A 72,089-nucleotide genomic window follows, 5' to 3' on the forward strand; every position below is an offset into this window, starting at 1 on the left:
ATCGAATTAAATGATCCCCATCTTCAAGTCTTGTTAGAATTATCTACTCCTCCTGGGCTCCCACGGCTCTCTGTTCACATCTCTAGGGCAGTACTCAACTACAATCAACTTTGAGTATGCTGCACTGTGATCAAAATGTTTCACTTGTCTGTCTCCCCCACAATACTGTGTCAGGGCAGCTAGCTCTTGATGGGCGGGTATCCTGGTTTTATCCCCTTTATACCCTCAGAACATCCTTCATGAAGAGCTGTCAATATGTTTGAGGGGTAAATGGATGGATCACCTTGCAATGAATGAGAAATTAGTTCTGGGCATCATCAGAATCTGGAAATGGGCTTCTACCACATTAAAAAAAAATAAACACAACCCAAGTGCCCCCTATCCCTGACCCCCGCCACACACACACCCCAGCCTCCCCCTACCCTCCCCAGCCCTTCCCCTTCCTCCGTTCTCTCACTTAATCTCCGCACAACTGAACAGTCCAATGCGCTCCAGCTGTTGCAATTCGGGGAGTCGATCCTCTATGCGTTCCTGAATTATCTCTGCCATGAGGTCGAACTCTACAACCTGGAAAAGACCTTCTCACAGCCAAGACGCGCAGGAAGCTCCCACTCCCTATTCCGGGGACCCGGCCTTGATGCTCGCACGTGTTGATGTAAGGTGCGCCCCAGGTCCCGCCTTTTCCGCTTCCGCCGCCTGGCCGTTGGACAGGGAACCCTGGCTCTCCCCCTGGCGGCTGACTGTGGGTTTGCAGCGAGCACCGCCCCCCTTCTCTGGAGGACAGGAATCGAGGGGTGGGGCTAGGATGGGGGCGGGGCTCAGTGCGCGGGATCTGGGATCGCGAAAATCACCTCGGGTCTAGAGGGGTTACCTGAAAGGGGCGTGAAATGCATTTTCTGCAAGATATTGTCTCCTTTTATTCTGCTTTCCAACACCAAGAACCAAAATACAACCAAACCGGGGCTTCCCTGGTGGCACAGTGGTTAAGACGCTGCGCTCCCAATGCAGGCGACCTAGGTTCCATCCCTGGTCAGGGAACTAGATCCCACATGCATGCCGCAACTAAGAGTTTGCATGCCACAACTAAAGAGCCCGCAAGCCACAACTAAGGAGGCTGCTTGCTGCAACAAAGACCCAGTACAACTAAACAAATACATAAATATTTTTTTTAAAATGCAAACAAACCGAAGGGAAAGGCTAGAGGATATCCTGAAATTATAGCAAACATTTCAATGAGGCATAATGAAAATTGTAGGGGGCGCTAAAACGGATCAGGCTGTCCCAAACACTATGTCTTTGCTTTCAACTAGATTTAGTAAACCAGTGTGATCCTGGTTTTCCATGTGCCAATTAGACGGCTGGTTAATTTTTAAATGGGGAGACATTTTTATTACTTAAAAACTATACTGGCTTTGTAGACGCAATCTTTCAAAATATGGCCCTGGGTGCGTATCAGAAACTGTATTTTTTCAGAAGAGGGAATCTTGGTATTGAAAAGTTTGGGAGTTACCCAAAGAAGAATCAATACGATATAGACCCTCCTTCAACCTTTGCCCAAGCAACTTAGCATTTCTAAGAGAAACGTCAGACAACCGAGCTTGAAAGCGACATTGCTGGTGTAATTACTAAACCTAAAATATTAACTACATGGCTCAGTTCTTTTTAAGTTCTGGAAGATGATTTAAAAAAACCACAGCTGGAGTTCTTGCTAGACCTGTTTACTTCAACATTGGCATTAGCACCTTGATCCTCCGTGTGATTTATTAAAGAGGAATATATGCTTAGCAAGAGTTCCACCCTTGACCCTTGTGCCTTTCCTTTCCACTGGTCTCAGAATTTAGGCTAAGGTTGGCTTGATTCTTGATTCCCTCAGCTCTAAGACATGAGGGAAGTGGATGTAAAACAAAGATGGAATTTCTTTGTAATAGGAAAGTCTTTAGGGGCCTGTGTTAACAGTAAGAGCAGGAATGCCACTAGAAAGTAAGGTCCATATGGGCAGGGGATTTGTGTTTGTTTTGTCTACTTCAATACCTGGGCACTTAGAACAATGCCTAAAATATAATAAGCACTCAATTAGTAAAATCATGACAGAATAAGAAAATGTACTAAATGTTCTTTAGGTCCAAAGGAGTCAGCAAGCTCTGAGAGATTGTAATCTTTCCTTTCAAGGCAAATTTGATGGATAACTACATCAAATCAACCCAACTATAAACACTTTCCTCCCTTATTTTCAAATTTAGCTTCTATGTTTATCTTGCTCTAGGAATTATCATAACTATAATGGCAAAAACTTCGTGCCTCTTCTGCATCTCATAATAATAGCTATCACTTATTTAGGACTTACTATGTGCCCAGCTCCTATATGCACTGTTCTAAGTTTCTTATATATTAACTCTTCTACTCCTATCACAAACATTTTAAAATATCAACACAAGAAGGAGCTCTTGAAGAGGTAAAAAGCACCTTATAGAGAAAGATCAATACAGCAGAAGAAACTGTCTTTGCATAATGGCCACTGGGTCTCAGAATACTTAGCTGAGCACACCTTCTAAGTAAGGAACCCAAGGGCCTGAGAAAAAGTGCTCTTGAGTCTGGAGTTCTAAGGTGTACCTCAGAAAGCTTGACATATCTTTACTCCTTTATTTGACCTTTAAAATTCACCATAGATGTCAGATTTGTAAGCAGGTATGGACTGGTAGGGGGCACAAGGGCGCCTTCTGGGTGCTGGAAATTTCTATATCTGATCTAGGTGGCCATTATATGAATGTATACGTATATAAAAATCCATCCATTGAGGTATACACTTCAGATTCATGCACTTGCGGCTTCCCTGGTGGCGCAGCAGTTAAGAAACCACTTGCCAATGCAGGGGATGCGTGTTCGAGCCCTGGTCCGGGAAGATCCCAGATGCTGTGGAGCAACTAAGCCCGTGCGTCACAACTACTGAGCCTGCGCGCTACAGCCTGTGAGCCACAACTACTGAGGCCCACGTGCCACAGCTACTGAAGCCCGCACACCTAGAGCCCATGCTCCACATCAAGAGAAGCCACCGCAATGAGAAGCCCACGCACCGCAACAAAGAGTAGCCCCCGCTCACTGCAACTAAAAGAAAGCCCGCGCACATCAACAAGGACCCAATGCAGCCAAAAATAAATTATTTATTTTTTAAAGTTATAAAAATTATTTTAAAAGATTCTTGCCTTTTATGAAAATTATACTTTAAAAGAAAAAAATTAATGACCAGCTCTCTCTTTGAGGATATTGTTCTCTTCAAGAGCTTCAACTATTATTTTTAGGAGTGTGGCAGGGTCAAAATACTGAAACCCAAAAGACAAAAGCCTTCTCCCTCTCTGAAAGACTTCATTTGAATTTTGCATTCTAGCCCACAATAGATTAGTATTTGTTCGAATATAAATTATTGTGGGTTTTTTCCCAGCTTGTCAAGTAAGATTAATCCCAGAAGGATGTAACCTGCTCACCCCACGTTGGAGAAACACTTGGCCCCATTGCAATGCTCGCGAGACAGTTTGGAAAATAGTAAAGAGGGGTCTCAGTTAGGGTCCCAAGACAATCTTTTAAGGAGTCTGGCAGATGAACAGTAGCCAGATGTTTGCAAATCAAGTTAAAATTTCTATTATGGCCTTCAAATTATTTAAATGTTAATTTCAAAGTAAACTTGAGCTCTTCCCTAGAGTATTCATTGTCACGTCTGAAGATTAAGTTCACCAACAGCTCAGTGGTTAAAAACAGCAGAAAAGGTAATTCCTTGGCAGTCCAGTGGTTAGGACTCGGCACTTTCACTGCTGGGGCCTGGGTTCAACACCTGGTTGGGAAACTAAGAACCCAGAAGCCGCGTGGTGCAGCCAAAAAAAAAAAAAAAGAACAAAGCAACAACAGCAGAAAAAGAAAGGTTCCTCTCTTTTTTCCATTATTCCTATTGTTATTATTATTAGGTGAAGAGAAGTACCTAATTTCAGTGATAATGAGAGGAGAGACGCCTGGAATCCCATCCCCCTACCTTGTTCAAAGTCCCCTGCCTGCTTCTCCCACACAGAGAACCCTGGTAGACTTCAAAGTCAGAGCAGAAGTGATTGACAGAGTCTGGTCTTTGATGCCTAAGAACATCGTATCCCTCAGTTTGATGTGAATGCAAAGTATCTGTACCTTTCAAACCTTTCATGTTACCTCACAGCTGCTAACAACAAAGCTGAAAAGTTTGAGGTGACACACATCAAAATATTTGGAAACAGGAACTTTTCATTTCTTTTTCTATCATATATAGCTTCTTTTACTTTGTGAACCACACTGGATAGTAAATTACTTCTGGCACGCAGCCTTGTCAGCTTGCCAAATTTCAACCGGAGCAAGTTTTTACGGCCGGGCTAATAAGCCCTGAAAATTAGGAGGTAAGTATAATGGAAATAATGACATGGTCTTTAACTGCAGGAGCCTAGAATGACAACGTGAGAGTGTAATAGATTCTACTTTTCAAAGTTTTTTTTTAATTCTAGTGAAATCCTTTTAAAAAATTTTAGGTTCTTTTAGTTCAAAACACATGTAAATGGAAAGAGTGTCTTTTAATTGGTGAAAAGCATTTTTGAGGTTTTTTTCCCCTGTGGCTTAAGTTATTGCTTTTTGCAAACTCAAAACAAACAAAACCAAAAAGAAAACCAAGAATATGGTAGTTTGAGGATAACAACCTACTATTAAAACAAACTAAGATCTTGAAAAAACATGTTTGGAAATGATTGGCTTCCAGGATGGGGCCTGGCGATTGTTTGTGTATGAATACATTTCATCAAACCATAGCTCATTAGTTACATCAACTTGTTTTCAGTTTGCCCCCAATCCAGATAGAATCCCCAGTCCCTGCTAAGTAACTTTCAGGTCTTTATGGAACAAATCTTCAAAAGATGGAAAATTAATATCACACTTAATTGTTATCTCTGAAAGAAACAGGTCGTATCTATTGCAAGTTAGTATCCATTTCTCTAAATTTAATTCTTACATCCATTCCCCTTGCACAGTTTACAAATGACAAGGAAAATTCTTTTTCCCCTTCTCGTTCTGCCCTCCAATTAGACCTGGACTGTTTAGCTTCAGCATCACATGCTCAGTCCCAAACTGTTTAAGCAAAGAAGAGGTTTGGAGTTGTGTTGTGTGTGTGTGTGTTTTTTTAACTATACTAAAATAATATGGCCTTGCTCCAAAACTGCCAGCTCTCTTATAGCTCCCCAACTATACTGTGCTGTTTTATACTTCTATTAACACTCACTATTCCCTGTGCCTGGGATGTCTTTGTCCCCTTATCCACTTGGCAAATTTAGCTCATGGGAAAAAAAAGGAAGCCTGCCCTTAATGCCCCACTATCCCATCATCACCACCAATTTGTGTACTTATGTATATACATTTATATAAAGGGCTCAGTCTTCCTGTTTTGTTTTGTTTTTGGCTGCACCATGAGGCTTGCGGGATCTTAGTTCCTTGACCAGGGATTGAACCCAGGCTCCAGCAGTGAAAGTGCCAAGTCCTCACCACTGGACCGCAGGGAATTCTACTAAAGGGTTCAGTCTTTGAACCTCTTTTACTCCGTTCTCACTAATTCTCTAGGTCCATAAAACAAGAAACTTATCTAGGTCCGTAACATCAGATGTCATCTTTCAGTGCTGTCCAATAGAATGCCAGTGATGATGGGAATGTTCCACATCTGCACTGTCCAATACAAGAGCCTCAAGCCTCATGCGGCTGTTAAGTATGTGAAATGTGGCTAGAGCAACTGAGAAACTGAATTTTTAATGTCATTTAATTTAAATTTAAATTGCCACATGCAGCTAGTGGCTGTCACATTGGACAGCATAGATCTATGTGACTTCCATATTTCTAACACCAGTTCATAACTGTCCCCTGAACTCCAGACTCATGCCAGTATACCCAACTGCCTACTCAGTATCTCCACTTGCAGATCTTACAGGCATTTGAAAATTAGTACATTCAAAACCAAGCTACTGATGTTCTCCCCCAGTATCTGCTCTTGCTGTAATCTTCTCCATCTTGGTTAATGGCAATTCCATTCTTCTAGTTTCTCAGACCACAAACCTTGCAGTTGTCCCTGACTCCACATCTAATTTGTCAGCAATCCTCTCTGTTCTACAAAATATAGCCAGAATATGACCTCTCCCCAGCATTACTACTGCAATCATCCTAGTGTACACCACCATTATCCCTCACCTGGATTATTGCTAAAGCCTCCGACTCTTGTCTCCCTGCTTTCTTCCTGGCCCTCTTGAGTCTGTTCTTAACAGGAGTCTATTCTTAAGAACAGCCAAGGGGCTTACCTGGTGGTGCAGTGGTGGAGAGTCCACCTGCCGATTCAGGGGATACGGGCTCGTGCCCCGGTCCGGGAACATCCCACATGCCGTGGAGCGGCTAGGCCCTTGAGCCACGGCCGCTGAGCCTGGCGCGTCCGAAGCCTGCACTCCGCAACGGGAGAGGACACAACAGTGAGAGGCCCGCGTACCGCAAAAAATACAAATAATTTTAGAAAGAACAGCCAATGTTATTTTGTTAGAATATAAGTTAGACCACATCACTCCTCTGCTCAAAGCTCTGCAGTGGCTTCATGACTCAGAGTAAAAACTAAAACTCTTCCACAAGCCTAGAAACTTCCTACAATCTGGTGCCCTGCCCCTCCCTTTCCTTTCTGACCTTATTTCTCACCTGCTCTAGTTTCCTCCACTGCAGATACATTAGATTCCTTGGTATCCCTCCACAGGGCAATGCAGGGCCTTTGCACTGGCTATTCTCACTGCCTGGAATTCTCTTATGCAGATAAATTCTTGGCTCATTCTTTCACCTCCTTCAATCTTTCTCAAATATCACTCTCTTGGGGAAGCTTTTCGTATTTAAAATTGCAGCTCCTATCCTCAACAATCCTTAATTCTACTTTCTTGCTTTTTTTCCCTCCATATCACTGATCACCATCCAACATGTTACAGTAGTGTTTATTATTTGTGTCTCTTCTGGCTTACACTGAAACAGAAGCTCCATGGAGCTGACATTTTTTGCTGTTCAATCTCCAGGGTTAGGTGCATAGTAAGTGCTCATTACATATTTGTTGAATAAATGAATGAATATTTGTGCAGTTTACTACTTAGTGTGTGCTGTAACTTTTTTCTTTAATCTACGTCTACCCTGTATAATACTGTGACTTCCATGACAAAGAGAACAAATATTTTATTTATCTTTGAAGTCCCTAAAACCTAGTGTTGGAAAACATTAGGTACTCAATAAATATTCACTGAAAAGAAACAACTCTACTAACACATACTATCTAAGAGTCACTCGCAGAGTTTAATATGCCCAAAACCCTTCCTGCAGGAAACTGATCTACCCACAGCTACTTTTTTCTTACCACCTGACCCTGGGCAATTTGCCACTACTGCTCAGACCACAAGTAAGCTCTTGACTCAAGAACAACCCTTCCATTGGCTGGCCAAAAACCTATAATGTACCCTGGCATGAAAAGATGAAATGAACTTACTTAACTTTCCCTCTTTGGATTCTGAATTAAGAAGTAAAAAGAGAATTACGTGGGGCTTCCCTGGTGGGGCAGTGGTTGAGAGTCTGCCTGCCAATGCAGGGGACACGGGTTCGGGCCCTGGCCTGGGAGGATCCCACATGCTGCGGAGCAACTGGGCCCGTGAGCCACAACTACTGAGCCTGCTTATCTGGAGCCCGTGCTCCACAACGAGAGGCTGCAACAGTGAGAGGCCCGCGCACCATGATGAGGAGTGGCCCCCGCTCGCTGCAACTAGAGAAGGCCCTCACACAGAAATGAAACCCAACACAGCCAGAAATAAATAAATAAATAAATATTTTTAAAAAATTACGTGATGGGAACATGTGAGTTAAAACAAAAGAGAATCCAAGAATTAAAGATAGGAGCTTGAGGAGCCTGGCAAGGCAAAGTTTTAAGGTAGCAGAAACTACATTAAGTAGAAACTCCGAAATATAGAAAAGGTGTACAGAGTAAAAGGGGATGGGGGAAGGAACACAGTACCTAAGAGAGAGTCACTGAATAACATTAATAAGCGTGCCCTGGAATGAGGATCCACAGACTCCGGCAATTGAAGTCCCATTTGAACTGTTTTGAATCCAGTACTCTTGAAATTCTGGGCCCCTTCTTGCTCTCTGTGTCACGATAATGCCCAGTTGCTTGAGGTGCCTTAAAGAGATTGTCCCTGTAATTTACAACCCTCAACCTAACTAAAACACCATTCTTGGTTCATACAGTTGCGGTCACCTGTCAAAGAGTGAGAGTATTGCATTTTCGTATTTTCTACCAAATGATACACTTGAGATGTTCTTCAGAGCCTTTGACAATTGACCCTTTGAGCTTTGAACCTTTATTGGGAGGCACAGGGACAAATGTTCTCTTCAGAGCTGTTTGGTTTCCCTTAAAGTCACCCTCCTGTGGCAAGCCAGGATCCACGTATACTGTGAATGTACCTTGCTTTAAACAGATTTGAAACTCTGGATTTACAGCAATAGATTATTACGGGGTCACTTTTAACAATCTTTTATTTATTTATTTAATCAGAAAAGTCACATACTGTTAGAAATTCAAAGCATATTCTTTTCAATAGTGAGGATTTATGAACCACAAGAGAGCCACAAACCTCAAGTTCCCTTGCTATGTTTCAGGGACTACCATTGGCTTGGGTAAACACAAAGCACCCAAGGAAAGGTGCTTTCTGCTTCAAAGACTTGGTCACAATCTTTCTCTTTTTCCTTCTCCATGAGTAGCCCTCCCCCATGGGTCCACACAGCTGCCACTACCCAAGGAAGCCAGCTATTTCAAAATGCATTCACTACTTTGCTCAAGGGGCAGTGGGGCATAACCGTTAACACAACCAGCTTTATTTTGAATACGTTTTGGCAGTATCTACCAACATTTTAAACATGCATGCTTAAGGCCCAGCCGTTGATGCCATTCTGACACCTACAAATCTATCCTACAGAAACACTAACGAAAATGCACGAACATATACATATAAGCAGGGTCACTGAAGCAATGTTTGTAATAGCAAAACCTTGGAAAGATCCTACATTGTCTATCAGGGAAGTGGTTAAATGAATTAGAATACGTCCATACAATGGTATACTAGGCAACTATTAAAGAGAATGAGGAGTGTGTTATGTAATGAAATGGAAATAGGCCTATGACACGTTGTTAAATCTAAAAAAGGCAAGTTGCAGAACAGCAGTTATTGTATAATCCATTTTAAATGTGTGTATGTGCGTGTTAGGAGCAAAATAAAAAGTTAGAAGGATTGTCCACCAAACCATTCACACATTGGTTACCTCTGAGAAGTGGAATGGTGACTTTCTACCTGACTATATTGTGGAGCAATATAGCAAAGGTGTATTATTTTTGTCATTTTTATTTAAATAAAACATTTCAATAAAGAGAAAAGAAAAATGAAGGAAGAGGCTTCAGAATCAAACTCTGGTTCAAATTCCAGCTGTGTCATCTTTTTCAGGTTATTTGGGATATTAAAACGAAAACGTGCTTTATCTTACCTTCTGACTGACTTCACAGCAATTGCTTGAAATACCTCAACTTTTACTGTGCACATTGTTTTTAAACACCAGAGAAGATTCTGCCTTAAGGGACTTAGGATCCGTGTTTCACGTGAGGAATACTTTTTGTAAGGTGAGTAATTTCATTCCTTAAGTTATCTGTTTGCTAATAAGGTATTCATAATAAAGAGGGCATATTCTGTTGCTTTCGAAAATCCAGCTCCCTTTTCTCCCCTTCTCACCCCAAGCCTCCACAACCTGGGAGCTGTCCAGGTACAAATTAACATGTACAAAGACCTCTAGGTGTTCACACAAGCAGCTCTATTATTGCTCTCTCCTTTACAGCCTTGGTCTGCTCAAAAACCCATATTCAAATTGGATCACATCCACTCCAGCCCTTCTGCACACAGGTATTGTGGCAGAGAGGCTGCTTTTGGCTGCAAACCCCTTTATTCACTCTAAAATAACTTCATTCATAAGGTTCATTGAACAACTAGCTTGTGCCCATCACTGAATCTGACAAAGCATTTTTGCCTACCTGTCACACTAATCCTTACTGAAACTCTGTGGGTGGGTGAAGCTTCATTTCACAGATGAGCAAACCAAGGTTCCAGAAGGTGAAGAGACTTGCCCAAGTTCACACAGCTAGTCAGTGGGGGAGTCTGCTGGGAAATCTAGGCTTACTAAAGGTCTCCAATGGTTCTTTATCTTTTTCCTTTTTTTGAACTAACTAGTTTTAAAAGTCAAATAGTACTCTAGAACATGTAAAGGAAAACAGCCTTCCCCTACCCCACACGTCCCCTCTCTCCTATTCTAACGCGCCTGTGCAACTACGTGCAAAGTTTTCAGCTCTGTCTACTGGTTTACCTCCAGATTTCTAGATAAACGCATGACCCGTGTGTTGCACAGATTTAACCACGGTATAACCAAAACACCACTCTACCGTCCACTCCCTTTGCTTGCTCTTGGTTCCTGGGGTCCCCCACCCCGCCCAGCGTGGAAACTCGATCGGGGCCCCTCTCTTCGCTCACATAGTCTCCAGCACCTCCGCTGCGGTAACTAGGCTGGCCAGGGCCAAGGGACCACCATCGGGACCCGGGCCGGGATGCGGGCTGAGCTGTCAGCCTCCTCTGGCCCGGCCAGGGCTCACCCCAGACCCCTCGAGGGCTGCGGACAGGGAGGGCTCCGGGCGGCGGTCGGTGTCTGTGAGCGAGGATTGGGCGGGGGCGAGAGGCTGGGGTCGCAGGAGAGGGTCAGGGTCGGAGGGTCGGAGGCCCAGGGCCTGGCCCGCGGGATGAAGATCCGTGTCAGCGGGAGAAGAAGGTCTGGGTGGGGGGCCGAGGGCCGGGGTCAGGGGACAAGGAACAGAGTCAGGGATAGAGGGCCCAGCGGGCGCAGCGGCGGAGATGGGCACTGGAAGCGAGGCGGAGCGGAGCGGAGCGGGCGCCTCCCCACCGGGCCGCGGTGGCCCTCGGGGGCCTCCTGCCGGCCGTCGATAGAGCGGCCTCAGCCCCGTGGACAGGGCGCCGCCCTCCGCTCCCGTCTGGTCCCCGCAGCTACTCGGCGCCGCAGCCCGGGCCCAACTCGCCAGCCCTCCCCTGCTGCCCGCAGGCCGTTGGCCTCCCAGGCCACGGATTCGCCGCAGGAGGCGGCCCGGGTCGCAGGTGGCGCGAGTCAGGCACCAGGGCTCCGGGTTTCCCGGCCCCTCGGCCCGAAAGCCGCCCCCGAGTTCGGGGTCGAGGGTTGCACCCCTGTCCCTTCCTCGGGGGACGAGAGGGTCCACAATCCCGCAGCCTTGCTCCAAAGAACTGCTGCAACCAAGCCCTCCATTTTTCCCTTCTGGCCCCGTTTGTATGTCCTTTCTCAGACTAAAGGGGTCCCAGACTTGGGCAGTTTCTGAGGGAAATGTCCTTTGTTTATGGAGGGGGCAGTCTGTTTCCCGTTCAATGTGGTATCCTCTTAGCAGTCTCTCACCAACTCTGTCCCCTTTTCTCCACACACACTCATCCTCCCCACACCGTGGGTTAAAACAATTTTTAATTTACATTATTATGCATTGAAAATACTTTTCACAGTGGGTCTGAGTAATACACTATGATTGTATCTCCTGTCTAGTCCCTAGAGTTAATCACTGTCTCAGTTCTTTGTTAAGCATTCTACATGTCGTATCTCACTCATTTCCCCCCAAACTGTAAATCTCCATTCATTCATCAGGTAAAATACATCTTATTTTGTTTTTTCTCGGGAATCTTCCCCCCATTCCAATCTTAACTGTTGCTCACTAAGCCAATTGCACAGCTGTTGTTCTGGGCTTTCCCTTCATCGTCATCCTGGGAATTTTCCTTACCTTTTTGTGTGAGTCCCCTGTGTCCTGGATCCCATGTCTCGTTTTTTCTCCCTCGTTTTGGTGCAGCACATCTTCTGCTAGCTTCCTGAGAAGGAGTGTAAAGGAGGTAATTTTATTTGGGATCTTGCATGTCTGAAAATATCTTTATTTTACCTCCTCACTTGATTGAAGTGATAATTTGTCTGGGTATATAATTCTAGTTTGGAATTCATTTTTCCTTACAACTATGAATTGTCTTCTAGCTTCCAGTTATCTCAACAGTTATTGTTGAGAAGTCTAATGAAATTCTTACTTTTGTACATGACCCATAGTCCTTTGTGTATTACTGTATTTTATTTCTGGAAACTTTGATTATCTTCTATCTTTGGTGTTCTGAAAATGCCCAATGATATACCTTGCTATACATCTTTTCATTCATTGTGTTAAACACTCAAGGGCCCTTTCAATTTAGAAATTCTTGCCCTTTAGTTCTGGAAAATTCCTCACTTTTCTTTTTTTCCTTGCATTACTCATTAGATCTCTCCCCTCCACACACACATACTCTGCTCCACTCCATCCGGATGTCTTCTCTGTTCTTACTTTCTCAAACTTCTCTTATCTGTACATCAGACTCTCCAAATAATTCTAATTCTCTCATCTTTTCTCTTCCACTTCTCATGTCTTTATTTTCCCTACTGTCTGCAGATTTCTTCATCTCTATTTTCCAAACTTTTCATTACCCCTTGGCCAATTTTGCCTTCTAAACAATGTTGTGCCAGTAAATGACTAACAACCAACTCTCCAAAGGCGGGGTGTGTGTGTGGGGGGGGTGTGGGGCCTTGATTGGTAGTGCTTGCCCATTTTCAAAGTGTAAATATTTGCACAGTGGCTGATTTTAAGCTACCAACATTATACCATTGAATGCAGAATTGGGAAGAGAAGCACAATAGTATATAATTATACTAGTATTTCTATAATATAGATACAAGAGACAATCTCAAGAGCATAGGTGATCATAAAATATCAATAATAAAATAATTTGGAAGTGATGGGTTTTGAGTATTACTTTTATTTTTAATATCCTTAATTTTAACCTTATATAACCTAATTTTAAATAACAACTGTGTTTAACAAATGGCTTACAAAATTCCTCAAGATCCACCAGTTGGCTCTTGCAAGCTGGTATGAGCCAGCTCCTGCAAATTATTGTTTCAAAATAAAAAAACCATGGTCTCGAATGTAATAAAATTAAATCAGAGTAATCCTCCATATGCAGTTCTGATCACATCATTCCCCTGAGTGAAACTCTTTATTGCTTCTCTGCCCTCTGAAACCCTCAAGTCAAGGCTCAATTCACATTCTACCTTTCTTATTTGTTCATCCAAAAATATTGATCTGGTATCTGCTAAGTTCTAAATTAAAAGAGGCTGAGGATCCAAGGATGAATAATATAACACTACTATATTTAACATAGATAATTAATGAGAACCTTCTGTATAGCACAGGGAACTCTACTCAATGTTCTGTGGTCACCTAAATGGGAAGGAAATCTGAAAAAGAGTGGATATATGTATACGTATAACTGATTCACTTTGCTGTACAGCAGAAACTAACACAACATTGCAAAGCAACTATACTCCAAGAAAAATTAATTTTTAAAAAAGGATGAATAATATAAATTTCCTTTCTTTGATGTAGTCCCAGTGTAGTAGGAGAAGCAGAAACCTAAATACATTCTATAGAATGTGGTAAGTACCTTTAAAAAGGTATGTACAAAGTACTATAGGAATGTCTAGCAAATGAATAATTCAGCCTGGGTGATCTACCAAGAAAAAACTCAGCATGTTTTTCCTTGTCTTCTAGGTCTACTAGTGGGTCAGGTTTTTAAATTTTATTCAGCATTATATATTTTTCTCATCACAAGCTCTAAGGGTAAAATGGAGTTTTGATTTTGAAAAGTGCTAGTGTATTTTTTTTTAGCTACAAGAGATGTCCTCAGAATAAACTGCGGGTTAATCCAGTTAAGTGCACAAATTTTAGACTGAACTTACAGAGGATTTTTTAAAGCTATGTATGGGGAAGATAGGCATATTAAAGTATGTGGTGCTAAGTTTCTGGACCATATTTACATGTATGAATAGAAGAAATGTCATAGAAATAATGTAAAACATAAATGGAAGTAATAGAATATAAGGCAGTGGATGAAATACACTTAAAAGTTGTAACTGAGCTCTAAGAAGCTTTCAAGAAATCATACAGGTAGAATTTCATAGGACTAGCAATCTTCTTATCAGAGGATCACAGAGATTTTTCTGACCCCAAATATTTGAGGCTATGATCTCATTCCAGACTGAGAATAACTGATCCAGCGGAATCTTCTAATTGTGTAAAGAAATAGGCCCAGAAAGTTGAAGCGACTTTTCTAAGGCTATGTAGATGTTGGTTGAGCTAGGATCCGAGAAGCTAGGTGACTTGGCTCCCACTTCAGTGTATCTTTCCCTTTAAATACTTTCAGTATTTACCTAGGGGCAAGCTCTGATGTCCACCAAGCAGCGCTGAAGCAACTTTATGTAGATATATTCATTTTTTGTTAATTAGTTCAACAAACATTTATTGAATGCCTTTTCGGCAATAGGCTTTAAAGATACACAGATGAATTAGATGTTAGCTAATAGGGTAGACAAGCACATACACTATGGGTAATTTATTCTATCTGGCAAGATTAGGCAGTATTTTCATGTCAGAGGTGACATCTAAGTGAAAATGATAAATGTGCAGAACTTTGATGAGGGAAGGGGGGAAGGCATTCCAAGCACAGTAAGAAAGTATAGAAGTGCTCATGGAATAATGCTGAAACCAGTATGACTGGAGAGCAGGCAGTACAGCCAGGAATAGAAAGAGATGAAATATGAAAGTAGGAAGTGTTACAGACAAGGGTTCTTGGCCTACCCCAATCAACAGAAATTGACCAGAGGCCAGGCAAGAAATTCAGGCAAGGCTTTATTGGGGCCCCTGCTGCACCAGGGGGGAGTGAAAACAAGTAACAGGTTCCCTTGCTTGCTGGCTCCCTGAGGGGGAGCAAGCTTGTTCCTTATACCGGGTGAGGGTAGGGGTGTGTCCAGGGGTGGCTTAGGTGTTTTGCTCACTCCTTAAGTGGCGTTGTGTGCAGGGGGAGTGCGCAGTACCCTGCTTTTGCTCCAGGCTCTTCAAAATTGGCAGTTGGGTTTTTTTGGTCTCTTTGTATCTTTTGGATCCAGAATTTGCCCCAGCTGTGCCTGCATGCAGTCCCATATAGTTTCTTTGTATTTTATTGCTCGAGGAGAGGTGTGTCCATGTGCAAACACTGCAGCACTGCAGCAAAGGGTCCCAGGTCCCAGCCTGTCTCAGAAGGACTCTGATTTTGCAAGCCATTTTCCTGAGAAATTAGGGATATTTATTAACTTTGCAAAAGGCCCGATCATAGTGTTGTTGGAAGCAGGATTCAGTAGCTTAGGCACTTGAAAAAGTCTTCAAGACTCATGACTTTCCAGACTACTCGCTATATGCCATACTCCTCGATGAGATACTCTTGAATTCACAGTGTCAGGAAACATTTATCCCAGAATAAAACAAGTTCCCCAACTCTGTTTGGGGTTTCATGGTGAAGTTCCCTCTGTTCAGGATATATTCTGGGGCTTCCCTGGTGTCGCAGTGGTTAAGAATCTGCCTGCCGATGCAGGGGACACGGGTTCGTGTCCCGGTCCAGGAAGATCCCACATGCCTCGGAGCAGCTGGGCCCGTGAGCCATGGCCACTGAGCCTGTGCGTCCGAATAAAAAAGATATATTCTGTTCTCCCTTCTTCTGCTCAGACACGTCAGTAAAATTTTAAGATTTCCAAGAAATGAAAACTAGCTTCTAACGAGAAAGAAAAGGAACTCTTGAGTATATAATTGAGTGTATAAGAAACATAATTAGAATCAGAAAGATATAACTGATACTACAATTTTCCAGGAGCCCTTAACGTGAGAAACCTGAAACATGCCCCTTATGATGGGGACTCACGTTAAAGTAAAGAGGAAGCCCCCAGTCTGGAGAGTGAGCTCTGCCAGGAAAGAGGAAGGATAACTGAGAAGTAGACCTTCAACTGGTTTGCTGTCCCCATTGCCTGTTTCTCTCAGTGTTTGCTGGGAAGGGCAATGAGCTGTGCCACCCTTCCTTTTACTGGGGGATTTGGTTGTCACCTCTCTCCTCTGTAACATTTCAAGTTTCCTGGGAAAATGAAATTAGTTCTTTCTCGAGCATATGGCTGATTCACTTTGTTGTGCAACAGAAACTAACACAGTATTGTGAAGCAGTTATACTCCAAAAAAGATCTATTTAAAAAAATGAATATCATGTTATATGTCAATTATATCTCAATTTTAAAATAAATGAAAACCTGCATGTTGCAAAAAAGAAAAGGTGGTAGCACCTGTTAAACACACAAGTAATTATATTAACAGCACCATCTGGAGCTTCTTGGGGTAAGTGCTCAGGAAAGGGAGAGAGATTGAAAAGAACACGACTACTACTATTGAAAAGCAAACATTAAAATAAAAGAAATAGAGTCTGAGACATCAGTACAAACTCAAGTTTAGCTTAATGTAATAGAGATGACAGGCAGAAATAATTACATATTTGTGTGTATGCACATGCTAGAATACATACACATATATCCTATCCACTGAGAGGGCCTAGAAGAAATGACACCTCAGAAGCTATGAGCACACTCAGCACCCACATCTTGGTTTCTCCATCATTTTATCATAATGAAAGGAACCAGAGGTCCTTAGAGAAATGGCTGCTCTAGGACTGGGGTAGGGAATATACAAGATGAGGCTGGCACTTGTCATAGTACAAGAAAGTAAGAAATGGCTAAAAGCAAAACACAAATGATGGTGCTGTGTCAAAGGGGCACATCTCCCCAATGGCCAAAGCAGCAACGATCTGAACAACAAATTAAATGGTGTAGTACTGAATATAGCCCAAAGTATCCAAGTAAATATCCATAAATAAATGATTGCATAAATACAGAAATGAGGGAGAAAAGTCTTCTATACAGAGGAATTGTAAATAACTTACAAAGCTACTCCCCCATCAAGGAAGTGGAGCTTAATTCACCACCACAACCTCTATCACCACACCTGAGTGTGGGCTTCACGTGGGGACTTGCTTTCAAAGAGTAGAGTGGAGAAGACTGTGAAATACTTAGTTGTTCTGGTGGCTAAGGTTAACATCATCAATGACAATCATGTTGATAGCAGGTACCCTGGATATGAAGTGATGAAAATGGCAATTCGTCTCTGGGATCTTCCTCCCCAAGACCCATAACCCCACTCTATTAGAAAAACATCAGACAAATCCAAACTGAGGAATATTATACAAAATACCAGTACTCTTTAAAACTGTCAAGGTCATCAAAAACAAGGAAAGTCTGAGAGCTGTCACAGGCCACAGACCAGAGGAGACTAAGGAGCGTGAGGAACAAAAGTAATGTGGTATCTTGGATGATGACAGGTGGATTGATAGGTAGACAGATATAGATGATTAACTTTATTTGTGTATGTGTTTTCTTTTCTTTTTCTTTCTTTCCTTTCTTTTTTTTTTTTTTTTTTGCCGCGAGTGGCTTGCGTGGATCTTAGTTCCCCGACCAGGGATTGAACCCAGGCCCCTGCAGTGAAAGCGTTGAGTCCTAACCACTGGACAGCCAGGGAATTCCCTAGATGATTAACTTTGGACACAACAGAAAATATCCATATTATTGAAACATCCATGGAACATTAAAAATAATTGACCATTTGGGGCCCTGAAAAAAAGACTGGGGACTTCCCTGGTGGCACAGTGGTTAAGAATTTGCCTGCCAATGCAGGAGACATGTGTTCCATCCCTGGTCTGGGAAGATCGCACACGCCATCATGGGGCAACTAAGCCCACGTGCCCTAGAGCCCACGTGCCGCAACTACCGAGCTCATGTCCTGCAACTACTGAGGCCTGCGTGCTGCAACTACTGAAGCCCGTGCACCTGGAGCCCATGCTCTGCAACAAGAGAAGCCACTGCAATGAGAAGCCTGAGCACCACAACAAAGAGTAGCCCCCACTCGCCACAACTAGAGAGAGCTTGTGCGCAGCAACAAAGACCTAACACGGCCAAAAAATTAATTAATTAATTAATTAAAAAATAAAAAGAAGTAAAGGTAATTAAAAAAAAGACTGAACAAATTCCCAAAAGCAATTTATACAGGGCTTTTTTTTCTTCTTACCATAGTGTAACACAGAATTAATAGAAGATGGGTTATTGTGCAATTCACCTTCTTACCCGGCACTATTCTGCACCATTTGACATGTTTTGAGCTGAATTTGTTAACCCTTTTTTGCTCCATTGGAGAAAAGATAACACTATTTGCCTTTTGTTTATTGATCATTCAGGAACCAAAAGTAGAACCCAAGTTTTATGATTTTTACAGAAAAGGAACATTAGGATGAATTTAACTTTGTTATAGCACACTAGAAGGTGATTTCTGTGATTTTCTTAGAATTAAAGAACGGGGATAACTTTAACAATAACCTATATCAGTGTTTCTTGATTTTTTTCCCTCGATATCTAATTTGATTTTTGAAAACTTCCTATTCCCCTACCCCTGTAACCCATGTCTATCTTTATAGGGAGATGTGCCTTAAGAACACTGATATCTGGAAAACTGTCTATCTCTTCATGTACCCACTGATACAGAACTTTATTTTCACTGATTATAGGGTAAAAACTGCAGATAGCTTTGTTTTTGCTTTCCAAAAATAAAATTATGGTGTTGAACATGATTTTCCACATTACACATGATCTACCTTCAACTTCCAGGGATTCTGTTATGGACAAAAATCACTGGTCTAAATCAATCCTTAATTTTATATTTGAGAAAAGAAAGACCAGAGAACGTAAATAACTTTCTCAAACTCACACTGTGAAATAATGACCAAGTCAAGTCTTGATTGATAGTATAATGTTCTTTCTCCTAAGTTTGTTGCAAAGTGGAACTTGAGGAAAAAAATAGATTTTAAAAATAGAAATAGAGCCAGAAGCATTTCTCTCCTAGTAAGAAAATTCTCTTCGAAGAGTACGCTCTGAAGACAGCTCAACCAAATTAAAATTTGCCTCTGCGTGTCAATTTTGATCCTGATACACTAAAAGTACAGAAACAATTTATCTTGATATCAAGTTGAAGTCACACTCCCCCAATCGCTCTCTCTCTCTCGTCACTTACAATGCCTCTGTGATAGAAAATGGTTACAGAATTCTGAAATCTATTGTCAAATGCTTTTATGACCTCAATGAATTTTTTCCAGGCACGTAGAGTACTAACTATCCCAGTGGCAACAGGTAAGGTCTGTGCTGTTCTATCAAAAACAGCTGCTAAAGCACTCTGCGGTCTCTTCAGGACACCTCTCTTATTCAGCTCAACCATGAGGGTGGCAACTTTCGCAAATTAGTCACGTGAATAAGTTATTGTAGGAAGCCTTGAGTATGAAGAAAAAAAGTAGTTCAACCAGGAATAACAGCAATGTTTTCCCAGGGTCTAGTTCCACTGAATAGTGTGCAAGCAGAAATAAAATTCTGAGTCGAGTAAGGTGGATGAGGACTTTTTTTTAATGAAGTACATACCAAACATCCTAAAGAATACTGAATGTATAAGCTAAGAGGCAGCTTTTCCACAAATATTTAGCCCTATAGATTCTCTCTCGGCATATACTTAAACCTCCTGTGTGATCTTGGCAAATTAAACTGTGGAACTCAGTTTCCTCAGGTGTATAAAAAGAGGCTTAAGCTAGATACTATCTAAGTTTCCTCTAGCTATAAAATTTGTTTTCATCTAATAAATTAATTTATAAACAGTAATTGCTAAATGTATCCTACAAACAAAAACCATATCATGGAAAGAAGAACAATATTTGTAAAATGACAACTAGCTAAAACTAAAGACCTGTATCTCTTAATTTGTTCTGATTAAAAGTAGTAATCAGCAATTGTAAAATGAAGGTGAACTTATAAACTTTAAATGGAAATCCAGACTATACCATTATTATGGAAGTGGTATAATACCTAGTTTTGTTGATATTATTTATGAAGAATGGTGACATAGTAATGCTCTTTTTTTCCTCAGAAAATGAGGGAAACATTTAGTTTGGAAACAATCAGTTCACACAAAGATAAGGGGTAACAACAGCAAGACTGAATTTTTTTTTCTGGGCAGGGCATGCGTGAGATATACACAGATTTTTTTCATCTATATTTCATTACTATTAAAGTAATCTTCATTACTCTTAGCATACTCTTGTTTTTAATGGTGTCAAATTTTGAGGTGAGTATAGCCCAGAATGCATTATTAGTGTCATTTTAGCTCATTGTTTCTCATTATCAGGCTTGGGAAGGTAGCTGAGTGTAATGCGGTGGTTTTCAAAAAATATTTTTTCAGCAAGTAGATCCATTATGTTCAAACAAATTATAAACACATAAAAGCAGAACAGATCTGATTGAAGATGAACAAAAGGGGAAGCAGAGTCCACACTGTTTCCCTTGAGGTAGATTTTTGAAACTCTGGGGCTTCCAAAATGCTTCCTAGATACCTTTGTTATACTGGAAAACACATGGGGTTTTGAGTTCCCTGTAACTGGGTTCAAATCTCAGCTCACCCACTTAAAAGCTGTGAGATGGGGAGAGAGTTACTGAGATTCAGTTACTCATGTGTAAGAGGCTAACAATAGTAAATAACATAACTGTTTATGATTGTTGTATGGATAGAATGCTCAATAAATATCAATTCACTCCTGCTTTTGTTTAAAATTAAAGATAAAACCACCTGTCCTATAGTTTTAAAAATGGGCATAGTAGCTATCTCCAGATGTAGGCCTCCCAAAATTCAGGTTTAGATATTTCCAATTTGTCTCAGGTGGTTTTTCCTCCCTCAAGTTATTAGTGTCAAGTTTCTTTTTGTCTCAGGGGTTCTAACTATGCCTTACTAGCACCCTTATTATATCTAGTTAAAACTAGATAAACACACACACACACACACACACACACACACACACACACACACACATCAGGGGTTTATTATGAAAACCCCATAATACACAGTGAACGTTCCATGGTTCTTATAGTTTTCTTTTCTAGACAAAGGAAACAAAAATGTGCAAGCTTTTGATTTTAAACTTCAAATAGAACTGTTAAAATTGTTCTTTCACACTAACTTGTATTAGGAGGTTATTAGTATTTTTACTTTGGAGGCCATTCCTTTTTAAAAATCAAATTTGATTATATCTCTCCAAGAATTTATCAGCAAATATAACTTCAGTTCACTCAAAGCAAGACTTAAACATATATATATTTTTTCTGATATAGCTTTTGTTGGCTTAGATTCAGTGCTTAATCTTAAGGTGATGGGAGTGGATGGAGGACAGAAAGACACTATACAAGTAAAAAGGAAAACTGATACCTAGGTTATTTTTCAGCAAATGCATTCAATACTGAGGATCATTCATTCCAGTGCATCAGAGGCAATATTTACTAATTTTTCTTGACCTAGAAATGACACGTGCAATATTTTATATCTCTAAAGCTCTCCAGTTTCATGGCATGATGGTCAAGAGTGAGAGCTCTGGAAGCAGATTGTTTGGGTTAGAATACCAGCTCCATTAATTGTCTTGTGCAAGTTACTTAACAAGACTTGCCTTTGTTTCTTCAACTATAAAATGGGAAAAATAATAGTTACCAACATCAGAGGGTTGGTGGGAGGTCTGAATGAGTTGGAATTGTTAAAAGCTTAAAATACTGCCTGGCACATAGTAAGTACTTAATTATTATTATCAGTATTTATATTTATGCACTGGTGTCCATTCCTATTTATCAAAACTCATTGGATGAGCCCCTCTTCTATGCCAGGCACAGTGACAGACACCTCAGTTGCTAAAACAAATCACCCATCATCTCTGCCCCCAAGAGCTTACAGCCAAGTAGAAAGAAAAAGACTTGATGCTGTGACGCCAAGTTGTAAATCTGTATCAAATTCAGGGAGTCCCGGAATTTAGAGGAGAAAATAAATTACCTCTTTATGTACATTAACCTCTAACTGAAATTTAGCATTTCCTTCAACTACTAATATAGGTGACAAATCACAGTAGTGTTAGCAATGCCTGTGGCTTTGTTTCCAAGAGAAGTTACAGATATTTTCATATCACATTACACTTCTTGCAGGTATCTCAAAATATTATTTGCCCTCATCACTGCTTTGAAATTAATGATAGTCATAAGACTGACCTGCTGCTAGATCTTTAGTAAATTTAAAAAGAAGCACCTATATTAACACATCACAACTTTGTTGGTTTCCCTTATAATCCAATACATTTTATATTTGTGCATTTACAAAAGAAGTTTTCATAGGCTCCATCAGACTGCCAAAGGGGTCCATGGAACAAGAAAGGTTAAAAATCCCAGCACAGAAGTCTCTGTAAGGCCAAGTGGGGACACTGATGAAAAAGGGCACAATAGGAAGGAGTATAAAATGATTTTTTTGGGTAAGAGAAGCTAAGTGGTCTTCAGTTTTTAAAACATACTTAAAAACCATCAACTTGAGATACTAAGGGTAACTTTATGCTGATTGCAAAAGTGCATAGAAATTGAATTTTAAAAACCTGGGTCCAGGGACTTCCCTGGTGGTCCAGGGAAGTGGTTAAGACTCCGTGCTCCCAATGCAAGGGGCAGGGAACTAAGATCCCCTTTGCTGCAGGGTGCAGCCAAAAAAAAAACCAAAAAAACAAAAAAACAAAAAAAAACCCTGGGTCCAACTCACAGCTCTGCCACTAAATGAGCAAATCACTTAACGTCTCTGAGACTATTTTCTCTTCTGTAAAATGAAACTAGTGCCAATTTCATAGGATCATTATGACAAAGTGAGGTAATATACATAAAAGCATACTCACAACTATAAAGGTCAAAATGATTGCTCTTCTTCTTTCCTTGCATGTATATCTAGTCCTGTGCTAGGAAATATAAAAGAAATGAACAGGGGCCTTTGCCTTTTAGGAGTTTACCAATTCCAAATATGCATGAAGGCAGAAACAAAGGAAACCCTGGAAAGCAATTCAAATTCAGTGTGAGTTAGGGGACTAAACATACACCTGTCTTTGACAGTGAATTGGCATCGAAAGTCTCAAAAACTGTTGCCACACCAACCTTAAAAATAACAACACAAAATAAATAAGCTGGCCACAGAAGTGACCAATACTGAGGTGATATACAGACATTTTACCTATAGGACAGAGTCTGATTAAGAGTACTGTAATGTAACCAAGAAAACCCCTCAATTAATTCTAATCTGTCCGAGGGTATAAGGATTTTTTTTAGTGTTCTACAAAGCAGACTACAAAAAGGGAGAATTTGTTACTATGCCCCTCCCATAGAATGGATGGCTTTGATTCTCATGACCAGTACTGGTAAGCGACTGTACGTTAAAACCATGTCCATGCTGAAGCCTAGAACGCTACCATGGCATTCCTAAAGGAAATACCCTTTAAGAACATCCCAACTCCTTTGGCCGCATTTTTCTGTTCATCAAAGATTTATAACCTGTGACTCGGTCTTTTTCTTTGACTGTACCTGTATCTCCACCCTCCCGTCATCCCAAAGAACCCTGTATAAATGACAAAGACTGGTAATTCTGCCAGTTACATTTACTGTTAATTCATAAATGAGCATTCTGGTTTATAATTTGATATCTTGCGATTTGCTTAGTGTGCTTTAGTTCTCCAGACCCTGACTGAATTGATGAAACTTCATTTTCTAACCCTGTAAAGCTAAAGATGAGCAGTTTAGCAAGATCTAAAACCCCACAAGCCTCTAGGGGTGGCACTAATCAGAGAAGGCTTATTTGAGAAATCTAAAGAACAAAACAAAACCTTTTTTTTTTCTTGGTAGGGGCGAATATTTTTTAAAATACTGAGTACAGAACAGCATAACAAAGAGAGCATTCTGAACTTTTTGTCTGACTAAAAATATAGACTGTACTTAAAAATCAGCAACAAGTATACATAATTTCAGATGTGTTCCTGAAATGCCAAATTTTATACTACAGGCATCATTTGTAGAGCTCACTTTCTTATGTAGCAAATGCATTGTAAAATCAGCACTTTGGTTATTTAAATAACCATTCCAAAGGTACTTGCTTTGTAAACAGCGTTTTGAAGTGAATTCTAAAGGGCTCAAAGCAGGCATTTAAAAATATTATTGAAAGTATGAAACGGCTCTGTGTTTACAGATTAGAATTTTTGAAGATAATGTTTCATTTTAATGTAACACAAGATTACAGGATTTTACTTGGAAGAACATCCTTAGAGATCATCTTGTCCGACTTGAAATTCAAATCTTGACGAGTATTAGCTCAACTCCAAACCCGTCCGGGCCTATGCATCTCTCTTTTTAAGCGAGACCGGCTGAACACCGGATCCCCTCTCCAGTTTTGGAGCGCAAAATGAGCAGGTTCTCAAAGATGGGTGTAGGTACTTCTAAGAAATCATCCAGTTTGTCCCTCTGGCCACTCCTGTGGTGTCCGGGAATCAAAAATCTAAGTGTTGCTTCCAACACGTTGAGAAGCCACGACCGCTCTCAGTAACGATCCTGGTGCCTCACCGCACCTACAGAAAATCCTTTTCCTCATTTGATAGGACATTCCTGCTCCCTAGAAATCGCTCCCTTTGGTGGAGCCCAGCGGTGTCCGAGAGCAGCAGCCGCAACCCCTTGGCTGCCCCCAGTCCTCTCCAGGGCTCGCTGGGTGGGATTCCGCCAAGGGTGGCTTGAGTCACGTGGTGGCGAGGGGACAGGGGAAGAGATCCTCGCCCTGCGAGCCCCTCAGACCAGAAGCGACCCGACCAACACCAGGCAGGCCCCTTCCTGTGAAGTTAGAGACTCGATGATCCGGCATGGATCTCAGTTCATTTAATGAGCCCCTCGACCCCCCAGCACCCGCCCCGCCGTTCCTCAGAGGCCTTCCTCTCCTCAGGGGTCCTGTATCCCCCGGGGGTGGCGACTGACGACGCTCAGAAGGCGAGAAACGGCTCCCTAAGCCGCTCGCTGGGTCCCTCTCACCCCACAATGCACCGGGGCCAGCAGGAAGGCCGCTCCGACCCCTAATTTTCCCGCGAATTCAGTTCAAAGAGGCGGCAGGGCCAGCGGTCAGCAGCGCGCACGGGCCAACCAAGCTGCGCCTGCGCGAGAAGCGCCTCCGCGTGACTGACGGGGGAATGCGCGGGCCAACAGGCTGGGCATCAGAGCGCCGGGCGGGGGAAGTGAGCGGTCTCCCGAGCGGAGCGGGGCTCTCAGGAGGAGACACTTTTTTTTCCCTCCCTCCTTTCCCTCCTCTCCTCCTCCCTTCCCTTCCCCCCCCCCCGCCTCTCTCGTCCTTCCCCCCTTGGTCCGCCGGAGCCTTCTGGGGCGAGCGGTTGGTATTGCCGGCGCTTACTCTCCGGGGCCGCCCGGCGGATAGCTGGCGTGGGGGAGGAGGCAGGAACCGCGAGGGCGCCTCAGGAGCACGGCGGTGGGGGAGGGGGCGGCTCGGGGCCCTGCGCGGGGTCCGGGGGAGGCGGCTTCGGGGGTTCAGTGGCGGCAGCGTCAGGCGGCAAATCCAGTGGTGGGGGCTGTGGAGGCGGCGGTAGTTACCTGGCCTCCTCCTCTTCCTCCGTGGCGGCAGCGGCGGGGGCCGCGGTGTTACCGGTGAAGAAGCCGAAAATGGAGCACGTCCAGGCTGACCACGAGCTTTTTCTCCAGGCCTTTGAGAGTGAGTGTGATGAAGGCTTTGAGGGCAGGAATCCCCACTCTTGCAGCGTTAGGGGGCCGGGACACTCGTGCTGGGACCCCCTTCCTCACCGGGAGTCGGTTTGATTCGGGAGTGGAGGGCGAAATTGAGGGGGCCATTCCGCCTTCCGGGGTTATGGCTCGAGGGGGCCCGAAGTCTAGGGCCTTTGAGGGAGGTGGATTAGGGGGTCCAGGTGAGGTTCGTGCCTCCCCGAAGATTTACACGCGAGCTGAGGCATGGTGCCCCGCGTTGAGAGCAGGCTGCTTTTTAGGTGGGGAGGTCACAGTTGGACTGTACAGTTGGATCTACCGTCAGATCCCAGGACTAGTTCTTGCTTTCTTTCATGCCTTCCATACTCTAGAAGTACAAGGCTGTCGGTTGTAGGTTTAGAGGAGCAAAATTAAGCCTGTGAAGAGAGGAGTGCAGTAAAATCGACCAAATTGTCATTAGTCTGAAATGCCTTCGCACTAACTTGGTGCATTAACATGGCACCGTTTGATGCTCTACACCTTTCGCATCTTTCCACCCGTTTCATGGGTACGTAAACTGAGACAGGCAGTGTTTAAGCATCTTATTTCTCTCTAGACGATCTCGGAATTCTGTCCGTTTGTAGTTGTCTTCATTTCGGGACATTTTCTGATGTCAGTTTCTGTTTTTAAGGTCTGTTTCGAGGGCAGAGCTACGACTTAATTTGGGAAGGGGGCAAGGTGTCTGGAAAGAAGCAATAAAATATATAAGAAATGTCATGACTGTGAGTAATCTGAACTGTTCTTGAATGAATATTACATCCTGATGGTTTTCCTCTTTGCTTTTGTATGGATGTTGTAATTTGGATGACCTTTAATAGCTAGATATCTTACAGAGACTTGAAAAAACTCAGCTCTACCACTCAGTGTCTTTATTTACAATTTTTTTTTGTGGCATATGTTAAGGGCTTGGTATCAGCTGTTCTTGGAAAGATGTATTACGTTAATACCCTTCTTTCATTCTCTCTCATTAGTGCTTCATGAAATTCTAATTGGATTTTAATACAAGGAATTTCGGTTTTTATTGAAATTCGTATGGAACCTGCTTGAGAAAGATTCACATTATTCTAGCGTTTGCTCAATATACTTTCAGAAATCTGGAGAGGCTTTCAGTTGGAAATATGGTGGAGAACTAAAGCACAGTGATGACAGTAAACATACATGTTTGCAGCCTTTCTAAAACATCTCATCTCCTTTTAGTTTATTTGAAACTAAAACTAAACTAACTGAAGATTAAGTGGAAATTTAAAAAATTCTTTCCAAATGTAGTGAGAAGACAAATCCTGCAAGAAAGTTTTAGCTGTTTTGCTTTTTTGATGAGTGTACTTCAGAGAGATGAACTGTCATTAAGAGTTAGATATGGTCACAAAACAACTTGATTGTTCTCTAATATTGATCTTAGTTTCTGAGAAGTTTATATGCTTTGATGTATTTACTAATATAGTTATATTAGGTCATTTTTATACCGCTTTATTTAAAGAAACATAATACTAACAGGTCATTAATGTAACTGCTATTATGGTACTTGTATATAAAATATTTTCTATCTGTAACCTAAGTCCTTTATAACAGATTTTAACTAAGCAGCATTAAAAACACTGTGGGAATCTGGTACTTTAAAAATATGTGTTGAGGCAGTATTTACATACTGAGGTAATATTTACACTGAGCAAAATAGAAACCTGAACTATAACTAGCAATATTCATCGAAAATTTTAGCTAATTTATGTCTTGGATTTCACTTTGATTATATCTGTATTAGGACATCTATCCAGGTAACGGTTTTATTCCATTTCGGCTTACTACTGTACAGACTTTTGAAAAGACCAGTTAAAAAGTGAACATTTTATTTTCTTATTTGGCTTCAATAAAGAGTTCCTTTACTGAATCCAACTCGTTCACTTTAGCTACTTTTTAGAAGGAGATGGGTTATAAATAGTTTTAATTAAATAAATTAAATGAATATAACTACTTTTCAGTTCTTCATACAGCTAGTTTAAAAATAGCTACCTTAGAAATGCAAGGTTTAAGAACTAGATTGTAGAGAAACTTAAAGTAAATGTAGATGCATTTTGTGAATGTATGCTGTAGATTGAATGTCTTTTGATCTAATCGTGCTTACTTATTTTCTTGATGTAAATGTTCACTACATAGTTTCCATAATAGGTTATTGGTTTATATATTGGTTTATATAACATGGTCTGGGTTGGTATTTTCTTAACAATTTAAGTAATAAGTAAATTTAGATAACTTTGGATTTTGTTTCTGTTACCTAGAACCAACGCAGTTCTATAGGTTTCTTCGAACGCGAAATCTTATAGCGGTAAGTAATCAACAAAATTTACTGATATTATTTTTTTCCTAGAATTTCACCTATTTAATTTTAATATTTTAACTTTTTTTATAGCCAGTATTTTTGCATAGAACTCTTACTTACATGTCTCATCGAAACTCCAGAACAAACATCAAAAGGTACATTTTATGAATCTTATTTCAAGTTGTTCAAACCATGTTAAAATTTTGTTTTAAAGTATGATTTCTAATGAAAGATTAAATATGAAAACTGAGGTGAAAGAGTGAATTGGTTGCAAAGTGATTTTTAATAGTATCATTTCTGTAAATCCCAGTTGATTGCCAGTTTTTTCCTAACAAGTGATTTGGTAGTGGAGTAAATGAAGTGATTTTACTGACTAATGTTTTTTACTCTGTGCTAATAGTTATTTTCAAGTTTGGTAGAAGTTGAGGATTTAAGTATTTACTAAAGGGCTCATGGGAACTATCTTTGATACATAAATTTAACAGTTAATGTCTGAATATTTCTTATATGTTCTAACAATAAAGAATTCACTTCTATGAGGATAGGTTCAGAAAGTCTCATTTTATGTCTTTGGTGGTTGTCTTATTAAAAGGGAAATACTTTTGAAGTCAGTAGGAGGAATGTCTTTAAAAACTTCTTAATCTTAATCACCTAGTCTTAAAGTGGAATCTGAAGGTGTCAGAGAGCTTGTTTTTGCTCTGTAACATTTAACCGTATATAATTATAGAATGGTAGTTTCTTGTTCTGCACCCATGACTATTTACTGAGCATATCAAGTGAACAACTTTACATTTTTAAAGGAGGGAACCTCTACTAAGCATTTGGTATTGTCATAGTTTTGACTTAGTAAAACCATTAAGCTTTTCAATAAACTTTGAAACTAAACTCCTTTGGAGACTCCTACTGGTTATTAAATAAGCACCGCTTTTTTTACAGCAAGACATAGTTTAGCTTTGTAGATATATCTAGATGTATTTTGAAGGATTGAAACGTTAAAACTATTTGTCTTCTGGTAATCTTTCTGAATCGAGAGAGAGAGAGAGAGAGAGAGAGAGATAGAGAGAGAGCGAGCGAGAGAGAGAGCGCGAGTGAGCGCGCATTGCATTTAAGGGGTGAAACCTGCCAGGTGCCTAAATAACTAGGAAGAAGGTGATGAATTAAGCAGCAGAATTATGTCAGCTCTTTACCTGTCTACTCTATGCCAGGAATCAGGAAAATTTTTCTCTAAAGGACTAGATAGTAAATATTTTAGCCTTTGTGGTCCAGGAAACGGAATTGAGGATATTAGGTAGTATGTAGGTACTTACACAGAAAGAGAAAACGAATATCAACATTTTTTTTAATTGATGAAATTCAAAACATAATAATTGAGTGCAGTGTTTTCTTTTTTTTTCCTTTTCTTTCTTGGGGGGTGGGGGTTGCTGCACGGCTTTCGGGTTCTTAGTTCCCTGACCAGGGATTGAACCTCGGCCCTGGCAGTGAGAGCGCCAAGTCCTAACCACTGGAGCCAGGGAGTACAGTGTTTTATAATATGTGCTTACTAGTGAGAAATGTGGGATTCTTTTATTTTTGTGGGGTAGGGTGGGAGGGATAACATTTAGCTTAATTGGGATTTAGAGTTAGTATTCTCTGTTATCAAATCACTTGCAAATGTTTTATCTGTAAAAACCATTCTTAGCTCATGGGCTGTGCAGAAACAGACAACAGGCTGGATTTGACCAATGGTCCATAATTTGCAGACCCTTGATTTACTCTATAAAACTAGGTGAATTTGATTTAGTAGTAAACTTTTTCTTTAAGTATTTTTAATATGGAAGATCAGTTACCATGTAGAGGGCTTCCCTGGTGGTCCAGTGGTTAAGACCCTGTGCTTCCACTGCAGGGGGCACAGGTTCGATCCCTGGTCAGGGAACTCAGATCCTACATGCTGAGGTGTGGCCAAAAAAAAATTGTTTTTTAAGTACTGCAGTTATCATCTAGAATGCTTCCTGATTTTAATTTTAAAATGATAAAGTGTTTTCAGAATAAATTTGAGTTTAATCCATAAGTGTATTAAAAATATACATCATGTTTGTTTATTAGACTATTTGACTGCCTCATTGTGGGATACATTTCTGTTGTCTGCTAATGAGTGGAGGCAATTTCAAAAGCATGGCAGTAGAAATGAACTTTCTTAATTTAGTACCCCTTAGGTAAAAAAATTTCCTTTGGGACAGTTTTGAAGCAGTTTGCCAGCCAAGAAACATACATTCCATTTAATTTACTTCCATGTAAAAATGCATTAGGAATCACTTAATTCTTTTGTTGTATGCCTGGCATATATAAGACAATAAGACTGATTTTTAACAAATTATACTACAACTTAATATCTTCAAATGAACGCTGTCCTTTTCAAAGTAAGTTGGTGAATTTGGAAGGTGATGAATTCAGCCCAGCGATTGTGGTCTTTGTTCCAAATGTTTTTGGAACTGCTTTTACAGAATTGCTTTTAGTACAATCCCTTTGCTCAGAATGTTTTTGGAACTCCTTTTGTACTGTTACACAACAACATCATATTCACTGTTGGAGTACACTTATCACTCCTTTTGAAGTTGTACAAGCAGGTGTAACATTAATCTGATATATTTGTTAAACTTGCCTTTTACTTTAGTTGCACTTCATAGAGGTATTCAGATTCTGTAGCCTGACACTACACTGGCACAGTGGAAATACTGGTGAGGACAACGGCGTCTTTTATTGAATCCATTTTAGTAGGTTTTATGTAAGCTGTTTCTGAATCCTCCCTCGAAAATGTCTTGAATTTTAAGAATATTCTCCTTTATGATGACCTTTTGATAACTATTTCCCTTGTTAAATCTGAGCTACAGTAGCAGTACCTTTCTAAAGAAGCAGAAATACTTGGTGTTGGGAGGTGGGGCTGCTTTTGTATAGTTGCCTATACAGTTCGTTTTGTTTTTCCTAAGGAATGCTGGGTTACCTGTATGATCTATTCAAATGGTTGTTAATATTCAGTTTTCCTATGTACAGCTGCATAAAGTTGGAAGAGGTGAACCTTGTGACCTACAGTCTTAACTTTTCTTCCTACAGACAGGGTTTCTTCTTAGTCATTACACAAAGATAAACATATTATTCTAAAAAGTTTTCAGTAACTTTACAACCCTCCTCAGTAGTACATTTCAGTATTTATACTGAAAAGTTCTTTGTAACTAGCCTAAAAGAATCCTACATTTTTCTTCTTTCTTCTCTCTTATCTATGGAGATTGAAAATGTATTGCCTGCCATCCTTCGTAAAGAACTCCTTACTGTGCTTTATTGGGGGAAACTTTAATATTGAGGTTTTCAGTAACTCTAAAGGTAAAGAGAGAAGCTTTTTTATAAAAAAGATCTTTTGTTAATGGAGGCTATTTATTCACCTGAAATATAGATCGTATCAATTCTGCTCTTCCTATCAGTGTTTTACTACAATATATTTACATTAACATTTCTCTACTGATAATTTTTATTATAGTAGTTGAGTACAATAGCTGTTTTTGAGGAATGAGCATATTAGTAATTTCTAATATCTGAATTCAAATTTTATAAGAATACATGAATCTTTCCAAGTTCTATATTTGAAGAAAATATATGAGTATAAATAGAAATATTTGTTTCCAATTAACATATATGGGTCTAATTTTTCAGCCTCTAGAAAATGTATATAGTAGAGCACCTTAAGAACTAAGATGAGGCTTGTTTTAGAATCCATTCATTCTTTTTTTTTTTTTTCCAGTATGCGGGCCTCACACTGTTGTGGCCTCTCCTGTTGCAGAGCGCAGGCTCCGGAAGCACAGGCTCAGTGGCCATGGGTCACGGGCCCAGCCGCTCTGCGGCATGTGGGATCTTCCCAGACCGGGACACGAACCCGTGTCTCCTGCATCGGCAGGCGGACTCTCAACCACTGCGCCACCAGGGAAGCCCTAGAATCCATTCATTCTTAAATTGCTTGCTAAGGGTGTGGTTATTCTTAATATAAGCTTCTATTTTATTGGAAATTACTTTTTTCTCTTAAAGTTGTTAAGTTAAAAGCTGATAATTTTGTTATGATTTGATGGGTATGTCCTTTAAACTTCAAATTTTTTTTGTGATGGTGACAACCATCTCTTTAAAATGACATACTTAACTTTAGCCATTGCTGCTAATCTTTGAGGATGTTTTACTAACTTCATATTTGTTTTATGGAATATCCATATTTGTCAGGTTACTTAATGGAAATACAAGTGTTTCAAAATATACATAATTTGCATTTGTTTGGCTCAGTCCAACAAATGCTTGAACACCTACCAAGTATAAGGCAATATGCCAAGCACTATGTGGCTTTCCTTGAAGAAAACAAATCTCTGCCCTTCAGGAGCTAATAATCTAGTAGAAATAAAATATTTATGCAAGTTTCACGTTTAGGAGACTAAATGTCAAAATAAATGTAAACCAGGTGACATAGGTGGGGAAAAAATCACTCTGGTTTGGGAATAATTACAAAAGGTTTCGTAGAAAAGTTAGCATTTGAGATGGGGCTTGAGGGCTTGTTTGCTGTATTACAACATAACACTGTCTCGATAGTATTCATTGTTATGGCTAACCATCCCATAATTTATCTTATTATAAATAAAATCAGATCTCCAACTTGCCTATTATAGTGACAGTAAAGTATAATCTGTTTGTTTTTCCCAGTTGAGAAGTGATTATTTTGTTTATCTGTCTCTTCCAGGAAAACATTTAAAGTTGATGATATGTTATCAAAAGTAGAGAAAATGAAAGGAGAGCAAAAATCTCATAGGTAAGATAACCTAAAAGTTTACATGAAGTGACATACTTGAGGAAAGAGGAAAAAGTACAGTGATCATTTTCCTAGTGATCACCTCAATATTGTAAGGAGTTAGAATGAACCTTAGATCTCACTTGGTCCAAACTCATACACAGATCAGGGATTACTTCTGTAGCATCCCTGGCAGAGAATCAGTTCTTAAGCCTCATCTTGAATATCTCTAATGCTGGGAACTCACTGTTTTCTAAGGCAGTTCTGTTCATTATTGTTTTTCTCTACTACCAATTTCTTGCATTCTGAATCAGAGTTTCTGTAACTTCTGTATTTAGTGTTAATCCTACTATCTCCTCTAAAGAATGATGGAGACTCATTTTTTATGGTATATGCTAGGTACTGTGCCAGCTGCTTCACAACATCACATGTCTTCTAAGTAATCATCTACAATTCTGAGAGAGGCTCTCTCTCTTTTTTTTCCCCATCTTGTCCTTGCTCTTATTTACAACTTTCAGGCAAAATATTCTTAACTTTAGTTTATATTTGAAATATGTTTATCACATGATAGTTTCAGAAACCTGGCCCTTTGGATGGAACCTTCTTATTGTCTGTTTTCACATGTGTTACCCAGAACTAATCCCTAAATGTTCTGACTAGCCTAATATCTGCCTAGGCTACACAGTATGCTTCCCTTCCTCGACAGTATGCTTCTATTTGTTCTTTCATATGAAAACTAAAGAAAGTTGAATATTATTCTAAAGAGAAACAGGGACTTGGGTGGTATTTGTTTATTCATTGACTATTTTTAGGAAGAATGTAGAACTAAAAATACTGGATTAAAAAAAATGGAATTGGGAAAATTGCCACATGGATTTTTCTTTTTCTCTTGAAGTTTTAAATCATATCTTGCCAGTTTAGATAGGATGTACACTGACTTAATGATGCTTCATTTATACTTTCTCATTTTTGTGGCTAGTATAAGATGTCATTTTTCAATTGCTTTTATTTTAAGTTTGCCTTTTCAATTAGGTTATTTTACTGGAATTTTTTATTGCATTTTAAAATTTTTGTATCAGTATCTTGCAGTCTTGTAGGACTGAAGTGTAATTTATATTTCCATATCTAGGCAATCTTGATTTGTAAATAGACTTTGATAGTCCATTCCCAAATCTTTACCTAATCTGTTATTGCCCAAGGAATACCTTACAATACAGGTTTATAAAGACTGAGAATATTCCCAGCGCATGCACTCTCTATTCTTTGCTTGAATTTCTATTCCATATCGTTGGCTGTTTACCTACCCTGGACAGAGCTTTTGGGATCCTCAGGGCCTTTTTAACTTATAAAGTATAAAGCTGTAGTCAGAACCTAATGTGACATCCTCACTTCTTTTCTTCTAAACACCTTAATAGTTTGCCCTCCAGGTCTTTCAGGGCTCATGTGAGAAGGAAGAATGAACCAAGAGGAAGAAAACTTGACCCTTTTCTTCATCTTCCCCATCAGGGTTCTACCTTCATCACTGCTAAACCTTACTACTATCTCATTGTGACCCTGGCTTTGATAAATATTACAGAACTTCCTTGATAGTGTGTGTTGTGAGGAAGATAGATTATACTGGTCAGTTCTCTCTGAATAATCACTCACCCAATGATTATATTTCTTTCGACCCAATGGGTTCAATAGCTAGGCCAGTACTATAACAGGGGTATTGTTAACCAACTCACAGAAACATCAGAGAGTTGCATAGAATTCCTGCTTGTAATTTTGAAAAGCAACTTTTTCACTCTTTAGGATCTAGCTGGGACCAGTGAGTTGGTCATTTCAACACCCAAGATCTTTTTTATTTCAAACAGACCTAACTGTTAGAGCTGACCATGCTTATTTAATACCCAGTGAGGCACTTTAGGCCCAGGAGGTACTGAGTTACTGTACTAGGTGCTTCAACCGCCCCCCTGGCCACCATCTTTATGAATGTCTCATTGTTGCTCCCCGAGTCACTAAAATTAATTGAGAAGTTGCTTCATTTTAAGTTTACCCCTAAGGCCCTGTATTATTAAATTTCTTCAGTGTATTTCTCATCTCAAATTAGGCATAATTGGTTTAGTAGACCAATAGGTCTACTAAACTTATCACATAGGATTGTAAGAAGTTCTCTAGATACCAGTATATAATGCCAGCATTGTAAAACTTTACTTGTAAAATCTATGGGCAAATTCCCTGAGAGAACAAAATAAGCCTTTGTTGTTAATTCGTAGATGTTAAAATCTTAAATCACATACACAAAGGTATTTCCATCTGTATGTTTATTCTTTACCATCTCAAACATAGAGATCTTGTTCAGTTTAATTGGATCCTGGGTCTGTTCAGTAGCTACTGTCTGGATGTCTCCCACTGGAACTCATGTTCTTTTAGTACTTCCACAGTTTTAATGTCTCCACTCTCAAACCCAATGTATTTCATTCTCAGAGTTCCAGGAGAATATCAAGATACCCCAAATTACTGTAGTACTACAGCCCAAAGCTTAGAACAGTCAAATGCCTGACCTGTTTATGACAGTTGTAGTGACTTACAAACAAACCCAAATTCCTGGCATTGTCTGTACAAAATAAAGTTGGTGTCCCAGGATCTCTTTTGTGTTTTATACTCTAGATCTATATTTGTCTTACTTGTCTCAGATAATGGCAGAAATTTATTAGGGGAAGGAGCTGATAGAAAAAAGAAACATGGGACATTTCATGGTTTTCACTTCTTTAAGGTAACCATTTGTGACAATAGACCAGAATTGCATTTGTAACCTTAAAACTCAACCATAACACCCACCAACTATGAAGATTTTTTCTTTTCTCGAACAGTGGCTTCTAAAAACTCCACAGCAATTAGCAAATTTTAGAAATTCATAGTGGTCAAACTACTTGACCAGGTTTTTCACATAGTCTAGTGACCAGACCTCTAGTCTCCAGGTTTTTCCTAATCTTTCTCCTTGCTCTTTTGGTGTGGTTATGTATATTTAAAATATCTTTATTTTCTTTTTAGAATTTCTGATGTAATGCCTTATATTCTGTCTTCTCCGTCTCTTGTTTCTGGCATGCCAGTATATTGTGGGTTTTGAGTTTATTTTGAGTTTTGACCAAGCGCCATGGTTTATTGGTATAAATCTCTGATCTTTCTGTAGTTTTCTGTTCTAGCAGGATCCAAGGGGGTCTCTTGGGCTATTAATCCTACCAGTTTTGGAATTCTCTAGTCATATCTCTTGTCTTCTAAGTGCATCTCCACTGACTGAAAGGTATCATGAAAAGATTTCCAAGTTGGAATTGCTTCCAGAAGTATTTCCTGTGGTCAGATTAGAAGCATTTCCACTTAATCATTTTCTGTTCCTGGTCTACTGTTAGTAGCTGGAGAAATCCCCTCCAAAGGTAACTGAACTAGAACATCTACTAGATATATTTTCAAACCTATGTTTTTAGTAGGTTGATAAGGTAAAGTACCTTTCATCACTTTTTGTTGTTGTTATTACAACCTAAAGTTCTGAATTAGTAATCTTCCTTTTATCATCTTTTTGTACTGTAACAAAGTCTGGGATTTTTTTCTGGGATTCCCATTTCCTCAGTGTACCATGTCCCAGACCCTATCCTAAGTCCTAGGGGATATAATAATGAGCAAAACAGATGAAGACCTTGCCTGTATGGAACTTATTGGCATTTAGGAGAAAAAGACGTCATTCCAGAATAATGGGCTTGATGCAGTCACCAATTCCTCAGCTTTATAATACATCACAGCATGACATGTAACAGTGTAGATGCCAAATAGCTTATCATCACACTTGGGCTATTTTGAGGTGATACAGCCGTGACCCTAGAAATGAAGCCTTACACCTGCCACTATCAGATTAATGTGTACAAATTCAAGGCCCTAATCTTGGTTTCTTTCCTGCATAAAAATGTTGGTCCTCCTGTGGCATCTGGCTGTTCTTAAAATTTGAGTTTCCTACATGAATCTCATCGCAAAATGTTAGTCCCTTATGAATTTAAATGTACTCAACCTTATTCTGCAGACTTCTTTAGAATTGTCAGGTACTTGTGTTTAGACTCTTATCCCCAAATTTCACATTCCCCCTCTAGTTTCCTGTTGCCATATTGCTTGCTTCCTAAGATACAGATAGGGAACACATCAGGAAGAGGAACCAAATCCTTATCTGATATCTTATCTTGATCACCTAAGCTAGATCCTTTGCTGCCTAAAACTAAAGAGGCCTGACCTTGTTTGTTTCTTCCCTTCTCATTCCCCTCTTCTGATCCAGTTTAACCAATTAAGATGTGGACACAGTAGCAACAAGAGAGGGAAGAGGGTAAATCAGAAAGGGAAAGAAAACTGCCCTTTTTCCTTGGACTCAGCCATCAACTAGGCCTCATTGTTACATTTTATTCTAGGTCCATATCAAGAGTGTTTACTTTTAGGAGGGGAAGGAGGAGGGGAAATTGTGCATAGCAAATCACATTCCCAAGTTTGTTTTTTAAGTTGGTTACTTGAAATTTGGAATTCCTTTTCTCAAAGAAATGTTGTAATGGTGGCTGAATGTCCTTGCCGTCTTTTTTTGTGTGTGTGCTTGCCATCTTATTTAACTTATAATGTAGCAATTAAAACTGTGTCTCAGACCATCCTTTGGTGACCTTTTTGTTTGTTTTTAATTTCCAGTCTTTTTTGGATGGATACTTTTGTAAATGTACTGATCACATACTTGGATGTTATGTCAATGTTAAATTTTTATGAAAGTGGTTAAAGTCTTATTCTCAACTTCTTGCCGTGTTGTGGAATGGTAACAGTATCCCGGATGACCTCAGTCTGCAGACCACGTTTTGAATAACACTAATTTAAAATATTTTCTGGGGTAGATCAATGCAAGGTATTTCTGTCATTTCACAGTTGGAACTTAGAATCGCATTCCCTATAAAAACAATGTAAATAATACTATAAGTACTACAGTATAATGGGTCCTGATCCCTGACCTTAGAAATCTTATTACTCTAGGGAGGACATCATTATCCTTTTGAAAATCATTTGTTGAGTGCCTTTCTGTAAGACACTGCTAGGTGCTAAGGACACTGATATGTCAAGAGAGAATGTGTGTGAAAAATTGTGACAAAAAAAGTGGTAAATACAGGTGCTTGTAAAGGAAATTAAGCTCTGGGATGTTTGGGGATGGGTCTTTGTAGAAGAGGGAGAGGGTATTTTGATGGATTGTTTAGTATTTTATCCAAGCCTCACAATCTTGAGAGAGGTTATCTCCTCATTTTATAGATATCAGGTCACAGCTAATAACTGGAGCCAGAATTCAAACTTGGATTTTGTCATCCTATTCTACTTTCCTATATATGGCTTTAGAGGTAAAAAGGAATGGGAACCATATTACAGACAGCGGTTAGACAAAAGATTTCACAGTTGGGGACCCATTAGAAACTTGGAGAAAGGAATGATTCATACAAAATCATTTTAAGAAAATTTACCTGGCCTTAGTAGGTAGGTTTAACTGAAGCAACTAAGAATAGGATAAACTGGTTGGGACTAATGGATTATCTTCTAACAAGGAAACTGTAGAATATTTCTCTCTTTCAGTTTTGTTTTGGAGTTTCACCAATTCTGCATTGTTAGGTTACATTTATGGAACACTTTTGATAGGAAAATGCTAATTATCTTTTAGTAAAATGGCACGTAGATTTCATAGATGGTAGATATACTTTTTAAAAATCAACTTTGGGTATAATTAATATTCAATAAAATACACTCACCCTAAGTATATAGTTTGAGTTTTGCCAAATGTATGCATTCGCACAAGCATAACCACAGTGAAGATATAGAACATTTTCATTACCTTGAAAAAGTCCTTTGAGCTCCTTTACAGTTGATCCCCTTAATGTACTTTTTTTTTGAGGTATAAATGATATGCAGTCCAGTTCACTCTTTGGTGTATAGTTCTTATGCATTCAGTCAGGTAACAACCACTACAATTAAGATAAACCCTACAGATTCCCTCATGCCCCGTTTATAGTCAACTCTCCACTTCCTCTGTGTTTTTGAAATGTATCTGATACGTGTTAGAAAGTAAGATACATGAATTAACTGTTTTCAAGAATCCCATTTTAGTTTCTTGATATTTAAGTTATAGTTGCTGTTCTTAGTTTTTCTTTTCTATGTTTATGCTTTCTAACTCTGCTTGGACCCTTACACTTCTACTCTACCATAGTCATTTTGTTCTCTACTGATATCCTAGCATACTTTTCTTAGTACTGTTCTAGAAATGCCCTTCAGGACCCCCACCTTGTAGTTTTTTTAAGCATACGCTTTCATGGATTACCTCACTAAGAAAATAGAGGTATCCTCACATCTTCTGTTGAAATATCTCACTTACCTCCTGTTTCTCTAAGAAGAAGAGTCCTGGGCAAAGTTACAGAGCTAACCTCTTTATAACATGTCCTCATTTCCAGTCATTACCTGTTCCTTAACACTCACTTGCCTCAAAGTCTTTACATAACTCTTCCCCTCTGATTATAAGGATGCGTAGATTGTCACCATCATTTAAAAAAAAACACAAAAACATACCCTTTATTGATCCTTATTGCCCTTTTACTGCTATTTACTTTGATTCTTTAGTAAGTTTCTTGAGTAAAAGTACTGCTTCCCTTTTCCCAACATCTGTTCTGGAAAGTTATGAATGGTTCCTGATCACGAGATAGATTGCTCTTTTTCCAGTTGAAAGGTACTATAAAAGCCTGTTGATGTTTTTGTTTATTCTATCCCAACTTACTAGTTTTTCCACTGGTAGTAAATATTTTTCAAAACAAAAGGATCATTATAGTTTATGCTTCCTTTTCATTGCTTCTAAAACTAAAAGTGAAAATGACAAGTTGAAACAGTAAATTACAAATCTATAGCAGATTTGTGATTGTAATATTTCATCCCTAATTGAAGTAGAAAGTGATGGTTCTGCATCATTTGTTAGGAGGTTGAAATTTCGTAGCTTGAAAATACTCAAAAACTTTTGCCTGGATTCAGCTACCGTTTTGACGGGTGGGAAGGGAAACCTGTCCCCATTTTATAGGTAGAACACTGAAGCACAGTAAATTATCTTGCCTCTTATTTGGTGGTTTATTTTTTTCTGCCTTGCTTCTTTGGTGTTTTTGTTTTTATTTGTGTGTGTGTGTGTGTGTGTGTGTGTGTGTTTAATGTGTATAGACACACTGTATTGGATGTCATACTTAACAGGGAGAGCATGGGGTCATGGGCTTGAACAGAGTTAAGAATTAGGCAGCCAAATATTTATATATTAGCTGAAGTAGCTTTGATTTCAGTGTTATATTTTAAAGTTTAGGTTATTTTTATTATAGAATATTAAAGTGATAAAATTTTTTTGTTCTGTTTGGCTTGTCAACTCATCTGCAGCTTACATTTACTGGTTTCTTCCACAAAAATGGTATGTACTTAAACATATTGGCATTCTAAGAACAAAACACCTTTGTGACTGAAAAAAATTGCGTGTAAATTCAGAAAATTATATTTAATGGAAAAGATGTTGATGTTGATAATTTAATTTCTCTTTAGTGGATTTCTCCAACAGTTTCAATTATTGCTTTATTTGGTCAATGGTGGGATATGGAGGAGGTAACTTGCAACTCATTAAACTTTAAAAGGAGTAGTTCTTAAATTTTAGTGTGTGTAGAAGCATTTTGACAGTTTGTTTGAAATACATATACCTGGACCCTACAGGGACTCAGATCTAGCAGGGTTTTGGTGGAGCTTAGGAGTCTGCATTGTAATAAAGCACCAAGGTAATTCAGAAGTAGGTTGTCTGAGGAACAAGTTTTAAGAAACTCTGGCATTAAAAAAAATGTGTCAATATATATGTGTGTAACTGAGTCACTTTGCTGTGCAGCAGAGGTGGGCACAACGTTGTAAATCGACTACACTTCAATAAAAATAAATAAATAAGAAACTCTGCCTTAAAAGTTTTTTAAAAATTGTAGGTAGACTTTATACATAAGGTTGTGTTCATCGCCTTGTTTTCTTATTGCTGTCTTGCTGTCTATTTAAGTTTTAAGTAGATTTTTAAATTATTAAAATAATCAGTGCTGTGTGGGATCATTCTTGAAGGTAAATGTTAGCTTCATCTGGCTCATATCTAAATAGATGAAATCCCAGCTCTTACCGCTCAACCGTACCTTTTAGGGCTCTAAGTATCACAGTTTTAAAAATGCTGTGTAACATTATCTTACCCAACTCAGAGCCATCATCTTTCCAAAGATTGTAAGTAGAAAATAATGGGAAGGACTTGTAATGAAATTCAATTTCTTAGATTTTTGTCATTTTTTTATTTCCAACGTTTTTCAAACTTTAAATTATAAAGACTAATGATGAGAATTGTAATTAATTGCCTTAGAACCTGGAATAGGTGAAGAGTCTCCTGAGTAGAGCCCTTTCTGCATAAACATTTTGAGTATTTTTAATACAATAATAAAACAACTGAAACAACCACTGCTACCAATGGGATATATCAATGTGTTAGATATTATATAAAGAAAATTATATAGTCGTAAATGTTACTTCATTAAAAGAGGTGAAAGCATACTGGGTAAAGTTTCCGTTGGTTTCAGAATGAATAAAATGCCTCTAGGCTTGTCCATCTTAAATTTGTGTGTGTATCCTTTAATAATCAGGTAATGGAATAAAACCTTTATAAGAAACAGGTCAAGTTGGTCATCCTTGGTATTGTTTAGTAAGAAACAAAGTTTAATAATAAGCAGAATGGTTATATTAGAACAGTTTGATAACTAGTCAGGTTTTTAATGTAAGAAATTTGAAGTCTGGTCATATCTGTATTAGCAGCTAATGTAACTTTACTTATAGTTTTGCCTTACATCTGGTCTATTTAAGTAACCTCAGTAGCATTTTCATGTTTTTTTCCTCCTAAATCATTTATAATCATCTTGTAGAGATCATATTTCTAATCACTCATCATACTTTGTCTTCTGTGATACTTAAAAAGTACATGAACTCTAATACTTTAGAAGCTTATAATTTGAATTTTATAGGTTTGTTTGCCCTTTGTTCTCAGGGACTTCTATAAAACATATAAATTATTCATCACTGAAATCATTGATGGATATTAATCGAATAATATTTACTAATTAATATTATTTAATTAATCGTAATTGAATTTACTTGAATTAGTTAGTTGAAATTAACTGGAACATGGTACGATAAACTTCTTTCCCATCTACATGGCAAAAAAGTTCAAAAATTGCACAAATTCACTTAAACTTTATTTTCTTGATATTACTGAAGTAAATGAGAAAGTAAACTCTGTTGATACTTCTATTTCCAGAAAATAATTTCCCATTGTAACTTTGAAATGAGTGGAAGTTGGAAAGAAGCAGATATATTGCCTCCTTTGTCTATTCAAGGTATATTTGTAGTTTTTTTTAAAGAAATAATATTTTTAAGAAATCAGGTTAGAAAAGCAACATCACAATCCCTAAAATATGATTATTTTTTCTTTTGTTTTTAAATGAAGACTTTTGTTTAGCAATTACTACTTGAGACTGCTTAGAATGAATACACAAAGATTATTAGGGTACTATTTTCATGGTGAGTATTGTTCAGAGAGTATTTTTTGTTACTGCATTTTAGATATTCAGTTATTTTTTGGTATATTAAATTATTTTTATCCTGGCTGCAACTTTCAAGAGACTGATTGAAATGTATTTTATGTATATACCCTGAGTAAGAAGAATGTTTTCAAGTAGAAAGAAGTATTGTCCAAAATCTCAGAACAAAAATTATTTTATTTCTGTATATGTTTATAGATTTTTCTGTAATATATAGAGAACTATATAGAAGTGTACATAGTAGTTCAATATATTAGGAACTTAATGATGAATGAATGATTAAATATTAAAGTTTTTTGGACTATTAATGCCTTTGGGATTAAAGACAAGCTGTAGGGAAGTATTCTGGAACCTTAATTTGCAGAAACCTTTGTTAGAGTTCATTGATATAGAGAATATAGACTATTACTTTAAAATTAAATTTCCTAAACATTATAAACCAAGAGATTTCCCTAGGTAGTAAATAATATCTTAATTTTTGCTATCCCATTTAGGCATGTAAGTTTTATGTTTAATATTTTTTGAAAACTTTTTTTAATCCCTTTGGTTATAAGTTTCGATCAAATCAAAGAGCCTTTTAAGTTTAAATATCTGAGCATTCAAAATGAAATGAAATATGTAAAAATAGTAACCAGTTCAATTTAAATGTATCTTAAACTAAATAATTTTTCTGATAGATTTTAGAAGAAGGAAAAAAAATTTTAATGTTTATTTTGTGTGTTACCTCGCCTGAACTATTTCATTTGTGCTTTCTACTAAGAAGCCTTAACTGTATTTGTCAAATTTGAAACTGATTTTGGGAAACAGGAATGAGTAAACTTCTGAGAAGACTTCACTATAGGAAGTCTTTTTTGTAAATTCTCAGACTTCTTAGGAAAATGAATACTATTTTTTTAAAAATAGATTTTAATCATTTCTCGGCCTTTTGGCTAAGATCAAGTGTAAAATAGATTTTAAAGTATTGATTTTCTATTTAGATAAGCCATCACAAAATTCAGAAAATGAACAAAATTCTGTTACCCTGGAAGTCCTGCTTGTGAAAGTTTGCCACAAAAAAGGAAAGGTAATGTATAGGATGCTACTGGTAGATGAAATGGAATAATTTTTTTCATTGAATATGTTTATGCATATATATTGTTTATGCATATAAACCTTAAAAGCTTTTAAATATGTTGATGGCTGAATTGTAAAACTGATAAGCTCTTTTGCCAACCTCCCATATCTTCATGTTTTTTTCTAATCTGGCTATAGTTATCTGCATAGAACCTTCTGTTACAGGAGTATGACAGTGAAGGGAAGAAGCTATCTTTTAGCATCTTAGGACATAAATTCAGTTGATTCCTGCCACTTCAGCCTCTTAGCTTATTTTTTGTAGCTATTTGTACACATTAATGTTTTAAATAAGGTCTAAGAGAGAGTTTTTCCCAAAAGGATTATATTGTAACACTACTCTCAGGCAAAGAAATTTCTGTTTCTAGTATTATCAGCCATTAACTTATAAATATATTGCTTCAAGTTTTTATTTATAAGATGAAATCATTTCACCGTCGAAACAAGTATTATGGTGGTTAAATTTCTGGGCAACCCACCAAAGCCAACAGAGATACTTTTAGTAGCCTTAAGTCCTTGGGTATTTTAAGAATGGGAGGGAATTCCCTGGCGGTCCAGTGGTTAGGACTTTATGCTCTCACTGCAGGGGGCCTGGGCTCCATCCCTCATCGGGGAAGTAAAAGCCCACAAGCCATGTGGTGAGACCAAAAAAACGAGGAATGACCTGTATAGAGGTTCTGATTGCTCATGCTCTTCCAAAATCAATCACAGTAAGGTGATATGGTGAAAACTGTGCTAGAGCATTGGTATGGAATAGACCAAGGTGATGGGAGACAGCAGTGTAAGTACATATTAAAAACTCTATAAAGTTAGCTAGTAATACTCCACGCTCTCACCCAACACCCATACACAACAAGTAGTGATGTGAAAATTCAAGATAATATTATTATTTAGACAAAAAAATGTGCCTGTAACTATAGTATGATCCTTTTTGTGTTTAAAAAAAAGTAATAGGCATACATATTTTCTTCAGAGGATAAATACAACCAATTGCTAATATTAGTCTTCTCTGGAGTATAAGACCCGGGGAGGGGGGTGGAGGCGACTTTTATTTTTCTCATTTTATATTCTTGTAGAGCAGAATTTTAAGACCATAAGCATGTATTCTGTTTGTTTTTAAAAAGAAGTTACCTAAAATATGTACTATATTTTCTTGTTAAAAAGGTCTTCTGCATCTTGCAATTTTTCAACTTTGCTCTTTCGGCATAACTAGTTATATAATTACAGAACATTACTCATAAGATGATTAATATTACTTCTTATAAACAATTATTTAAATATATGGATTTACTATTTCTCAGTGTTTTTGACAGTGGGGTTATTGTAATAATCTTTTTTCATTTCTAATAGTCCTATCAGTCATTTTGTTAAAATAGAATATTTAAGGGGAAAAGATTAATTTACCTGAGTTGTAATATTTTAAGCATGGTTTTAGTTCTATATTTCTAACTTAAAACTTTCTGATGACCATCAGCTAAATATTAGATATACTATTATATCATTGTTTTCATTGTATTGAGGATATCCTCAATTGGGCTAATATTTGAAAGATAGTTGATCCAAATTTTCTTTTTGCTTCATCACAATTTTCAGATGTATGGTTAGAATTTTAGCATGCCATTTGGAAATCACGGCCTATACCATATTTCCTATAGCTGTGCTTAGAGGTTTTATTGTAATTCTTACAATTGCATATGCATAAATAAATATAATAATCTTTGCCTTTGCAGGATGTACGTTGTCCAATAAGACAAGTTCCTACAGGTAAAAAGCAGGTGCCTTTGAATCCTGACCTCAATCAAACAAAACCTGGAAATTTCCCGTCCCTTGCAGTTTCCAGTAATGAATTTGAACCTAGTAACAGCCATATGGTGAAGTCTTACTCATTGCTATTTAGAGTGACTTGTCCAGGAAGAAGAGAGTTTAATGGAATGATTAATGGAGAAACCAATGAAAATATTGGTAATTTTTATTTTAATAATTTTACTAGATTTTGTTGTTGGAGATTAAGGTGATCAGTGAAAATGATTGAACTAATCCATCTTCATAGTATTCGTAATTGTGTACAGAATATTTCTTTTTTTAGTTATTTTCATAATTATTTAGAGGGAAAAGTGGTACAGAACTAGAAATAAATGCATGTGTTCTAATAGCATGGCCTCTATTTATTTGCAAATCTCTTATAGTCTAATGAGATACTTAATTTTATGGTACATTGGCCTTGCTCTTAGACTTTTGGCTATGATGTTGTACTAGGTATTTAATCTGTAAAATTCTCATTGTTGTATGATGAAACATTTCATGCAGCAAAATGAAAATACACACATATATATATATATGTATATATAAAACACTGGATGGAAAAGACTGGTGTTTAAATTAGTCTCTCAGCAAACAATGAATTCATTCCCCCCTCAACATTTTATTGTGAAAAATTTCATACATATGGAACAGACAAAAGAATTTGGTAGTGAGCACCTATCTACCCACCACTTAGAGTCTACAGTTAACATACATCTATCCTTGTATCCTCCCAACAGTTCTGAATCCACCTTTGAGGTAATCATTCAAACAACATATAGGTGTTGGGAACACAGAGATGATTAAAAAGTCCAGTCCCATCTTCCAAAGGCTCATAACCTAGAGTATGGAGATAAACATAAAATATAATTGCAGCTAAATGATATGTGGTATAATAGAGGTATTTGTGAAGTTCAGGGGAGAAGCAGCTTGGAAGAAATAATCTTTGAGTCTTGAAGTATCCTTTGAAGTTCCTGGAAAGTAACCATGAATGAGGAGGGTTTTTTCTCCTTGCCTAGCAATAAAGATCATTCTGAACAGAAAATAACATTTGCAAAAATGTGGAGTTAATAGTGTCAATGAATATCAGAAAGTAAGGACATACACATAAGGTTGAGACATAAAGTTGAAGAGTGTTTGGATATTATTATATCGCAACTTAAGTTTATTTGTACCTCATTTGGGATAAATGTAGTATGTTATGTGAAGGGACTATATATCATAAATCTGTTTTTGCTTGAATATTTGATTCATGAGAAATGTTTGTCAAATTCAGATGTCAATGAAGAACTTGCAGCTAGAAGAAAACGAAATCGTGAAGATGGGGAAAAACATTTGTTGCACAAATGACAGTATTTGATAAAAACAGGTAATGTTGATGGACAAGCAAGGCTCCCATGTTTTAGAAATGTTTTTATTTTGAAGCAGAATATAGTGATGATACTGTTTCTTTGCCTTTGTTTCTCTTTATTCTTATGGATGAAAAAACAAATTTGCAAATACTGAACTTTTGTCTTTATCACCTAGAAAGCAATAAACACAGACGAGGAACTATTTGAACGGCTCAGTTAAGATTGTTCATTCAGCCAGTATTTTCTGAGTGTGTCCTCTTTGTCAGACACTGTTTTAGGCAGTGAGAAGGCAACAAAACCCCTGCCCTCATGGAGCTTAACTTCTAGTGGAGGAAATAGACACCACCCCCCAAAATTGTATCAACTAATGTCACTTAGTGGGAATGCTGTGAAGAAAAATAAAGAGAATAAATGGTGGTTTTGTAGAGAAAGCCTCTGAGGAAAGGTCATATTTGAGCAGAGACCTGAATAAAGTGGGCCCCATGCAAATCTTGAGATTATGTATTTACTAGAGTTAAGGAAGAAAAGTGTGTGAAATCATCGTTTGGCTCTGTGTGCATTTGGCACAGGGTAGCAAGGAGCACTTGGATTTATAATCATCTCTGCAGTTTTCAGTTGGGAATGAAGCATCTTAGTGCCAGTAAAAGAACCTCTGGGAAGCAAATACAGTATTCTTTTTTGATAGGGTTGAAGGGTGAAACTTATAATATGTCATGATTTCTTGTCCTAGGCTGCTCACTGGTAGTTAACACAGTCCACCATCAGGTATAGGAGAAAGAGCCAAGAAAAGCAATGAGTGTGTTTCTCCTGCTCTTTAAAAAGTAACTTGTTGCTTTAATGTAATCCACTTATTAGCCACTAGGATAAAGACGGGTTATAGGGCTTTTAATGGGAAAGCAAAGGTGATTAGGAATAATGCCATGGATTTTGCTACCATATTGTCTTAGAATATATCACTTAATGTCGCTTAATGTTACCAGCAGAAACCAATATAGTGTTTTTTTAAAGTCAGAAATTTGAATGTAGATCAAAAATTTAAATGGAGAACAACAGAAACATATATGCTAAGAGATAGGGGTTGTGTCTGTGGGAGAAGCAATTAGGCTGTTGTTGCACACTGGGCTTCATCAGTGTTGGTAAATGTTCTATATATTTTAGGCAGCGTGAGGGTAAGGGTACATTCTTTTAAGAATTCTTTCTACCTTCCTTGTATTAACATATTCCTTGTACGTTAAAACAAAGAAACTGCTTTTTAAAAAAGTACCAAGAGGAAATCATGGGAGAATTTTCCCCAAACTTCTTTTGAAAATTTCCAAACCTATAAACATGTTGAAAGAACAATGCAGGTAGTAATACCCGTGTACCCTTCACCTAGATTCATCAGTTGTTAACATTTTACCACATTTGCTTTATTTGTGAGTGTATTTTTGTGACAAACCATTTGAGGGTTAGATCATGACGCTGGATTTCATTCCTTATTCATAAACACTTCATTCAGCGTGTATCTCCTAAGAGCAGGGACATTTCCCTCCATAACCACAGTACGCCTATCATATTCAGGAAATTTAACATGATACCAAAAATACAGTACTCTCTCCCCAGTTTCCTGGATAATGTCCTTTTCTGTTCCCTACTCACCCCAGTTAAGGATTGCGATCTGTCAGTTGCCATATCTTTTCAGTCTCCTTCAATTTGGAACCATTTTCCAGCCTTTTTTTTTTTTTTTTGCCTTTTGTAACAACACTTTAAATACAGGCGTGTAGTTTTGCAGAATGTTTTTCAGTTTGGACTTTTGTGATTGTTTCTTTATGTTTAGATTCAGGTTAAACATTTTGGGCAGGAACACTCATTGGTGATGTGTTCTTTGTGGACGTCACAGACACAGCTGATATTAGGTTTGATCGCTTGGCTAAAGTGGTGTTTACCATATTTCTCCATTGTAATGGTCCCTTTTCACTTTAATTAATTAATATGCAACCTCTGTAATAATACATGAAACTGGATAAATATCCTTTTTCTCCCAACAGTTATTTTTTAACGCAATAGTTTAGCATCCATTGATGATTCTTACTTGAATAAATTATTCTATGGCGGTGGCCACATGGTAACTTTCTATCAGTTCTTCCATGTTTGGTTTGTTGGCATTTTTCTGTGAAGAAGAACGTTCCTTTTCTCAACCTTTTTTTAAATCAGTATGGATTAACGAATTCCACTTTTATTCAGTCTGTTTTAATCTATTGATGTTGCTATATTAATGCTCAAATTGTCCCAAATTTGGTGAGGAGGAGCCCCTCCAAGCAGGCTCCTAAGTCCCTTTGACTTGTTTTTATTTATTTATTTTCTTGTTTTCTGCAATATTCTTCTAGATATTCCAGGCTTTACATTCTCCTTTTCCTACCTCTGCTCTGGAATTGGCTGTTTCTTCAAAGGGTCATAGTTCTTTTCAGTAGAGGAGAAGTATTTGCCAACCAAGATCTGAGGAGTTAGATGTTTTAAAAATTCTTTTTATAATCTCTTGAGAAGCTAAAGTCTCCTTAAAGAATGACTAAAATTCAAAAGCCATATTGAAAGAGTATGAAATATGGAGTGAAATAAAAAAAAACCTTCTTCTGAAAACAAAAACACCATCATAAGCCAAGTCAAAATAAAGATAACAAGTCAGGAGAAGATTAATTTCAACTCATAATGTATAGATAGATGCCTCATTCCTTTAATATAAAAAGATTATACTAAGTAAAAAGAAAAACACCACAGGCCAGTAGAAGAATGAGGAAGGGATATCGTGAAAATGTTTACAAGAAAAGAGAATATATATGGTTTTTAAACAACTAAAAGGTAAAACATCTGAATATAAAAGTACACTGAGATGTCATTTTTTCACTTAGCAGTTTGACAGATATCAAAAAACTTGATAAAGCACTGTTGATGAGGCTTTTGGGGAAAAGGCCCTCTTCATAGACTACAGGTAGGAGAGTACATTGGATTGTAGCTATCACATGTTCAGCCATAAAATAGAATATTATGTAGCCATGTAAACATGCAGGAGGAAAAAGTCCTTTCCATTTTAGAAGTATACTAATGTATTACCTATTCAAATTAGTAAATAAAATTATCTTCTAAATTATTAAGTTGAACAGCCTTGTTGATAAATTATTGAAGTAGAATAAATTCAGTAGCACAGCATAAAGACAAGAATTCTTTTTTTCTTTTTTCTTTTTTTTTTGCAGTACGCGGGCCTCTCACTGTTGTGGCCTCTCCCGTTGCGGAGCACAGGCTCCGGACGCGCAGGCTCAGCAGCCATGGCTCACGGGCCCAGCCGCTCTGGCGGCATGTGGGATCTTCCCAGAGCAGGGCACAAACCCGTGTCCCCTGCATCGGCAGGCGGACTCTCAACCACTGCGCCACCAGGGAAGCCCAAGACAAGAATTCTTCAGGCTCAAAATCATGCGGTGTTAAGAGCCAGACTTTGGAGACAGATTGCCTAGATTCTGTTGCTAGCTCTGGCTACTTACTGTGTCATCTTAAGGCAAGTTATTTAACCCTCTCTATGCCTCAGTTTCTTCTGAACAATGGAGTAATAACATCTACTTCATAGAGGTGTTGGGAAGATTAAATGAACTCTGTAAAGTCTTTAAAATAGTGCCTGGCACATAGTAAGCACTCAATAAATGTCAGCTAATACCACCTAACAGAATTTCTCTAAGACTGATGAAGAGATGCCAGATTCTTGATATACAATTAATTATTGAGTATGGTTGAAGAATGGTATTTAGGTTAGTAGTGTTTAATTGTATGGAGAAAATAACATAAACTATGTATACACACACAGATATGTACACACACATTAAAAGTATACTGTGAGTATGGGTAGAATTTAATCGATTCTTTGATTCAACCAGTATTCCATTTATTCATTCACCTATGAAATGTTTATTGAGCACCTGTATGTGCCAGGTGCCCCCCAGGATCTTACAGTTAATTAGTTTACTGGTCAAGTATAAAAGTCAAGAATTCTAGTTCAAGTACTTACAGTAGTTAAAGATAACAGAGACCTAATTCTTAGCTGTTCCCTAAAGCAAGTATTATAACACCGTTGTTACCTTGTTTTTAAAAGTATAAAGCCTGCGCACATGCTTTATACTTAACGTTTAAAACTTAGCAAGTTTTAAGACCTTAGGCCTATTATACTTTAAATGTTTAAAGTTATATCTGAGTAGCTACAGTAATGAAATAATTCTCTAGTAATAATTATCAGTACAAATCATTAAAATTTCTTTTGTCAGGAATGGAGTGTAGGTATATCTTTAAGTCTTGTTGGGCATGTAAGCTAGTTTATAAATTTAATAAGTGCTTTTTAGTATAAATCTAAAGATGTAGAATTTGTGTACTTACAATAATAGTCAGGTTACTTTAAAGTGTATGTGTTTGTCTAACAGGCGCTTACAGCTTTTAGATGGGGAATATGAAGTAGCCATGCAGGAAATGGAAGAATGTCCAAGAAGCAAGAAAAGAGCAACATGGGAGACTATTTATGATGGGAAGGTATGGACTACTTAGAAGACTGAGCATGTTATAGTTATGAACTCCCATTTTTTATTGATGTTTTGTTCCCCAAATGCAAATTCACATTGGAAGGAATTCAGGTTGGAAGGAAGAAGTCCTTTTTTTTATACTTTGAAAAACACAAGTCAAAATTATCTAGTTCAGAGTATTTAATGGAAGGCATCATCCTTGGAACCAGGTTGCCAGCTTCAAATCTCCACTCCTAGCTATGTGGCATCTGGCAAATTACTTAATTCCCTGTGTGTCTCGGTGTTCTCATTTGTGAAACAAGGCATAGAATTGATGAATTAAATGAAATAATTAAAGATGCTTAGCACCGTGCCTGGCATAAAATAAGTGCTCAGTAAATGTTAACTGATATTTTCAATTCCATTCATAGTAACAGCAGGTAACATATGACTAATTTATCAAGAAATCTTCAAATCTTAGATGAAGCAGGCTTAAAATAAGTCTTCTAAGAGACTTAAAAAATAAATAGGCATACATACATTTCTTGGATAGGCAGACTCATCAGAATACTAATGTCATTTATTTCTAAATATATTAGATCAGTGTACCAGCACAAGCAAAATCCTGATTTTTTTAAGCCTTAAATTAGTCTCAAGTTAACCTAGAACAATATGTAATAATACTAAGGAAAATTATGGAAAAGTTTTTTGAGAACCTTTACTTACCAGATAACAGAACATAGTATAAAGTTAAAAGAACTTAAATTTATGGTAAAATCTTAGCAATAGATAAGCCCATCACTGAAGCGTAGTCTTGAAATAGACCTGTATATTTTGAATTTAATCTATGATAAAATTGGTGTTAGATCTGTGTGGGAAAGATAAACTGTTCATTATCCATGTGACAGAATTGGTCTCTAGCCATCTGGAAATAAACTTAGACCTAATAAATTCCAGAAGGCTCATAAATGTAAATGTGAAAATTAACACTCTATAACTTGGGAAAAAATACAGCTGAATATTAATGTAATCTTGCTATGAGGAAAGCCCTTCTAGGTATGCTACAAAAGCTAGAAAGCATAAAATAAAAATGACTAATTAAAGTGAATCATATACTGCACAAAGCTAAAATTGAAAGCAAATGATGGACTGGGGCTAATATTTGTAACATACAGAAGGCTAATATGAATATGCAGTTAATAAAAACATAAGCAATCTAATTAGAAAAAATGGGTAAAAGTCTGACAGTTCTTAAAGCAGCAAATATAGATGACCTGTAAGCTTTTTAAAAGATATTCAATGTTACTAGTATTCAAAAATACGCAAACAAAATCAGAGATACTACTTTTGACTAGTAGTTTGACAACAGTTACAAAGGGTTGAGAGTTTCTAGTTGGAGACGTGAGGGCACATGCTCTCAAATAATGATTTAATGTAAGAATAAGTTGGTATAACCTTATTGGAGGGCAGACTGGCGATACAAATAAAAATTTTAATTTTGTATATAATTATTAACAGTTTTATGTAACAGTTAATTTTCATTCTACAGTTTTTTTTTTAATTTTTTTAACATCTTTATTGGAGTATAATTGTTTTACAATAGTGTGTTAGTTTTCCCTCTACAACAAACTAAATCAGTTATACATACACACATGCTCCCACATCTCCTCCCTCTTGCATCACCCTCTCTCCCACCCTCCCTATCCCACCCCCCCAGGCGGTCACAAAGCACAGAGGTGATCTCCCTGTACTATGCAGCAGCTTCCCACCAGCTATCTAATTTACATTTGATAGTGTATATATGTCCCTGCCACTCCCCCACTTCGTCACAGCCCACCCCTCCCCCTCCCCATATCCTCAAGTCCATGCTCGAGTAAGTCTGTGTTTTATTCCCGTCCTACCACTAACCTCTTCATGACATTTTTTTCCCTTAGAGTCCATATATATGTGTTAGCATACGGTATTTGTTTTTCTCCTTCTGACTTACTTCACTCTGTATGACAGACTCCAGGTCCATCCACCTCATTATAAATAACTCAGTTTCATTTCTTTTTATGGCTGAGTAATATTCCATTGTATATATGTGCCACATCTTCTTTATCCATTCATCTGTTGATGGACACTTAGGTTGCTTCCATGTCCTGGCTATTGTAAATAGAGCTGCAATGAACATTTTGGTACATGAGTCTTTCTGAATTATAGTTTTCTCAGGGTATATTCCCAGTAGTGGGATTGCTGGGTCGTATGGTAGTTCTATTTGTAGTTTTTTAAGGAACCTCCATACTGTTCTCCATAGCGGCTGTATCAATTTACATTCCCACCAGCAGTGCAAGAGGGTTCCCTTTTCTCCACACCCTCTCCAGCATTTATTGTTTCTAGAGTTTTTGATGATGGCCAATCTGACCGGTGTGAGATGATATCTCATTGTAGTTTTGATTTGCATTTCTCTAATGATTAATGAGGTTGAGCATTCTTTCATGTGTTTGTTAGCAATCTGTATATCTTCTTTGGAGAAATGTCTATTTAGTTCTTCTGCCCATTTTTGGATTGGGTTGTTTGTTTTTTTGTTATTGAGCTGCATGAGTTGCTTATAAATTTTGGAAATTAATCCTTTGTCAGTTGCTTCATTTGCAAATATTTTCTCCCATTCTGAGGGTTGTCTTTTGGTCTTGTTTATGGTATCCTTTGCTGTGCAAAAGCTTTTAAGTTTCATTAGGTCCCATTTGTTTATTTGTGTTTTTATTTCCATTTCTCTAGGAGATGGGTCAAAAAGGATCTTGCTGTGATTTATGTCGTATAGTGTTCTGCCTATGTTTTCCTCTAAGAGTTTGATAGTGTCTGGCCTTACATTTAGGTCTTTAACCCATTTTGAGTTTATTTTTGTGTGTGGTGTTAGGGATTGTTCTAATTTCATACTTTTACATGTAGCTGTCCAGTTTTCCCAGCACCACTTATTGAAGAGGCTGTCTTTTCTCCACTGTATATCCTTCCCTCCTTTGTCAAAGATAAGGTGACCATATGTGTGTGGGTTTATCTCTGGGCTCTCTATCCTGTTCCATTGATCTATATTTCTGTTTTTGTGCCAGTACCATATTGTCTTGATTACTGTAGCCTTGTAGTAGAGTCTGAAGTCAGGGAGCCTAATTCCTCCAGCTCCATTTCTCGTTCTCAAGATTGCTTTGGCTATTCGGGGTCTTTTGTGTTTCCATACAAATTGTGAAATTTTTTGTTCTAGTTCTGTAAAAAATGCCAGTGGTAATTTGATAGGGATTGCATTGAATCGGTAGATTGCTTTGGGTAGTATAGTCATTTTCACAATGTTGATTCTTCCAATCCAAGAACATGGTATATTTCTCCACCTATTTGTATCATCTTTAATTTCTTTCATCAGTGTCTTATAGTTTTCTGCATACAAGTCTTTTGTCTCCTTAGGTAGGTTTATTCCTAGATATTTTATTCTTTTTGTTGCAATGGTAAATGGGAGCGTTTTCTTAATTTCACTCTCAGATTTTTCATCATTAGTGTATAAGAATGCCAGAGATTTCTGTGCATTAATTTTGTATCCTGCAACTTTACCAAATTCATTGATTAGCTCTAGTAGTTTTCTGGTAGCATCCTTAGGATTCTCTATGTATAGTATCATGTCATCTGCAAACAGTGACAGCTTTACTTCTTCTTTTCCTATTTGGATTCCTTTTATTTCTTTTTCTTCTCTGATTGCTGTGGCTAGAACTTCCAAAACTATGTTGAATAAGAGTGGTGAGAGTGGGCAACCTTGTCTTGTTCCTGATCTTAGTGGAAATGGTTTCAGTTTTTCACCATTGAGAACGATGCTAGCTGTGGGTTTGTCATATATGGCCTTTATTATGTTGAGGAAAGTTCCCTCTATGCCCACTTTCTGCAAGGTTTTTATCATAAATGAGTGTTGAATTTTGTCAAAAGCTTTCTCTGCATCTATTGAGATGATCATATGGTTTTTCTCCTTCAGTTTGTTGATATGGTGTATCACATTGATTGATTTGCGTATATTGAAGAATCCTTGCATTCCTGGGATAAACCCCACTTGATCATGGTGTATGATCCTTTTAATGTGCTGTTGGATTCTGTTTGCTAATATTTTGTTGAGGATTTTTGCATCTATGTTCATCAGTGATATTGGCCTGTAGTTTTCTTTCTTTGTGACGTCTTTGTCTGGTTTTGGTATCAGGGTGATGTTGGCCTCATAGAATGAGTTTGGGAGTGTTCCTCCCTCTGCTATCTTTTGGAAGAGTTTGAGAAGGATAGGTGTTAGCTCTTCTCTAAATGTTTGATAGAATTCGCCTGTGAAGCCATCTGGTCCTGGACTTTTGTTTGCTGGAAGATTTTTAATCACAGTTTCAATTTCAGTGCTTGTGATTGGTCTGTTCATATTTTCTATTTCTTCCTGGTTCAGTCTCGGCAGGTTGTGCATTTCTAAGAATTTGTCCATTTCTTCCAGGTTGTCCATTTTATTGGCATACAGTTGCTTGTAGTAATCTCTAATAATCTTTTGTATTTCTGCAGTGTCAGTTGTTATATCTCCTTTTTCATTTCTAATTCTATTGATTTGAGTCTTCTCCCTTTTATTCTTGATGAGTCTGGCTAATGGTTTATCAATTTTATTTATCTTCTCAAAGAACCAGCTTTTAGTTTTATTGATCTTTGCTATTGTTTCCTTCACTTCTTTTTCATTTATTTCTGATCTGATCTTTATGATTTCTTTCCTTCTGCTAAATTTGGGGGTTTTTTGTTCTTCTTTCTCTAATTGCTTTAAGTGCAAAGTTAGGTTGTTTATTCGAGATGTTTCCTGTTTCTTAAGGTATGATTGTATTGCTATAAACTTGCCTCTTAGAACTGCTTTTGCTGTATCCCATAGGTTTTGGGTCGTTGTGTCTCCATTGTCATTTGTTTCTAAGTATTTTTTGATTTCCTCTTTGATTTCTTCAGTGATCACTTCGTTATTAAGTAGTGTATTGTTTATCCTCCATGTGTTTGTATTTTTTACAGATCTTTTCCTATAATTGATATTTAGTCTCATAGCGTTGTGGTCGGAAAAGATACTTGATACGATTTCAATTTTCTTAAATTTGCCAAGGCTAGATTTGTGACCCAATATATGATCAATCCTGGAGAATGTTCCATGAGCACTTGAGAAAAATGTGTATTCTGTTGTTTTTGGATGGAATGTCCTATAAATATCAATTAAGTCCATCTTGTGTAATGTATCATTTAAAGCTTGTGTTTCCTTATTTATTTTCATTTTGGATGATCTGTCCATTGGTGAAAGTGGGGTGTTAAAGTCCCCCATTATAATTGTGTTGCTGTCGATTTCCCCTTTTAAGGCTGTTAGTATTTGCCTTATGTATTGAGGTGCTCCTATGTTGGGTGCATAAATATTTACAATTGTTATATCTTCTTCATGGATCGATCCCTTGATCATTATGTAGTGTCCTTCTTTGTCTCTTGCTTCCTCTTTATTTCTTCTAGGTCCCTGTTAACTGTTTCTTGCAAATTGTCTATTCTATTTCCAAGATTTTGCATCATCTTCACCATCATTATTCTAAATTCTCTTTCAGGTAGATTGGCTATTACCTCTTCATCTGTTAGGTCTGGTGTGTTTTTATCTTGCTCCTTCATCTGTTGTGTGTTTTTCTGTCTTCTCATTTCGCTTATCTTACTGTGTTTGAGGTCTCCTTTTTGCACGCTGCAGGTTCGTAGTTCCTGTTGTTTTTGGTGGCTGTCCCCAGTGGCTAAGGTTGGTTCAGTGGGTTGAGTAGATTCCCTGGTTGGGGGGACTAGTGCCTCTGTTCTGGTGGATGAGGCTGGATCTTGTCCTTCTGGTGGGCAGGTCCTCGTCTGGTGGTGTGTTTGGGGATGTTGGTAACCTTATTATGATTTTAGGCAGTCTCTCTGCTAATGGATGGGGCTGTAGACCTGTCTTGCTCTTTGTTGGGGATAGGGTGTCCAGCACTGTTCGTTGCTGGTCCTTGAGTGAAGCTGGGTCTTGGTGTTGAGATGGAGGTCTCTGGGAGATTTTCGCCGTCTGATATTACGTGGAGCTCGGAGGTCTCTTGTGGACTAGTGTCTTGAGGTTGGTTCTCCCACCTCAGGGACACTGCCCTGGTGCCTGGCTGGGGCGCCAAGAACCTTTAATCCACACGGCTCAAAATAAAAGGTAGAATAAATAGAGAGGAAAGAAAAGGAAGGAAGGAGGGAGGGAGGGAAGGAAGGAAGAAAGGAAGGAAGAAATGAAGGAAGGAAGCAAGAAAGCAAGGACAGAAGGTGCAGAGGAAGAAAGGGAGGAAGGAAGAGAGGAAGGGAGGAAAGAAGGGGGAAGGAAGGAAGAAAGGAGGGAAGGAGGGAAGAAAGGAAGAAAGAAAGGGAGAAGACAGAGTAGTATAAAGTATAGTTATTAAAATAAAAAATAATTATTAAGAAGAAAAATTTCCTTTTAAAAAACAAAAACAAAAACAAACAAACAAACAAACAAACAAACAAACAGAAAAATGGGTCGGTCTAACCCTAGGACAAATGGTGCAAGCAAAGCTATACAGACAAAATCTCACACAGCAGCACACACATACACACCCACAAAAAGAAAAAAAAAGGGAAAATAATAGTATATCTTGCTCCCAAAGTCCACCTCCTCAACTTGGGATGATTCGTTGTCTATTCAGGTTTTCAACAGATGCAGGGCACTTCAAGTTGACTGTGGAGCTTTAATCCGCCGCTTCTGAGGCTGTTGGGAGAGATCTCCCCCTCTCCTCTCTGTTCGCACAGCTCCTGGGGTTCAGCTTTGGACTTGGTCCCGCCTCTGCGTGTAGGTTGTCCGAGGGCGACTGCCCTTCGCTCAGACAGGACGATGTTAAAGGAGCAGTTGATTCGGGGGCTCCAGCTCACTCAGGCTGGGGGGAGGGAGTGGCACGGGGGCGGGGCGAGTCCGCGACGTCAGAGGCCGACGTGACGCTGCACAGGCCCAAGGCGCGCCGTGCGTTCTCCCGGGGAAGCTGTCCCTGGATCCCGGGACCCCGGCAGTGGCGGACTGCACGGGCTCCCGGGAGGGCCGGTGTGGAGAGTGACCTGTGCTCACACACAGGCCTCTTGGTGGTGGCAGCAGCAACCTTAGCGTCCGACACCCGTCTCTACTGTCCGTGCCGACAGCCGCGGCTCGCGCCCGTTTCTGGAGCTCCTCTACGCGGTGCTCTTAATCCCCTCACCTCACACCCGAGGAAGCAAAGAGGCAAGAAAAAGTCTCTTGTCTCTTCGGCAGCTCCGCGCCCGGTTCTAGGGCTCCTTTAAGCGGCGCACTTAATCCCCTCTCCTCGCGCCCAGGCAGCAAAGAGGGAGGAAAAGGTCTCTTGCCTCTTCGGCAGCTCCAGACTTCTCCCGAACTCCCTCCCGGCCAGCCGTGGCGCACTAGCCCCCTTCAAGCTGTCTTCACTCTGCCAACTCCAGCCCTTTCCCCGGGATCCGACTGAAGCCCGAGCCTCAGCTCCCGGCCCCGCCCGCCCCGGCGGGCGAGCAGACAAGCCTCTCGGGCTGGTGAGCGCCGGTCGGCACCGATCCTCTGCGGGAATCTCTCCGCTTTGCCCTCCGCACCCCTGTGGCTGAGCTGTCCTCCGCGGCTCCGGAGCTTCCCCCTCCGGCGTCCGCGGTCTCCGCCCGCGAAGGGGCCTCTAGTGTGTGGGAGTCTTTCCTCCTTCTCGGCTCCCTCCCACTGGCATAGGTCCCGTCCCTATTCTTTTGTCCCTGTTTATTCTTTTTTCTTTTGCCCTACCCAGATATGTGGGGAGTTTCTTGCCTTTTTGGAGGTCCGAGGTCCTCTGCCAGCGTTCGGTGGGTGCTCTCCATTCTACAGTTTTGTTACAAGGTAGCAACTGTTTAACTGAAAAGATGTAGATAACAAGTCTTGCCTGAATTTTTTTTTTCTTTTTTTTTTTTTTTTTTAGCGGTACGCAAGCTTTTCCCTGTCGTGGCCTCTCCCGTTGCGAAGCACAGGCTCCGGACGCGCAGGCTCAGTGGCCATGGCTTGAGGGCCCAGCCGCTCCGCGGCACGTGGGATCTTCCCGGACCGGGGCACGAACCTGTGTCCCCGGCATTGGCAGGTGGATTCTCAACCACTGCGCCACCAGGGAAGCCCCTAGGTGATGGGACTTTAAATAATTTTTATTTCTTTATACGTATCTACAGTGCTTGAATTTTCTGCAGGTATTATCTTTCTGTTTTAAATTTGTTTGTTAAAGTTTGTTACGTTTATCCATGGGAGAGTAAGGATTATTATATGAGTTGTTGGGTTTTCCCAAGAAATTGAGGCAATATAAAATGGGTATCCTTGTAAGTCAGGTCATATAGATTTGCTTCTTTTCAACAGCTCTGTGTTATTGTTTTAAATAAATGTCCCATAATTTACTAAACCAATGTCACTTCAATGGATAATTTATTTTACTTTTTTTACATTTCACAAATGTTGTAGTGAGTATACTTGTATTGGATTGACCACAAAGTTCGTTCAGGTTTTTCCATAAGATCTTAATGGAACACCCAAACGAACTTTATGGCCAACCCATACGTGTATCTTTTTGCATTGCAAGTATTTTTATAAGATAAATTCCTAGATATGGATTCACTGTGTCAAAATTGGTTTATATGATTACACTTTCACTTCATTCTGGTCTAAAATTATAGTTTTAAGAGGGTTATTTGTAATAAAGATGTAGAGGGAGATTGGACTTGTGTGGCAGTAAAAATAAACAGGAGCCCATCGAAGGATTTCTGTGAAAGGGAATAGCATGAAAGCAGTCTTTGAGAAGATTATTTGGTCTCCTGGATATGGATTGGGAAGTAAAAATTAGAACCAGGGAGAGCAGCAAAGATACTGGACTAATAAGATAGTAAGGATCTATATACTTGATGATGATGTAAGAAAAGCAGAAGCAAGAATAGGGGTCAAATGTAATTCTGAAATTTTTAGTTTAGGGTCACTAGTAGACTGATAATGCTTGGAACAAAAATAATAGCACCTTAGAAGGAAAGAAAAGATAATACATTCAGGTCTAAAAACATATTTTATTTATTTATTTATTTTTCTCAGAACGCAGGCCTCTCGCTGTTGTGGCCTCTCCAGTAGCGGAGCACAGGCTCCGGGCTCGCAGGCTCAGCAGCCATGGCTCACGGGCCCAGCCGTTCTGCGGCACATGGGAACTTCCCAGACCGGGCCACGAACCCGAGTCCCCTGGATCGGCAGGCGGACTCTCAACCACCGTGCCACCAGGGAAGCCCTAAGCTGCACTTTTTTAATAAGCTTCCTGGGCAGTCGCACAACAGTGGTCCATGTATAGAGTGACCAAATTATTGTGTCTTCTCGGTTGCTTTGGGGAGTCAAAGTGGGCAATATTTAAAACTGCAGCAGGCATATGTAGAAGCAGGGAATATTCAAGGCAAACAGAGGTGTATAGTAATTGTATGCATGAATCAGATTTGAGAAAAGCTAGCCTGGTGGTTAAAGAACACAACGCTTAGGACAGACAGACCAGAATCTATCCTACTTACTTGTGTGAGTTAGACCAAGTTCTTTTATCTTTCTGACTGTTTGCTCATATGGAAAAGAGGTATGGCTGTACATAGAGCACAATATTCTATTTTGGCAAAAGTTGCTCTGGGTCCATTTGTGTTCTCTGCAACTTAACCCTTTCCAGTGTACAAGCATTTTTAAGTCGTTTGATGAAGTATTACATTTGACTTTCAGCTGTTCATTACTTTGGGCAAAGCTTCTATAGTGCTGCAGAGGTCAGAACCTATGCAGAGATAGTGAGAGGATGCTATAAGCTTCTTCTGCCGGTTTTGTAAAAATGTTTAACCTTTTCGCCTCTTCCTCCACCTGCCACCAAGAGATGAGAAAGAAGGCAGAGGCTGGAAATGCACACCAGGCAATACTGTGTCAGTTTGCCTTTTCTTCCGCTGCCAGTACTTCCCAGAGAGATTTCACCAAAAGTGCCTAAGCTTGCCATGGCCATTGTTGTGCAGGAATTTTCTATCTCTTGCTAGTCACATCCCCTTTTCCTTCTCCTGGGGCTTAATGGATGTTTGGGGGCAGGGAATAAAATGCAATACAGTGAAGTGTATATTCTGATTTAATAGGCTTGGGTTGAGGCCGGGCCATTGGTAGTTTTTAAAATCTCTCCAGATGATTCTAATGTACAGCGAGGTTTCAGAATCACAGTTATCGATGAAGCACTTTGGGAATTGCAAAGGCATTGCAGAAATAAAAAGTGGCTATTGGTATTCCTTCACTATTCCTGCATTTTCCTTCCTGCATCAGGACTGTTGTGCAGGTGCTGATCATTTTCTTTTCAGCCCTTTTCGCTGTTTGCCTAGACCCTTCATCCCTCTCTCTAACCTCACACCCTACCTCCTTCTTGTCATTCACCCTGTAGTCCGTCATCTATTTGGGATTTATCCTAAACTTGGTGGGAAGCCATTGCAGGGTATAAAGAGAGAAGTGGGGTTGGCAGAGATGCCTTTTTCAGACACCATACTGGCTAGTGTAAGAGAATGGCTAGGAGGGGGCAGGACTGGATTTGGGGAGACTCATTAGGAGACTGGCTTTGTGCACAGTGGTGGCCTTGGAGGTGGAGTAAAGAAGGCAGGTTAGAGTCCTATTTGGAAGGTTAGTGATGGCTTGGAGGTGAATAGGAGTTAGTGATGAATTGGATGTGGGGAATGTGGGTTAAGGATGTGGAATTGGGTAAATGGAGGTGCTACTTACTGAAATGGGAAACGTTTTCTGCCCCTATACTGGCCTGATAAACACCTTCTCACCCTTTAGACCTTGAATCAGAGATGCTTTCTTGTTTTATTTAGTTGTATTTTATTTTATTGCATTTTTGTTTGGGCTGTGATGCCAGCTTGCAGGATCTCAGTTCCTCAACCAGGGATTGAACCCAGGCCCCCTGAAGTGGAGGCACGGGGTCATGACCACTGGACCACCGGGGAATTCCAGCAGATATTATTGCTTTTCATTTTTTTTCTTTTTGTAATATAAGTTTTCATTAATTGATTAATGAATTAATTCATTAATTAATTTTTGGTGGCCATGGGGCTTCGTTGCCGGGCGTGGGCTTTTTGTAGTTGCGGCGAGCCGGGGCTTCTCTTCATTGCCGTGCACGGGCTTCTCAGTGCAGTGGCTTCTCATGTTGCGGTGCATGGGCTCTATGCACGTGGTCCTCAGTAGTTGTGGCGCGTGCGCTCGGTAGTGGTGTCTCGCGAGCTTACTTGCTCCGTTGCATGTGAGACCTTCCCAGACCAGGTTGAAAACCTGTGTCCCCTGCCTTGCCAAGCGGATTGTATTTTTTGTTTTTGTTTTTAAACATCTTTGTTGCAGTGTAATTGCTTTACACTGGTGTGTTAGTTTCTGCTGTATAACAAAGTGAATCAGCTGCATGCATACGTATATCCCCACATCCCCTCCCTCCTGCGTCTCCCTCCCACCCTCCTGATCCCAACCCTCTAGGTGGTCGCAAGGCACTGAGCTGATCTACCTGAGCTGTGTAGCTGCTTCCCACTAGCTAGCTATTGTACATTTGGTGTTGTATAGTTGTCAATGCTACTCTCTTACTACCTCCCGGCTTACCCTTCCCCCTCCCTGAGTCCCCAAGTCCATTCTCTATGTCTGCGTCTTTATTCCTGCCCTGCCCCTAGGTTCATTAGAACCTTTTTTTAAGATTTCATATATATTTATTAGCATGCGGTATTTGTTTTTCTCTTTCTGACTTTCTTCACTCTGTATGACAGACTCTAGGTCTAGCCACCTCACTGCAAATAACTCAGTTTCATTTCTTTTTATGGCTGAGTAGTCGTCCATTGTATACATGTGCCACGTCTTCTTTATCTATTCGTCTGTCGATGGACACATAGGGTCCTTCCCTGTCCTGCCTATTGTAAATAGTGCTGGCAGACGGATTCTGACCCACTGTGCCACCAGGGAAGTCCCCAGAGATTATTTCTTTAGGGAGGCCCTCCTTAAGCCCCATCAGTCTCTTCCCTGCTGCCATAGTCTCCCACAGCATTACATAACTGTTCCTTCTTAGCACCATACACAGTTTTAATTTCATACATATTTGTAAGTTCCCTTTTTGTAACCCTGTGTTCTAAAGGACCTTTCCCTCCTGCCTCATCATTTTATGTCTAGTGCCTACCAGTGCTTGGCATATCTTTGGGTCTCAGTAAGTGTCTGTTGAACAAAGAAATGGAGACAGAGGACAGGACTTTGGAGGGAAGATCAAGGCTTTGTTTACTATATGTTGAGTAGAAGATGCCCTTAAGACATCCGAGTGGGGATGTGTTTTGCGCAATTGTTGTGAGATTGGGATGCCTTTGGAGATGGTCATGGCCAATATTTTAAACCATGGGTGTGAATAAATTTGTGAGGGAGGATGTGTGAAATTAGAAGGGAAGAGGGTCCCCGACTAAGGTGCACCCTCAACATGTGAGAAGAAGAGGTGAAACCAGCAAGAGTGTGAAAAGCAGGGGTAGGGAGAAAAACTGGGAGAGTGTGCGGTCGACGAACCCAGGGAGGAGAGAGATCAAGGAAGAGGGGAGGCTCAACCATGCCATGTGCTGCCAGCCAAACAAGATTGAGGACAGACAGGTCAGTGTCTCATAGGTTGAGCAACTTCGAGGTAATTGGTGACTTTAATCAGAGCAGTTTTGGGAGAGTGGCAGAGGGGGAGGCCAGGCTGGAGTAGGGTGAGGAGTAAAGAGTTAGTACCTCTGAGAAGAGTATCCTTGGCAAGCTTTGTGGTTTTTAGAGGGGACCATGTTTGCTTAGAATAAATAAAGTAACAGTTATCTCTGGAACATGGGATTTTGATTTTCTTCGTTTTACTCCTGTTGCTCTACCTTCAAAATATCTTTAGAATGTGCCCACTTCTCACCACCTCCCCTACTATCTCTCCATCCTGAGCCACCATCATCTCTGACATCGGTGACTGAAGAGCCTTCTCCTAACTGATCTGCCTGTGTCTACCGTGGCCCCCACAGTCTGTTTTTCATCCAGCAGTCACCGTGATCATGGGGAATGTGATCAGTCATGCCACTCCTCTCCTTAAAAGCCTTCACTTTGTTAGCTTGTGAAGAGCTAACAAAGCCCGCAGAGCATCGTTCAAGGCCATTCGGGGTCTGAGGATGAGATGGAAAAGAGATGAGGTGTGCCGTGGGGTGTACCATTCCAGAAGGCAGACTGGGACTGATGCCTGCCAGGGAGTCAGATTCTGAATTTGATATAGACTGCTCTAGCAACTAGCAGTGCTTAGATCTGTCTAGAGAGTGCTGGGTGGTCTGTCACTGCAAAGTTTCTGTATAGACTGATGACCACTGATTGGTGATATGATAGAGGGAGGCTGATATAAAGGATGCTCTAAGATATTGTGATTCTACACTACTTTTACGATTCTATCCCAGACCTCAGAGCTCCTCATTTGTGAGCTACAGAGCTCCTTGGATGTCTGCTCTGACATGTTTCATCCATTGACATGTGCCACTCATTTTTCAGGTACAGAACAAAGAATCACTTTGCAAAAGCCCGAAGGGATACACTGAAAGAGTGATCGGAAAAGAATAATACATAGGTATGTATTTGAATTGACTTTCTGCAAATATTTGAGACAGGGTAGCTGGTTAGTGGCTGCTTTCTCATGCTCGAGCCCTTAGAATGTGATCACCTCAGAATGTCATAGGGACTGGAGCCAGTCAGAGCCTGTCTGTCTCTGCGCACGGCCCCTAGTTTCTTCTTGTCATTGCTTTCGATACTGTGTAAGGCCCTTGTCTTTTCCTCCTGCTCACAGCAGACATTGAGTAACCTCTAGTTGTTACTGAGATGCATATTTCACAGTATAGTACTTTAGAAATGAGAAAGGTTTACTTATTGTGGAAACCAATGTCGGCTCTTGGGAGTGTTAGTGTCACTTGGTAATGTTTTTCCTAGGGCTGCCGTGGTAACTGACGTTGCCTGGTTACTCCCTAAGGTTTGAAAAGAATTCTTCCTTGGATCTCAGGTGATAGTGGTACATTCCTTCATTCATTTATTCATTCAGGAAATATTTTCTGAGCACTATGTATGTGCCAGGTACGTTTCATATGGACAGTGAACGAAACAGAATTCCTGCCGCAGTGAACTGTATATTCTGATTTCATTGGTTTGGGGTGAGGCCTGGCCATTGGTAGCGTTTAAAATCTCTCCATATGTTTCGAATGTACACCGAGGTTTGAGAATCACAGCTATAAATGAAGCACTTTGGGAATTGCAAAGGCATTGCAGAAATAAAAAGTGGCTATTGGTATTCCTTCACTATTCCTGCATTTTTCCTGCCTGCATCAGGACTACTGCACAAGTGCTGATCATTTCCTTTTCAGCCCTGTTCGCTGTTTGCCTATACACTTCATCCCTCTTTCTAACCTGACACCCTGCCTCTTTCTTGTCTTTCAAGCTCCAGTCCATCATGTGTTTGGGATTTGTTTAAATGTAAGTTTTGATTAATTGGTTAATGAATGAATTTATTTATTTATTTATTTATTTTTGGTTGCCTTGGGTCTTCGATGCCGGGCATGGGCTTTCTGTAGTTGCGGCGAGACGGGGCTACTCTTCATTGCGGTGAACGGGCTTCTCAGTGCAGTGGCTTCTCATGTTGTGGAGCACGGGCTCTCTGCACGCGGTCCTCAGTAATTGTGGCACGTGGGCTCGGTAGTGGTGGCTCGCGGGCTTACTTGCTCTGCGGCATGTGGGAGCTTCCCGGACCAGGGAGCAAACCCCTGTCCCCTGCCTTGGCAGGCGGATTGTTTTTTTGTTTTTGTTTTTAAACGTCTTTGTTGGAGTATAATTGCTTTACGCTGGTGTGTCAGTTTCTGCTGTATAACAAAGTGAATCAGCTGCATGCATACATATATCCCCACATCCCCTCCCTCCTGCGTCTCCCTCCCACCCTCCTGATCCCAACCCTCTAGGTGGTCGCAAGGCACTGAGCTGATCTTCCTGTGCTGTGCAACTGCTTCCCACTAGCCAGATATTTTACCTATGGTATTGTATATTTGTCAGTGCTACTCTCTTAACTGCCTCCCAGCTTCCCCTTCCCCTTCACCGAGTCCTCAAGTCTATTCTCTATGTCTGCGTCTTTATTCTTGCCCTGCACCTAGGTTCATTAGAACCTTTTTTTTTAGATTCCATATATATGTATTAGCATACGGTATTTGTTTTACTCTTTGTGACTTACTTCACTCTGCATGACAGACTCTGGGTCTATCCACCTCACTACAAATAACTCAGTTTCATTTCCTTTTATGGCGGAGTAAGAGTCCATTGTATATATGTGCCACATCTTCTTTATCTGTTCGTCTCTCGATGGACACTTCGGTTGCTTCCCTGTCCTGGCCACCGTAAATAGTGTTGGCAGGCAGATTCTGAACCACTGCGCCACCAGGGTAGTCCCCAGAGTTTATTTCTTAAGGGAGGCCCTCCTCAAGCCGCATCCGTCTCTTTCCTGCTGACGTAGACTCCCACAGCCTTACATAACTGCTCCTTCATAGCACCATACACAGTTTGAATTTCTCACATATTTTTAAGTGCCTTTTCTATAACCCTGTGTTCTACTGAACCTTTCCCTCCTGTCTCATCAGGTTATGTCCAGTGCCTACCAGTCCTTGACATATCTTAGGGGCTCAGTAAGTGTCTGTTGACTCCATAATTGGAGAGAGAGGACAAGGCTTAGGAGGGCAGATCAAGGCTTTGTTTTCTACCTGTTGAGTAGAAGATGGTTCAAAGCAGGAGCCCTTGAACCTGAGCCTCTTCCCCGGTGAGCGGGGATCCAACCCGAGCCCCCTGCAGTGGAAGCGTGGAGTCCTAACCTCTGGACTACCAGGGAAGTCCCCCGTGTACCTTTAACTGAGGTCACAAGCTCCAGCGCAGAATAGGAGGCACACGTGAGGCGGATGAGGTCGATTTGCTCCGGGGTGAGGTGCTCAGCATCCCATTGGTGGTCTGGTGTGGGACGTAGGCTGACTAGAAGTGAGGGAAGGCCAGGGCTTGGTTTGGGGCTTGGAAATCCTTGGGCTTCTCATCGCCTCCTCAGCTCACTGAGCCCAGAAGTCACCTGTAACGCGTTGTTTTTTTCTGTGGTTCTTGGTTGCCCGTCAGGGTGGCTCACGGTGACCCCTGTAGCCCCCAGCATCCATGGCATGGCACTTTCTAGGTCACTATGGTAACATAGTTCCAATGTGACTAACGTGTGGTCTCGGAGGCCCCCAAACTACCCCACTATTCCCCAGCAGCCACGGGGACACCTTGTGTGTCCCCTTGGTGCCTGTGCACCCACGAGACCGTCTTTCAGCCCGTCCAAGCTGGTGTGGCCGTGGCTGAACTTGCGCAGATTAACAGCCTAGAGCCCAGCCCATTGTGGTGCAACTACCTCAGGACCAAGGGCATGTTGTTGTGGCTGGAGGGAGGTCAAGGCAAATGGGTGGGCCCCTTAGGTCTTGGGATCAGGCAGGATACATTGCCTGGCCTGGGGCAGCCTGAGGGAGCCTCACACCACGATTGTGTGGGCACCTCCGAACCTCCTCCACTGCCCAGGGCCAGGCTAGGCCCCCAACGGCCCCAAGCAGCCCGCACACACGGCAGCCACCCATCCACAAGCGGGAAGTCCCGCATCAGGGCCCGCGTGCGCTCCCGCGGACTTGGGGTGCTGGAGGTGGCCGCCGTGGTGTGCACACGGGTTACCGGCCACAGCAGCAGACCCAGCAGGAGCAGCAGACCCAGCAGAGGCTGCTGGCGGAGTGCGCGGGGACCCTCGAGTCCCACCGGGTCGCAAGCTGCACAGGGCCAGGCAGGCGGGCAGAGGCGGCGGGTCTGAGAGGGGCGGGTGATGGGGTTGTGCCCGTCGACACAGGCCACCCAGCGGCGCGGCCTCGCGAGGGGCCCTGGGTGAGGGAGGGGATACAGGGTCAGAGGACCCTACGACCCGTGTGCGGAGAGCCACGATCCGCGAAGTCCGGAAGCCACGGGGCAGCACTGCCCTCCCGGCACCTGGTCAGAGGTCCCACGGGCTCAGCTGGCCTCTTCTGAGAGCCCAGTGGCCTCCCATCGTGGGTGCCCTCTGCCCCCGGCCCTCTTCCCACTCCCACTGCTCCGAGGGGGCGCCCTACGTTGCTCTGCCCCGCCTCTAAACTTCCTGTCCAAGCTGGGGTGCTTCTCTCGGGGGGCCACCTGCAGCCCCAGGCCTCCTGGGAGCACACCTGGTCCCCATGCGCCTGCAGCAGGCCCCGCCCACACCGAGAGCTGGGTGCGAGTGTCTCTGTGGCCGCAAGGGCTCTGGGCTCCCGGTTTACCGGTACCGGGCCATGGGGGCTGACATGGGGGAAGAGATAGTTTCTGGAAATGGTGGGGGATAACCTTGTGAGCTCTGGATTCAGGTAGGGGCCCTCTGCCCCCGGCCTTCTCTCTCCACCTACTTGACTCTCCAGCCTTCATGACCATTCTGTGGGGACTTCAGCCAGCACCTGGGACCTATCAGGAACCTCCCCCACTTTGGTCAGCCAGCCTCAGGAAAGAGCGCCCTCAGGAGTTGCTACACGCCCCCCAGGGCCCGAATAGAGGGACTTTGGGGATGTGAACTGAACAACCTTCTGGGGAGAGTCAGCGACCCTTTTACTCACCAGAGCAGGAACCCAGTCCATACGGTATTTGAGTGGAAGGAAATGAAGTCATTTCCATGGCAGCAGAGCCACCAGTGCAGCACCCTTCCTCCCAGAGCTGCCGCTGGCTGTCCTTCTGGCCAGGATCGCTGCTACCTCAGTGTGGAAGGCCCGGCCTCGTGGAGAAGTATAGGTTCTGAGGAGAGATCTGGCACCTGGCTTCTGCTGCTCCACTTGCCTTCTCTCGTGGCCCTTGTGGCTCTAGCTTTCCCAGAAACCTCAAGGGCTAAGTGCCTGTGCTTGCTCAGAGGCCGCACGCCATTCCCCATTTCCAGCCTCAGGCCCTCCCCCTAGCTGCCTCCTCTAGGGACCCCTTCCCCCCACCACCTCCCCACACAGTGGGGATGTGCCTTCTCACAGAAGCTCAACCACTGAGATGCTTTAGGGACTGTGCCCAAACTCCTTCATCCCCAGCCTCTCAAGTTTTTGCTCTGATCCCTGGCACCCCCTGGAGCTGCTCCACCTTTGGAACCTTTCCCGGGTGGCAGGAGTGCCTAGCACAGGGGTGGTGACCTAAGTCTGAGCTGTGGCGACCTTTAGAAAACTTTTACAGAAAAACACTTTGCCGAGCAGTAGGGGACGCCACTGGGGACAGAAGGGGCTGGGAATAAAGGAGCATGTGAATCTCGGGGCAGGGTGTGTGCTGCTTGACTCTCCATCCTGTTCTTGCTTCTGGGAGCAGGAAACGGGGGGTTGTTGGGGAGGGCGGTTGGTAACCTTGTGAGCTTTGCCATGGCCCTCTCTTGAGAATGGCTCAGCCAGCAAGATTCTGTGGAGTCCGCCTCCTGGCACCATGCTACAATCGCCGGATTTTGGGTCGGAAGAAAGATCTTCATCCGAGTCTTGCAGAGCGCGCTTTCTCTTGGGTGTACGTCTGGCGATTTGCTCCTGCTCCAATTCCACCATTCCTGGCGTGGCCTAAGGAACATCCCTGTAGGCCCGGTAGCCACCAGCCCGGCAGTATGTCTCCCCATGGCAGCCCAACTGCGTTTCCCCACACCCTCGGTTGACGACATGGCAGTGATCAGCTGTACGAGGAGAAACGGGAGCCGCTGCTGCTGCAAAGAAAATCAAAAGTGACCAGTCCCTTCTGCTGTACACAGTCTCCTGGCAGAATCTCCCTCTTTCATGTCTCTCCCAATTTGTGGCCGGAGACCTTTCATCTACTGGACATCCAAAACACAGCCTTGGCCCATCACCTCTCTGAGTCCCAAGAGAACGGGCCCTGGCTGCAAAAGCGATTCCTAGCGCCTACGGCTGCAGCAGATGAGGGAGTCTCTTCACCGTTTCCAGGGAAAACGGAAGAACCCGAAAGTCATTGCAAGCATGATCCTCTCCATCTCTCCCTTCCACAACAGAGAAAACATTTCTTGCAGTCTGTCACTTGTGAGGCTTTAATGGAAATATCGTTCAAGTTTTGGAAAAAGGTAATCTAATATAAATTGGTTCAAAACTCCTCCCAACTTGGCAACCACTCTTGGGTCCCATTTTTACAGTGCCCATTTCATCCACACGGAACTCTAATCCTCTGATACTTTTACGTCGATTAGAGCAAGGCCAGATACTGAGGCAGAGTGATCGAGAGACTCAAAACCGGGTTCTGGGTACCATGTCTAGGCTCACATCAACCCTGCCTCCTGGGACACCATCTCCTCAGCCCTCCGGTCTCACTAGCACTTCATCACGCCCCCTTGGTTCTTCCGCTCCTGCCATCAGTAGGGCACCACCGTCGGCCCTAGTACTCAGCAGCTCAGTATGGGATGTGTCTGAGGGGACCGATCTCGATGTCTCCGTGCCAGCACAGAGGTGCCTGGGTTTGAAGGTGCGGTTTAAGGGTGGCCCTCTTCCTCAAACTGCTCCATTGACCATTCGTCAACAACAACGCACTTGTCTTTTGCTAAGAGGCCCATCAGGAAATGGTCTGAATGGAAGCATCCTGTAGCCCAAAGGGGAAGGCTCCTTCAATACAGATCAGAACCTTCCTGCACACTTGTCCAGGGATGACCTTTCACTTGTCCTCAGCAGTGAGCCCTGTGGGTACTTGAAGGTGTCCGTGTCACTGGTATTCATTATAGCTGGGAAAGTGTTCAGGTGTATGTGCTGGGCAAGCCCCAGGGAACATGTGGCAGCCGGGGGAAGTTGTGCGTACACCATGCCTCTTGGAAAGATGCCCGGTCTCGGTGTACCTCGTGCACTGCCCTCTCAGGGAACGTAGGACAGGTTAGAGTAAATGCAGAAGATCGGGTCAGTCATTCTCTCTCAGACAAGCAAAGATATTGGTATCTGGTGGAGAAGTGGTAGCGAAGTATCTCTGAGGGCAGCAGCACGTTTGCATCGTTACCCTGGATGGAAACTGTGAGAAGGCCTGTGAGGTCATCACTAGCCAGTGACGTCCTATAAGGAACGTGTGAGTTGAGGGGCAGGCTTCAGGAGGAGGGGCAGTTTTGTGGAGGAGAGCAGGGTGGAGGCAGAGATATTTTGCCTGGGCCCTCACACCGGGGCCTCCCCACCCATGCCGTAGTCTAGTAGACACCGCACGTGGGGTGTGCCGGTGGGCTGGCACAGCCCCAGGGGCCACAGGAGGGCAAGAGAGACCCACATCCTGAGATCGGCTTGAGAGGCAAGATGAACGTTAGGAGGCAGCTAGGTTGTGCGGCCCTGACCCTAAGAGGCAGAGATTTGTGTGGACTGGGGAATCAGGGAAGGCTCCTTGGCAGTGGGCCTGAAGGACAAGTGACATGTGGACCCATGGGGAAGAGAGGGCAGACATTGCATTTTGGAAGAATAAAAGCAGAGACACACTCTTCTCGACCTTGCCCTGCCCCAAATATAAATTCATAGAACCCTCCCGTTATTACACCCAAGGGCTTCAAAATCCCGAGAGGTGAAGGGGCCTACCCAGTGTTACACAGGTCGTGGAGAGGTGTTGTGCTCAATGGTTAGGTTCATGTTGGGGCCCTGGATTCCCAGCTAATAGAAACGTGAGGACAAACTCATGCCGTTTCA

The 72,089-nt window shown here is 40.6% G+C and overlaps 1 protein-coding gene across 1 annotated transcript; it reads left to right on the forward strand.

The window, feature by feature from the left end:
- The first annotated feature begins 24,439 nt into the window (after positions 1-24,439).
- Positions 24,440-51,372, forward strand: LOC131765168 (polycomb protein SUZ12-like). The gene is given in 13 exon segments (XM_059078632.1): positions 24,440-24,463; positions 24,928-25,011; positions 25,116-25,253; positions 25,390-25,741; positions 28,062-28,108; positions 28,193-28,257; positions 32,847-32,914; positions 40,312-40,362; positions 43,531-43,616; positions 45,394-45,625; positions 46,740-46,787; positions 46,790-46,832; positions 51,252-51,372. Coding segments are annotated over 13 exon segments (1,359 nt in total).
- The last annotated feature ends 20,717 nt before the right edge of the window (positions 51,373-72,089 follow it).

This window comes from Kogia breviceps, chromosome 11 (assembly GCF_026419965.1).
Source record: "Kogia breviceps isolate mKogBre1 chromosome 11, mKogBre1 haplotype 1, whole genome shotgun sequence".
NCBI classification, from domain to species: Eukaryota; Metazoa; Chordata; class Mammalia; order Artiodactyla; family Physeteridae; genus Kogia; species Kogia breviceps.